Here is a 60,948-nt window from a genome sequence, read left to right on the forward strand (position 1 = left end):
TATTTTTCCACAGGATCTGAAGACCATTCATATACCAAACTACATTCACAACAGCAAAAACAACCAAGTGAGAGACCACAGTACCTGGTTTTAGCATATGGTAATAAGTGCATTAAAGATGACAGGAAAGAAAGAACTATCCAAACAACATTTCCCTCAATTCTAAATGATAGATTATGGAGAGAGACATGGAATAAGGAACAAGAATGAACAGCAGGCCTTAGAACCTAGTATGAGTTAAGCCACAGTGAGATCCCATAGCTCCTGCCCTGTGGCCTAATGGGACAGGGGGGTAAGCATTTATACACGTTAGGCTAGCATCCAAGGGTCTATTCCTACCACCCATCTCCCAAGCTCAGCTGTTGTCACATGGTGCAGAGGAGGATCCCAAACATGGAGCTAAGTATAATGAACACAGGACTTTGTCTGGGAACCAGTGTTGGGTCCACCAGAGTGAACCACAACACCAGACAGAATCAAGTGACCCTTGTCCCAGGGCCAAAGCCCACAGTTGCGGGGCATTTACTCACCAACCCCACAGTTTCCGAGAGTTTTCTTGAGTGTGAGCAGCAGGAAATATTAGACAGAAGGATTTAGATTGTGGAGATAAACAGATAGAAAATAAAAGATAGCCTCGAGGGGACCTGGAACTTATTCCAATGGGCCCTGACTGTCTCTGCCCTAGGGTATTTATAGAGATGCCAAGGGGTGGAGCAAAAGACCTCCCCCCAGCCCAGCCAAAGTGCAGACCATTTCAGACACCTGCACTCAGGCCTGTGGTCCTAATCATCCTCTTTATGGGGACCTGCTGGGTAAAGCCATGAGGAACCTGAAAATGGTCCCCCCCCCCATCATAATTTCTGAACCTGCAACAGCAACAGTGGGCAGTATCCCAGGGAGACATACTCATGTGGGATTGCATTGCAGCTGCTGTGGTGGGGGCCTGTGGTATAACCTCAGGTACTGTGTAGCCCTCCCCCCCAGCTATGAGACACACGTACAGGCCAGCTTAGCATCAGCCTTGATAACCAGAGAATCTGGAACACTGGACTGCATGGCTTATTATACATGAATTCTATAAATTTTTCTGTGGTTAACAGACCTGCAATTGGGAATTTTAGGTCGTAGGCTTCAATTTTGCCATAAACTACCCTTTGATTTATTTTATATCCATTTATACTTCTACCAATTGAATAAGAAAATAAAATTTTTTAAAAAATTTCTTGCCAATATTTAAAATGATTGTTACTTATTTTTATTTTACTTTTACCTATTAGCTGGAAAATAATAATTAATTGGATTGTATTTCCACAAAATCAAGTATGAGTAATGCTCACTCCACACACTTATCAGCCATTAGATCATCTTTGTGGATCTTCTATCCAAATTGACCCAACTTCTATTGAAACAAATGAAGAATTTCTTTTTAGGAATCAGGAAGTACCACTAAGTAATGACACTGAGAATCAGCAACCCTGTAGTAGATATGTGAGTACATTCTGGCCAGGTGTCACAACCATTCTAGAATGGAATCTTTGAAGTATTCAGTTGCCATGACAGATGTCAACATTTCCAAGGAATCTCATGGTGGATAACTATCCAAAGGACCTTCCCTTTGTGTAACAGGGTTTCTCTTCACTACTTTTGTGTGATCAGAGATCACAGAGAAATTGGAGACAAGTAAGTGGCTTTTTCATTATTTCCATATGCAACCAAAGGACTTTTCTTCTTCTTCTTCTTCTTCTTCTTCTTCTTCTTCTTCTTCTTCTCCTCCTCCTCCTCCTCCTCCTCCTCCTCCTCCTCCTCCTCCTCCTCCTCCTTCTTCTTAGTGTGTAGTTATTGTTGTTGCTTTATTAAAAGAAAAAAAACTTTGGCTAAATTTGGAAATTACTTCACCACAGAATCATAACAGAAAAGCCCCACAATCTGGGTTGTGGAAGCTAGAAACCCAGGAAATCAATGGCACAGAGGGATATTTGATATTCCAAGATCCAGGAAACTAGAACGTTCCAGCCAATTCTAAAAGTGTGAGACCAAGAATGTTAAGGGTCAAAGAAACCCAGAGTCTAATGCCTGGGGGGTGTTCACCAACCTAAGACAGAACACCTGTGTGGCCTGGTCAGGTGTTTCCATGACGGGTAAGGTGACATGCTGACGTCTCACACAACCTAAGTCAGAAGCTCATTTTTTAGTAAAATGGGGGACCTGTAGGTCCCTGGCCCTGGTTCTGGGTAACTGTTGCCTTGCTTGCCAACCTTGACCTTGATATCCTCCCTATGCTAATTCCCTGTGAGATTCCACCCTCCTGAATGCTTAAGGGAAGCTCCTTGTCTGTGTATCAAGCATATTGGGCGTTAACAGCTTAGATGCAAGATTGTAAAATGTCAGGAGTCGGGGTGGGGATTTAGCTTAATGGTAGAACAGCGCTTGCCTAGCAAGTGCAAGGCCTGGGGTTCGATCCTCAGCTTAAAAAAAAAAAAATCAGAAGTGAACTTCTGCCCTCCGGGGTTCTCCCATTGTGCTGTAAGCCTGTATTTAAGACCTCCTCCTTCCTTCAGTAAATGGCATTCAGCATTCAAAAGGAGAAGAAGAAGAAGAAGAAGAAGAAGAAGAAGAAGAAGAAGAAGAAGAAGAAGAAGAAGAAGGAAGGAAGAGGAGGAGGAAGAAGAAGAGGAGGAGGGGATCAAGATCATGATGGGGAAACCCACAGAGACAGCTGACCATGCTAGTTGGAGCTCACTGACTCTGGACTGACAGCTCGGGAACCTGCATGGGACTGAACTAGGCCTGCTGAATGTGGGTGACAGTTGTGTGACTTGATCTGTTAGTGGGGTCCCTGGCAGCAGGACCAGGACTTATCCCAGGTGCATGAACTGGCTTTTTGGAGCCCATTTCCTGTGGTGGGATACCTTGCTCAGCTTTGATACAATGGGGAGGGCTAGGCTCTCCTTCAACTTGGTATGCCAGACTTTGTTGACTACCATGGGAGGCCTTACCCACTCTGAGGAGCGGATGGGGGTAGAGTGGGAGGGAGGAGGAACTGGGGTTGATATGTAAAATGAAAAAATGTTAGTAAATAAATATATTTTTTAAAAATCTCAGTGTCCTGGGCTAACCAGCCAGGCGGAAAACAAATGGGAAACTCTGTGGTTGCTGTGTTCTACACAGTCCTCAACAGACAGGGTAAAGCCCATCCACACTAGGAACAACTGTATGCTTTATACAGTTTACCAACTGAAATGGCAGTCCCTCTTTCCCAGAGACATCCCCACTGGCACACCTAGCTGAGACACTAATTACTCAGTGAAGCTGGCACACAAAATCCGCCATCACAGTATCTACTTTCTTTCCCATCTTAGATCACTTATCTTTTACTTTGTGGACATTGGGGACACTTGTGTTAACTTCTAACTCTCTCTCTCTCTCTCTCTCTCTCTCTCTCTCTCTCTCTCTTTCTCATAAACACACACACACACACACACACACACACACACACACTGTGAAAATATAATAAAAGATTTAAAAGTAACAACTATAAAACATAGCTTATACTGTGGTGACATTCCACTGCACTAATCGATGGTTGTGGATTGGATATGTATAAAAAGACATAAATCTGGTTAAATTATAACTAAATCCCAGCAATAAAGTTTATAGTGGCAGCATTTACAAATGAAATCAAAAGATTGAAAATAAAAAGATAGGGGAAAACCCTACTGGAAATGCAACAGTAAGAACAAGTCAGTTGAGCTTCAAGGTGGTGTATATGAATTTGTTATTGTTATTGTTTTACAAAGAATCACACACTGAGAAAGAATTCAATTATGAAAAGCCTGTTTGTAAGAAGAATCCAAGACAAACCTCAGTGTTCTTTGCCTCATAAAGGTAAAGATAAGAACTGAGTCTCTGGGGGCTGGAGAGATGGCTCAGAGGTTAAGAGCACTGGCTACTCTTCCAGAGGTCCTGAGTTCAATTCTCAGCAACCACATGGTGGCTCACAACCATCTGTAATGAGATCTGGCGCCCTCTTCTGTATGCATAATAAATAAATAAATCTTAAAAAAAAAAAAGAACTGAGTCTCTGAACACACTAGCTTTCACTTTCATTAAGCACCATGGCAAAGGGGTTTCACAGCTATAATTAAGGGCAGCCGGGCGGTGGTGGTGCATGCCTTTAATCCCAGCAATCAGGAGGGCCTTTAATCCCAGCAATCAGGAGGCAGAGCCAGGCAGATCTCTGTGTGTTTGAGGCCAGCCTGGGCTACAGTGTGAGTTCCAGGAAAGGCGCAAAACTACACAGAGAAACCCTGTCTCAAACTGCCACCCCCCCAAAAAAAACAAGGGCCAATAATAAGTTATCTTTGAATTACTCTAAAGAAAGAATATCTGAGTGGGTTCCACTTAACCTCATGAGCCCTGTAATTCTCGCCCTAGTGTGTTGGAAACAAGAAAGCCTGAGTGGCCTGTGGGTAGGGTCTTTATGATGGGGAACTGGAGATGGGTTCTAGGAGCTGAGCCACAGCCACCAGAGAGCAAGGCACAGGCCTGATGGATTTAGGAAGGGAGTTATACCAATAACCTAAATGGCCTTGGAAGAGGATGTCTTGCTTAGTGAGACAACAGTCCTGGCTCACACCACTGTGACTGGGAAGAGCCTACACTTAGTTTGGGACCTAGAGAATGAAACGGCTAAGGGCTGGTGTTCGTCAGGAAACTGGGTGTGCAGAACTTGGAGACCTAAGTTGGGAAATTAATGAAAGTTCCACATCCTATAACAATGTAATGTCAAATGGGTAGAGTAAAACCAAATGAAAGGAAAGACCCTACTCTGTGTATTAATGCCATTGACTCTCTTCCAGAATCACTGGAAGACTAATTCACTTGGCAGCATGGCACAAGACACTTCAAACACAAGTAAGGCTTTGGGGACTGAACTACTGGAATAGAGGAACTATTGGATTAGAGGACCTGAACTATTGGGATATTTGTGTGGGGAATGTGTGCATGTGTGTCTCTGGATGTGTGTGTATATGTGTGTGTCTGGTGTGTGTTTTGTAAGTGTGTCTGTGTGTGTGTGGTGTGTGTGCATGTGTCTGTGGTATGTGCGTGTGCGTGTGCGTTTCATAGGTATGTATATGAGTGTGTGTGTCAGACACAGACAGGGAGATTAGATATTGAACCCTATCCATGAACACAGGAGATCTGCTCTTGTTGCCTGGTAAGATATTCACAGTACTTGTATGTCACTATATATTATGACAGATATTTAGTATAAATTCCCTAAGAATAGAAGTAATGCAAATTTTCTCTGATTATATGCAAAAAATAGTAGTGGAAAACTTTAATACATATATATTAAATTTTCTGATAATACTGGGTGATATCTACACAGAAAACCATTTTCTGTTCACAATATTAGGAAATTAACTACATATCTATTACATTTGGAAGAGTCAACAAGAGTAGATTGAACCCTTATCAGGAAATGTTGCCACAATGAAAACTATCGTGAACATTTTCTTTTTATAAAAAATAATCCTGGAATTTAAATCATAGGTTGGATCATAGGCTCCTGTACCCCTCTGTTTAGAATAAATGCCACTTAGTATGGCACACTGTTTTTCCATGTGACAACCTAGTGTTTGCTAACTTCTGTTAAGTGTTGCTCTGGACTATACATGATGAATTTATCTGTGGTGTGTGTGTGTGTGTGTGTGTGTGTGTGTGTGTATTCTTACCATCCAAGTCAGGACAACTTCAATTTTAGAAATAAGGTCTAACTAAGGTGACAAGATAATTATTTTCATTGTTCTTTACATATTCTCTTTCCTCTTTCTGCCTAGTGACTCGTCTCCAGACTTTGCAGACCACTATGAAGTGGTACCATGTGGTATGTGTCAATCTATAAGAATATTTATTAGTGCATCTGAAATCTTCTCCAAGGGGAAAAAAATCACACTCACTGTCTCTATTGCAAACATGTAAAAGTAATACTTAACTTGTATAGGTAGATGAAGACAATTTGGTGGGGAGCTATCTTTTACATTATTCTCCCCTATAGCTTTATGTTCTCAATCACTCTCCTGAACATTTGGAAATGACATTCAGCACCAATTGAAAAGGGTATACTCCAAGCCTACTGATTCTCCACCCACCACCACAGCCGGATGGCTCCCCAAGTCTCCTCACTCTGTTACCATTACTGTGGAAATTACCAAGCCCCTCCCTCTCAGCTTCACATCACATGACATAATTTGTCTGTGCAGGAGTCATCTTGCTTTGCATCTCTCCTTTTCTACTTATCTTCTATGACTTTTTTTTTTTCTAGGCCTTTGGACACTTTTCTTGTCCTTCATTACTAGAGGACAGAGAAGTAATTATTCATTTTGTGCTGTTTGAAGTGTGTAAAGTACCCACTGTCTTAGAGAGTATTCATCCACCAGTTTTTTAAAAATATGAACTGAAATACTGAACCTTTAACAAACTCGGTCACCATTTTAATATCAATATTTAAGTCAAATTTAATATCAATATTTAAGTACAAGGAATACCACAATAAAATGTGTAACCTTTCATAAATGGGCCAGTATAGTTATTAAAACTTTTATACATAGTTTTATTATAATCCTAGGTATAAAAATATTACTGATAATTAAAATTAAAACATTGGTAACCATTGATAGATGAGTTGAATTTTGCTAGCCATGACATGAGATCATTTGCCAACATCCCCAACTCAAAGGAGAAAAAAATCTCATTCATACACTCCTTCATTCATTTATTCAAAAGTAGCTTTAGAACATCTGTGACAAGTCCAATATCATGCTGTAGTTTTGAGTTGCAGCACAAAATGAAATTCAGAAACTAGTTTCAAATAGCCTATAGTCCAATGGAAAAGTGAATGAAGTTAGTGCTAAGAAATGTCAGTAACTTATAAGGAAGGTACAGCAGGTTAGATATGACAGACACATGCTTGAAGGGACCTTCAAATTTTACCTGTGGCTAGAGAATATTAAATGGATGTTGTAGGATAGGCGAAATATCCAGCTGAAAGTGAAGTATACCCCAGGAAGAGAATGGAGCACAGGTATGCAAGGAAGCAAAGAGCACCACGTGCCATGACTCTTCCCTAAGGGGATGAGTTCCTCATTAGCAGGATTTATGGCCACCTGCAGGGGCAGAAGTGATGACCAGTGGGAGGGAGATACAATATTGTGCCATGAATGAAAAAGGAAAGATGAAAGATGGAAGCAGGGAAGGGAGGAAGGGCACCTGGAAAGAAGGAAGAAGGAAAATAAATTCCTCAGTTTCAGAGCTAAAACCTCAGATCGGGAAGAAGGAGATTAAGATGGAGACAGAGAGATAGAGACCTAGAGAGACACAGACGGAGACAGAGAAACAGAGCAGCCTCCCCTAGTCAAGCAACAACTTCAGGTAATACTCAGTAGGCACTCATGGCATACTAGTTAGCATCTCTGAGTGCTGAAAGGGAATAATCATTCATTCCTCACAACAGCCCTCTAGGGGATGTATTTCTGTCATCCCCACTTTGAAAAGAAGCCAAAATTGGTGGGAGGTGACTTGCCTGTGGTGGCATAATTATTAAGTGACAGGGCCAGTATGAAAACTCCAAGTCTGGTAGTAGAGTTAGTAGCCTGGCACCAAGGCTGTTGGCACTAAAAAACAGAACACTTGCTTGCTCTGGGGGACAGGGCATTGAATGAATGAATTATGATGTTAAAGATTTTAAATAAAAAGAATTCAGAATTAACAATGATGATGACACTGCTTTTTATTTAAAATTTCACATACAATGTATTTGGTTGTTTCCCCTCCCCCCTAACTCTCACAGATTTTCCCCTCCTCCCTACTCATCAAACTTTATTCTCCCTCTCTCTCTCTCTCTCTCTCTCTCTCTCTCTCTCTCTCTCTCTCTCAAACCCACAAAAATTGAAACCAAAACAAACAACCAAAAATATGTCAAAATGAAACAAAAAGCACAGAAAAAAGTTTGTTTTATGTTGGCCAACTACTCAGGGGAATTGGTCTTGCCCTAGAGTGTGGTTCATATACCAGGTGACACTCCATTGAAGAAAACTGATCTCCGCCCCCCACTCACTACTGGGACCCCATCTAGCTTGAACCTGTCCAGGTCTTCTGCATGCTGCCACAGTCTCTGTGAGTTCATATGTACATCAGTCCTGTTTTGTCTAGAAGACATTGTTTCCCTGGAGTTATCCATGACACCATTAATAACCAAAAGTGATAGGTAAAATTTTGAAATTGAAACAGACAGCCATCTAGTAAGGAAGGATGTTGTACTTCAGAATTGCCTGGAAGACTTAAAAAAAAATCAGTGCCTAGACTTGATGACAAATATCTAGAAATGTAGCTTAATTGTCAGAATCTATATTTTTAGCCTCTTAATGCACTATGGGACATTATGAATATTACTAACTGATTTCCAAGGGCACAAGGCCAGTTGGATCCTAATTTATGAGAAAAGCCCTGGATGATCATAACTATTCAAAGACAGACTGTTAGGTTAGTCAAAGCTAAGGGGACAGGAGCCAGTGAATTTTTGGCTCAAAGTGAATAGTGAATAGCACAAAGATGTTTAATTTCAAGATAGGCAATTTACCACAGAGCTGCATGTTACAGTGAAGGTTGTCTGAAGTGTAGATGTTCTTTTCTCCCAGCAATATGTGGTATGCTAACAATACAGATTACCAGAAATCGTTCTCCAAAGGTTAAATAAAATACTATTTGGTGTTGTAAGAGAAAGAAAAGGTATTTTAAAGAAAGGAGAATTACTTCTCTGTGCCATCCAGTCCAAGTGAACTCGATAGAGGAGGTAGTAGGGAAAGGTTAATGGCTGTGTCTGAGACATAATGCTGTGCCTGAAGGGGCATGCCATTTTCTTAGTTCAGACCCCAATCAGGAAGTTCCTCTAATTTAATACCCAGGCAAGCAGTCTTGCATTATGGTCACACAGATCCCACAAGACTCAACCCAGGAGATTCAAGAATAGCATGAAGCAAATAGAGAAGAGATTTTTCTCCCAAAGTAGCAATTAGTCTGTCATACACATTTGCCTGTACATTAGAGGGAGTGGATCCATTAGAGATGTCATTGCAATATATCAGAAATAGGGATCAAGCATTTCCTTGGCCCTAAAACCAGGAGTAATGTGGCAATAGAGGCTCGGCTGGGCAGGAGAGGTACGTATAGGAAAGAGGGGCTCCTCAGCCATCCTTTGCTAAAAGTCTACATTGTGAGTGGCCATTTGTCTTTCTTAAGTTATCCATGTGTTTCAGAAGTCAATGCTTTATTAGGTGTATGCTTTTCCATTCTTTCTGCCCACTCCACATATTGTCTTTACAGTATTTTGAGTATTCCTTTTCTCTGAAGAAACTTTTCAGTTTAACTAAACTCTTTTCTTTCACTTTTGTTGCTGACGCTTTATGCCACAACAAAAAATCAAAGTCAAGGCCAATTTCAGGGATCTTTTTCTTCTCTTTTTCCCCAAGAGTTCTATAGTTGTCATATTAGATTTAAGTATTTAGTAGATTACCACTTAATTGTTGTATATGGCACAAGACCAACATCATATACCTCAATACATATTGAGACCATTCTTTTGCCATTTTATGTTCTTGGTACCCACACCTAAAGTAGACTGACTATCTTTTGCTAAAATTATTCCTGAAATCTCAGTTTCATGTAATTGATTTTTTTTGGGGGGGGGCGGTATTTTCAGGCCTACTCTCTCATTACTTTACAACATGTTGGTACCTCCACTCTTTTTTCTCTTGGTTGGTTTGGCTAATTGGGGTCACTTTTCCAGTTTGGAAGGGAAGCATTACATATTCTTTAATCTTGTTTGCTTTTGAAGGGAAGTATTACATATTCTTCAATTACCATGTTTAGTGGTTACATGGTTATGTTAGATGTTCATTAAATAGTATTTGATCCTTATTCTCTAATGCAAATTTAGGCGATATGCACTAAGACTGAACTTCAATTACCCAGCTAACATTTCCATAGGTTGACTCTATACCAACTAGATTGCATTCAACTTTTCAGTGGTATACAGACACACACACCTGGTAAAGAGCATCCCATACAAATTTAGTCTGAAATGTTATAAAAGAATAATGGTTGGCTGTAAAAAGCCACCAACACTGTGGCTGAGTCACTAAACTTCTAGTTTTAATCCTATGAATCTTCTATTTACAGTCTGATTTGCTTCCTTTATTCTCTGTAGAAGGGAGAGCTGAACATGGTGGTATGAATACCACTGTTCTGTAATTGTTGATTCTTTGGTGTTTTTTTTTTTCTGTGTTCTTTAGGAGTTTAAAGCTGAAATCCTATTGGATACATACTCAACCATGCTATGTGATCAATCCATTATCTTGGCCATGAACTCTAGGTATGTAAGCTTTAATGATCCATGATTTCACTAACTAAATATCTTGCAAGTGTGATAGATTTAAAACATAATCATAAGAACTTAATTATTTTCAATTCATTCACCCCATTTCAGCTAGCATTGTTTAAAGGGGTCTCTCTCTTAAGAGTTTCTAGATTGCATTGATAAGCAGATACGTTTTAAGGCTGATGGTGGGCAGGTTTCTTTTGCAATCAATTTGAAGATGCACACAATCCCAGAAATATTGACTGGCTAGGCAAATGTGGTAATAATACTGCCTAGTTATCTGAAGTACACTGGATTTGTGGATTTGACTAGGTATGTAATCAGCCTATAACTTTATTTCTAGAGAAATATAATCTGATTTCTGAATAACTGTATGCCATTACTTTCAGAGAACATTATTCTTTTATATTTAAAGCATCATTGTTAAGAGACTATAGGAATCCGTGTGTCATATAAAGCCCAAACTATACCTCACACTTAGTATTTTTGTGCTAAGAAAAACTAATTAAGTTAGGTTGCATTTGAAATCTTACTCACTTAGTAATTATATTCCCTTTTCTTGTCAGTTTTGTTGATCCTTTGTTGCAATTTGAGTCACAGTTGAGGATAATAGAGTTATCTTTCAAAAAGGCATTTTCCTTACCAACTCTTAACACAGTGAAATCAATGGGGAAGAACCCTGAGGACATTAGGGACCTGCAGGTAGGCTCCTTCTTCCTTTACTACTGACAAGGTCTTAGCATACACCACAGCAAGCTACATGGTGCACCTCTGTGGTTAAAATCTCCTACCTATGTAATTTGTCTATCATATAATATTTGCTCTCACAAGCCCATATCCCTGAAATCCTCATGACTATAAGGATTTAACAGATTGTACAAGGTTTGTAGGAACAAATGAGTGAAGATAGTTTGAGTTAATTGGTTTAGCAAGACAAAGGAGCTTGTTGGAAAGTTCTGAAAGGGAGGAGAGGGGCAGACACAGGAAAATGCAGAAACAAAGAATCTTAAGATCAGCAACATTTGTGGTTTCTGTCTTGTCCACATTGCTACATGGTACATGTGAGCCCTAAGATGGACCTGCAACTGATGGAAGATGCTGATGAGTAACAGAAGATGCTAGTGGGCAATGGAAGATGCTAGTGGGCAATGGAAGATGCAAGTGGGCAATGGAAGATGCAAGTGGGAAATGGAAGATACTAGTGAGCTAATGAGCAATAGAAGATGCCAGTGAGCAATAGAAGATGTTAATGAACAATAGAAAATGCTAGTGAGTGAGGTCTTAGAAGTAGAGTTGCCCCCTCCACCCCTTTCTCATATTAAGTTTATGAGGGAAACTAGAATGCTTAAATGCAAAGCTATACACATTTGGTAAAATTTAATTTAAGGCCGGCTAGCCAATTGCATGTTTCTGTTATATATTTCAGAGTTTATATGAAAATATTTTCAACATATATGAAGATACTCTTATTATTTTAGTATCTAAAGACTTCTACAAGATACAGATCTTAAAGGTAAAGCAAAGAAAGCAAATGGTTTTGTTATAATATGAACAGTTTATCATATTCTGTTTATTTCTAATTGGCCATATTTGTCTCTCCATCTAATACTGGGAGGCTAGAATTTTTTTCTAGACATTAGATGATGTGAAATTACAGAGTTAACCATTTCCTTTATTTGAATTATTAAAAGATTAAATTTTGGGAAATGGTGTTAATGGCTACTGAGAAGTCAAGCCTTCTGTGGAAATATGTGGGAGTTGGGGGATAGTAAAAAACCAGTATTGTCCTAAGCTCCCTTCGAGTCTACATAACAATGGCAACTCTGTGATGATTCCTATTTGTGTTCTGTCCCACCACTGCTGGAGCTAAGGACTCTGTCATAGTTTGATTTCTGTAGCTGTGATTAAACACCTTGACAAAAACCAGCTTAAGAGAGGAGGGGATTTATTTGACTTACAATTGAAAGATATAATCCATAATTGCAGAGAAGTCACAATGGTAGGACTTCAGACAGCACACCATACCCAATAACCAAGAGGAAAGAGAAATGATATGCCCTTGGTGCCTGCTTACTAAGTTGCTTATGCTCAGCTAGTTTTCTTTATTTATATAGTCCAGGACCACCTGCTTGAGTAATAATGCCACCACAGTGGGTTGGATCTTCCTGTGTCACTCAACAGTCAGGGCAGTTTTTCAGACACACCTAGAGGCCAACCTGATTTAGGAAATTTCTCAATTGAGTCTCCCCTCCCAGGTGATTGGAAGTTATCTCAAGTTGACATTTAAAACGAACCAGCACACATGTCCATGTACAGTTTACCTTCATGTATACCACTTCCTATACTTGACTACACTCACAAACGTTCATCTATCAGCTTCTCAGTTCCCCAGTGCAAAAGTGTTGAGCATTTTAAGAGTTGAGGGGATCACGAGAAGTCTTCCTTCAGCAGTTAATTATGGCCATTATCATGAGACTAGGTCCTTGATAAAAAGAGGGACTTGTCCCCTTCCTTCTCTTTCTCCTTCATGCTTTTCCCTTTCTGCTTCCCACCACGGGATGTGCAGTAAGAAGGGCCCTTGATAGGTAAATGCTCCTCAACTTTGAACTACTTCATAGCCTCAAAAATTATACAAATTTCTAAGAATACTTAAAGTTCTTTACAAATCACCTAGTCTCAGATATTCTGTAGTAACATGAAATGGACTTAGATAGAAAATCAGTACCAAGAAATAGGACTGTTCTTAATAACAATACATATCTACATGAAATCAGTTTGAGAAATGGATAACAAGGGTGGAAGAATTTAGAGACAGGAGCTAGAAAAACCTTCTGTTACTATGAATAGAAATTTGGAACCATTGTTGTGGGGATCAGAAGATGAGCTATAGCAGAAGCCTAAATTTTCTTATGGACTATTTAAATGATCCCAGTTAGGACACTGGTAGAAAGATGCAAACAAAGACCATGTGGGTGAAGTCTCAGAGAGGGGAAACAAGGTGCTAGAGACTAGAATAAAAGATATTCTTGTCACACAGCTATGGAGACTTGGAGTAAGTATGCCTGTGTTTTAGAACTTGGAGGAAGGCAGAACTATAAAATCCCATCCTGGAAGAAATTAAGTCGTCAGCAGCTCAACCTCATCTCATCCTTTCCCTTTTGGAACTAGGTTATCCAGATGAAGAAGTTTCTAAGTAGTAGTGTCCATTTCGCTACATGGCTTCTTTGGTCAGTTATAGTAAAAGCAGAGGAGGAAAATAAGATTTAAATATCAAAGTTTTAAATAAAAATGCTGTAGAATGCAAATATCTGAGTAACACTTGGACAAGTATAGCAGCTTGTGCTTGAGAGAGAATGCTAATGAATTGGTTAAGTGACTATTTACTCAAGAGATTGATCTGCACAGGAGAAAGCCAGGTTCTGTCCATCTGGACAATGGGAAAAGGATCCTGAAGGCTTTTCAGAAAGCTTTGAGGCAAGCTAGGTCCTCAAGGACAGAGTTTCTGGAGAGGTACTTACAGCATTAACTGATCTGTACCAGTTGGACACTCTGTCCCTCAAGTGCCAGCAAACCATACCTCCACTGTCCTGGATAGGATTCAAGCAGGTCTAGGTGAGGCTCCATCCATATCTCTGAAAGGTATGAGCCATAAATCTTAGCAATGTCCATATGGAGCTAGTTCTGCAGGCACACAGAACCCAAGACGCTGTCTTCAGAATATATAAAGCAAGAGGCAGAATAATTCTGAGGTAAGTTGACATTTCTGGATCAGATACTATTTCAGTACTCTCTTAAAGGTGAAATACAAATACTATGCTTTTCAAAGGGAAAGTGTGAACCTAAAGAGGTGGCATAACATCATAGTCTCATACAAAACATTTAATGATACTGGAAAATTCTGATTAGAGTGAATATTAGTAACTGTTGAATAAATTTAATAAAACACAAATGTGTCAGTATAATAGTGGAAGTTGTACAATAGTTGGAGGCTGGGTTGCAACTTTAGATAAAATGAGGTCAAGTGTGGATCAATCAGTAGATGATGTTGCCTGCCTTGGTAAGTTGGAAACTACAAAGAGGAGCCTTTCAAAAATGGAAATACTGTGGTTCTAAAATAGCTATTTTGTTTCCAACAGGAAATGGTCACCTGGATGAGTAAGAATCAGCAGTGCTTGCAAGAACGAGTAATGATGGTCATCACCAGAGTGCTCATCTTTGCATCCAGGAGAGTCAGGAAATACGTAAGTCACTGACTTCAGAAAGTCTACCTACTCAAGACTGAATTTTTAGTTTGCCAGGTCTTAGGTCTTGAGATCACTGATGCTGGCTCAGTGCCAAAGGGCTAGGAGACAGGGATGTCTAGAAAGTGTCAACAGCCTACATGACTGTGTTTTTTCTAATAATTGACTAACTGCCTTCTACTTAATACACATACTATGAACGTGTTAAAACCCCAGAATTTTGCTATCTGGACTTTACTCTGTTGACCCAGTGTTATTTGTAATATCACATATTTCATCCTTATCTTCTTTCCTGTTTTCTGAAGTATTTTTAAACCTTTTCATTTTAAATACATACAACTAATTGTTGGGGGTCTTGGCAAATACCATGGCCCATAAAGTAACAATTTACATGAGGCAAGAAGAAAATCCAGTTCAACACTACTTAGTTAGTTGGTGTTGGGTCAAGCTTCTAGAGTTTGACTCCAATCGGTTATTGTAAGCATGTCTAAGTACAGTATGATTGGAAAGGAAGTTTCCTGGTGTAATACAATCCCCTGTGCACAAGACGACATAATTATACCAAAACTCTTCTCAAACTACATGTCCTTTCTTCCAAAAAGATGGGTTGTAGAGTTAAGCTACCTGTATTATCTTAAGGGCCTTGGGAAGGATCTGGTGTGGTCTTGATCATATAGATAATATAGATATCATTTAGGCTATTAGCCACCTCTAGTACTGGTTGTAGGAGCTAAGGGGAGCCCCTGGTTATACAGATAATGCAAAGGTCACCTAGACTATTAGCTACCTCTGGTCCTGCTCATGGGAGCTTGGAATAACCTGCCTGTCCAGATAGTGTAGATTGCCAGGCTATTAGACATCTCCCTTTCTAACCTTCTGGATAAAAGAACAGGTTATACATATTTTTTTTCTTGAAAAAACAATCCTGGATGTTTAACATTCCTGGTTCTTGTAGTGCTATCTGTGAGTACAAGGACTTTTGTATCCCCAACAACTAATCCTTGAGTTCCTGTACTGTTCACACTAAAGTCTACACCTTCCCTTACTCCCCTCTTTATTGAACTCGATCACTGTCAGTGTGATATGTGTCTGCTGGGGAAATGGTCTTTCTGTATGCTGTGAATATATGCTGTCCCTGTTGGTTAATAAATAAGCTGCTTTGGCCAATGGCAAGGCAGCTTAGAAGCAGGTGGAAAATCCAAGGACAGAGACAGGAAAGAGAAAGGCAGAGTCTGGAGAGATGCCAGCCTGCCGCCCAAGGAGCAACATGCCAGCAGATTGGTATAGCCACAGAACACATGGCAAAATACAGATTAATAGAAATGGGTTAATTTAAGATATAAGAGCTAGCTAGCAAGAGGCCTGCCATAGCCCATACAGCTTGTAAATAATATAAACCTCTGAATGATTATTTTATAAGCAGCTGAGGGACCATAGGACTGGGTGGAACCGCGGGACCAGGCAGGACTGGAGAGAACTCTGACTCCATGCGTCCTGTCAAGACGTGTTCATTACCTCGTTTTTCTTAATTACAGTTGCACTGTGCTTACCTATGGTTCTTCATCAGGATTGTAAATGTGTCCCATTGATGTCTCAATACATGTAGCTTTATTTCACATTTCTAAATGCAATGTGGGTCTCATGGTTTTTGGTATCTTACTTTCCAGTTGATGATTATCAAGGAGCATTTGAATGTGTCTACCTTACATAATGCAAAGCACTGTGTGCATGTCGATGGATGTGTATCCAGACATGCTCAGTGGAGTAATATTAGGAGACAGGCATGAGTGGTTAAAGCTCATTAAAACATGGTTTGTATTCTTAGAGTATCCATTTCTCACAGCTTTGCAAATACTGGGATCTTATTAGACTTGATTGCTGAATTTTGTATGGAAATTGAAGAGATGTTCTAATTGTCAAGCTTTTCTGAAGCTTTCAGCTTTGAATACATCATTACCCACTTTCTCAGAAACCTCACATTGTGAACATTTCCCTCTTGTGGATGCTTATGTCAATATTTCCTTTTCTAATTTATCCTCTTAAGTAATTTTCAAATGGTCAAGGGTCTAGATACAGTAACTAGATGCCTCTGGCTGGTGAGTCTCTCACAGGGTTGCAGTTCAGCTCTCAGCCTAAAGGCTGACTGAAGTTAAAGGGAATCTAATGTCAAGCTCACCAAATTGGTCCTTTGTTGATCTTTATTTATAAAACATTTATAAATACTCTACTAATGTTCATTTAATTATTGATTAAGTTCTTAGGTTTAAGAATAGTTCATCCCTCATATATTTTCTGTGTTACTAACACATGTTATCCACCCAGCAGTTGATGTCCACTGTTTATCTGCTGTTCATACACTTCTCTCTGAATTTTGATATACTCCGTTAAGCCACTCCCAGGAAGTAGGGCAGACATTTGAAAGTTGTCTTATGCGACCATTCCCTTCTCTTTTTCCCTTATTGTAGCATAGGCCATGCTCCTTTTCTCACAGGACACTTCAGGTGTGAAAAATGTAATCACAAACATTCAAGTGTGACTCCAAAGCCACACATGGTTAGTTACAACAGATTGGGCAAGTCCAAATAGAATAACCTAGTACTGCAGTGGTCAATAAAGGCCACCAGATGGCAACACATCAGCATTTTTCAGAGCATTGCTAGATGATACCCAGCTGCTTGTTTTGGTCATGAGAACATAAACTTCATTAAGTCAGCTTTCTTTTAAAAATAATGTCTTAGCGGTTGTTTGGCTTGAACTGTTTGGGGGGCACCCAGGCAAGGGGATCAGGATCTGTCCCTGGTCTATGGGCAGGCTTCTGGAATCCGGTGCCTGTGGTGTGACGCCTTGCACAGCCTTGGTGCAGTGGGAAGGGGCTTGGAGCTGCCTAGGCTCAGTGTGCTGGGCTCTGCTGATTCCTATGGGAGACCTTGATTTGGGGGATGTGGAGATACGGGGTGGCTTAGGAAAAGAGGGCTGGCGGTGGAGGAGGGAGGAGGGGTGATCTGTGGGTAGTGTATGGAGTGAGTAGAAAATTTCTTAATAAAGGAAAATGAAAAAATAAATAAATTAAAATAATGTCTTAGAAAAATAGGTCAATGAAATCTATATATAAAACATATCTATATCTCTATATATTATATGTACAAAACAATTGTATATATATAGTTACATACATATAACAACATAATCCAAACTACTGTTAATAAATTAAAAGCTGGGCTTCCCACAGGCCTAATATGTCTCTTTCAGTATCTGGCACAGAGAATATTTCTCTGTTCTTTGATTACACGTGACTACATACTCTGTGCTACAGTATTGTCCGGACACTGGATGGAGGTGGGTTTTTTTGTTGTTGTTTGTTTTTCTTTATAAACGATCCTTGCCTAGGTAGACTGTTGAAGACTCCTGACAGCCACTTGTGTCTTGTTAAAAAATACTTTTAGGAATGATGATTTCCCTCACATGATGATGTAGCCATCAGAGTAGAGAAGCGCCCCTGCATTCCATGAACACACCTGTTCATTCCATTAAAGGAGGTAGCTTTTTATAGGTAGAGGCATGTAAGAGAACGATGTTATAGAGGGCCGCTGATGGAAAGAATGTTTCCATCTTTGTTCCTTCAGCACCTTTAAAGGGAAATGCATGGCTACTGCCCTCCTACAAGGACAAAAACAAGAGAGAACAGGCGATCAGACGCCAGTGTGTACAAAATGACCAAGGAGAAGAACAGGTCCCATCAAGTTCAAGGGAAGCAAAGTTGGCAAGGATAAGTCAGGGAAAGCTCAAAGGAAGCATGCGGGCCAGGTCTTGTGTTTTTGTTATTTATTACTGTGTAACACATTACCCTATTTTGGGTGCTGTCTGTAAACTACATAAACAATTTAATAGTAGTGGCTTTAGACCACACACCTATTTATCCAACAGTTTCTGTGGTCCAGTTTCTAGGTATAATAACTAGATGCCTCTGGCTGGTGAATCTCTCACAGGGTTGTAGTACAGCTCTCAGCCTAAAGGCTGACTGAAATTAAGGAGAATCTAATGTCCAGCTCACTGAACTGGTCCTCTGCTGGTCTTCGTCCCTCCTGATACAGGCCTTGCTATAGCACTGCCATCATGGACTCTTATCCCTCTGTAGACATAAGCCAAAATAAATTTCCTTTAAAAAGTGGGCTCAGAACTTTGAGCTACAGCTGGCATGTTGTGTACATTTACCTCCTTCCTTTCCAGTGTCCTCACAAAATGACAGTGCTCTGATTCCTTAATGTATGTATACGCAGCAATGAAAGGAATCAGTGGAGGGCTTTCACTGGTCAACTTCTGGAAGGCATATTAAACAAAAAATGATAACCAGTACACCTAACAGAAGAGCCCATGGTGTAGCATCCATGAGCGCTGGGATGGCATAGCTGTAAAAGGGACCAGGGGAGTCTAGAGCCAAGAAACAGAAAGACAATGATTTGTGTGTGCTAATTGAATGGATTAAATGTAAACGTATGCTAAAGACTAGGCAGGCCCTTCCTTAATATAAATAAAACTCACTGGTGGACACATATGAGGACTTCCTTTTCCCTGAAAACCTTTGCTAAGCATTCTGAGGGGGAAGAGACCTTAACTATTCCAAAGCAAAGTACCTAGGTGATGAGCCTTGCTTCCAATTAAAACCCCCACCATGAAGCATTATACAATCATTTTTTCAATTTTAGAATTTTTTGACAATTTCACACACATATACAATGTATTATATATCCCAGCACTAGGGAGGCAGAGGCAGGTGGATCTTTGTGAGTTCAAGGCCAGCCTGGTCTACAGAGCGAGAGCCAGGAAAGGTGCAAAGCTACACAGAGAAACCCTGTCTCGAAAAACAAAACAAAACAAGGAAGGAAGGAAGGAAGGAAGGAAGGAAGGAAGGAAGGAAGGAAGGAAAAAAGAAAATAGTATTTCAAAGCACTCCTTCTTGTCCTCTTGGTCTTGTTATTGCTTCTCTTTATTTTCCAATAGTTCTTGGGGCTTTGAACAGAGTAGGGAGTGTAGAGATGTGCCATTTAGGGCTGGGTTCTCAGTGGTCACTATTCTTAGTACTCTGACCAGTTGAGGGTCTCCACGGTGACTGTTGCCTGCTGCAAAAAGAAGCTTCTCTGAGCAAGACTGAGAGACGAGCCACTATGTAGACAAAAACAAAAATATTTAGAAGACAGTTTGACTACATGTCTTCTTAGCAACACATCAATGCTGAAGATTCCCCATAGGGTCTGTGACCTCTTTCACCATAGGCATCTGACAGGTCTATAGTACTAAAGCATGTATTTCCTCTTTTGGATAAAAGTGGTTGTTTACGCCCAGCACCAGACAGTCATGACATTATTTCACCCATGGGCATATCTTGCCTGATAGATCAGTTTTATAGTGTGCAGAGTCCACAGCTAGGTAAAATATTGGTAACTTTTCTCCTCCAGCATCTTGTCTAATGCCTTCGGGCATTATGAATGCTAGCCAGCAGGAAGAGAGATTCCAATTTGGTCCTAACTTGATTTGTCTGTATCCTGCCACCAAAGCATGTGGTATCACCAGCAAGAGTCTTACATCCCAGTTACTATTACATTCTTATATATGAGTAGGTAATCAAAAGTTACCTGATATTTAAGAAAACTCAGTAACTAAAAGAGGCAATTTAAAGTAAATCAGGAAAACAATTTTCTATCAAAATATGTCATTCAAAGTTCCGATGAGGACTTACCCACAAAGTTGGTAAGGAGAGGGATTTCAAAAGGAAATATAAGTAAAATGAGCGTGGCTCTACAGTCAACTATTTTACTAAGTCACAGACCGTATTTTAATTTTAAACTTTAATATCAAACACTAAATCCCTTAAATGGCTTGCTGCACATGATATAAATGCTATAAACTCAACAAAGAAAAACAGAGATGCAGTGTTCACATAAAAACTGGCCTGCAAGAGTTCATTGCAGGAAAATTCAAAATAGCTAAGTAGAAGCAACCCAAAAGGCACCAATTAATGAATGAACAAACAAGATGAGACATAGTCATACAGTGGTATATCACTCAGCCAAAGCATCATACCAGCGGGAAACAAATGTCATATGTTGTATGATCTCCTTTATGTAAATGGCACAATGGGGAAATCTGCATACAGAAAGCTGATGTGTGGGTACCAGAGTCCATAAGGAAGGGGCGTGAGTAGCTGCTTTGTGGGCAAAGGATGACTATCTACTTGAAAACTCTGTGGAACTAGACATCGATGATGGTTGCAAAGCATTGTTAGTGAATTGCATGCCTCCTAAATCCATCATTGTTTCTAAGACAAGGAACTGAAGAAAGATAGGATCTGTAAATGTCTGCAATAAAAAGAGAGAAGGTAGAAATTCGATCAGGATTCCTTAACTTTAGTACTTTAGCTACTTTTCTCTGGGTCTTTTCTCCCTTGGATAGATTTTCCACAAAAGTGGAGCACATCCTGTTAAAGTTCTCAAAAAGCCTGATGCTCGAAAAGGCAAAACTGTGATTGACACCCATCTGAAAGGACTGTGTGCTTTTTAACCTGCCTTCTTTTTCTCTTGGCCAATCCTAACTACTAATGCCCTGCCAACAATCTAGACAGCCATACCTACTATGCTAGATTCTGTCCAGCAAACAGAGAGAAATTACCATTAGCTTTCATTGCAAGCATAAGTGCTCAGAAGTTACATCCACATGTTCATGAGAAAGAAAAATCAAAGAGCATGAACAGCAAGAACTGTAATGCATATACCCTTATGGCCTTCCCAGCAAACAATCGGTCCCCAGCTTCAATGATCTAAGCTAGGAAGTATTTCTTTATCAGGTCCAACATAGAAATTTCCACCACTGCCACTCCTTAGGATCATAACACAGGAGTGTTCCTTAAGATCTTGCCAGTCAACAGAATCAAGAAGCTTGATAGGCTGAATCAAGGAGCAAAACACCCAGGGGATAAGAGCACAGCTCCCTAAAACTAGGTGGGTTCTGTTACCTGCTTCTAGATTCTGGGTTGTAGGACTCCTAAAATGGAATGTTCCAAGATTGTGTCATGCAGAAGTGTGGGTGAAAACAGTTCAAGGACACCCAAAGAAGAAACAGATTTATTTTTGTCTTCCCTTCTCTGTAGCATGAATCTTAAAAGTTCTTATTAATAAAATCAAACCCGAGGCCAGTTATTGGGGTGAATGCTGGAAGATCAGAGAAGCAGAACAAGCCACAGCTATCTCACCTTGCTAGTTCCTCAGGTGATCCTGTTTCCTCATGCTGGAAGCTTCTGAGTCCTCATCCTAATGGCTCTCAGCTGAACTGTGCTGCTCCAAAGCCTGAATGCTTAACCAACCAAATGCTTAACTAACTACATGCTTTTCTCCTTTAGTTCCCGGTCCTCAGGCCTTATATACCTTTCTCTTTCTGCCCCCACTCCCTGGGATTAAAGGTTGAATTTCTGGGATTAAAGGCATGGTCACCATGCTTAGCTGTTTCTAAAGTGGCCTTTAACACATGGAGATCCACCTGGCTCTGCCTCCCACGTACTGGGATTAAAGGCGTGCACCACCACCACCCAGCTTCTGCTCTGGCTTGCTCTGACACATTTTCTAGCCACCATTTTTGGCTTTGTTCTAGTGGCTGTCTGCTCTCTGACTCCAGACAAGTTTATTTCGGGGTACACACAGTATTTCAGGCAACACAATACCCACCACACTTCTCCCACCAAGGCCATCCCTCTCAGCACCCCAATTTGATTATGGCCTTGGGTAACTTCACAGAGACTCAGGGAGGACAGAGACAGAGAAATGGCACCAAAAGGGTAGAAAGAAGTAGAGCAGGCCTTGGGATCTTTCTAGAGGGCGCATTTGGAGTCTAACCTCTATCACCAACACCTACCACAGCAAACACCAAAATCATCCATCTAGGATAATAATCCCTCATCTTGGTAACAAGAAATATCTTACAGCCATGCCACTAGTGGACAAGGATAAAGCAGTTTATCTTTTTTAAAAAAAATGTATCCACACACTGATGAATAACTCCTAGCTTCATAAAAACACACACCTTCCATCTCATCTCCATTTATGTCCCTGTAATTGCACTGAACTCAGCCAGAAAAGTTACTCAAGACAAAAATCAAAATACTCAACTATCTAATGTGTCAAAGAAGGTGTAGGGAGAGATGCATAAACTGTGACAGTATCTTGGAAATGGGAAGCGCATAATTTGAGGGTTTTGTTTTGTGGGGTTTTTTTTTAATTAATTTCTCTGGTAAGAGTCAACAAACTCAAAGAAAAAACTTCACATTTCACTCATATAGTCATTTAAAGAATTTCACATGGGAAAAATTGGAGCTTTCCAATAGTTTGAAATTCTTCAAAACATCAGACCTGAGCTGAACACTAATAGGAGATGTCTACAGGTCTCTGACCATCACTGTCCCACTCCTCCATAGAGGCATTTACTACCCACTGATTCCTACCTGGATTAGGAAATACAAACTAATGTTGAATTACTATTATCTCAAGCAGTCCCCTAGGAAGTCCTCCACATTATCAGTTGTCCCTAAAGCACCTGTGACAAAGACAGTGTTTGTTTACTTTCATTTCACAATACAAGAAACTGAGCCTCACAGCAGAGCCCAGGGTCTGTGTACAGGGTTTTAAGACTCCGTCAGTGGTTCTCAACCTTCCTAATGTTGTGACCCTTTAATACAGCTCCTCATGTTGTGGTGACCCCAACAATAAAATTTTTTTCATTGCTACTCCATAACTGTAATTTTGCTACTGTTATGAATTGTAGTGTAAATATCCATGTTTTCTGATGGTCTTAGACAACTCCTGTGAAACGGTCATTCATCCCCAAAGAGATCATGACACATAGGTTGAAAATCACTAAGTGGTACCCTCCTACTGAAGAAGATCCAATGCAAATTCAATGTTGACTGTACAAAGCTAATGCACTTTCTCCCTTGTTTTCCAATTAGCCAAGTATCGATGCTCCCTGTTTAGGTCTCCTGGCAGCAGAACTTTCACTCTTGTGTGCCCATGAAGATCCCTTAATCACACAACAGGCAATCACGGGGATGAACTACGTCCTCAACATCGCAATGTATCAGAAATGTAAGTACAGCTCACCATCTTCTGTTCCTAAAAATGTTGCTCTAATTATTTGACTTTTGAAGAAGCCTCTATGCCTACAATTTATTTGTAAACCCTACCCAAAGATATGTGACCTTACTTTCTAAAATATGACTTTAAACCTTACTTAAGTATTGTCAATGAAGTTTTCTAATTAGTAAAAGCTGGTACTTCAAGATCTTTGCAGCTTCTAGATCTATTTATGTTTCTTGGAGTGGTGTTAAATATTGATGGAGGGGGCAAGGATGGCAGATAATATCAGGAAGAAAGAAGAAGGATAAATTATAGAAGTGAAGCTTTTAAAGGAGGTATGTGTCCCCCCCCCAAGATGGTTGTTACAGAGAAATATTCAAAAGCAAAAGATAGACTGAGTGCCTAAACACCTATAAGCCAGAATTTAAAACCTCATAACTCACAAATCATGCAGAATTATTTTGTCTTATTAGAAAGAAAACTATCCTTAGATTATGTTATTTGACATTTTAAATTTTAAAATACAAGCTAATAAGGAGAATGAGTTCCAAATACTTTAGCCGTTCACCAGAACAAACCTGAAGCCTACTTCTAAAAATAAAAGCATTCCAGTATTCAACAAGGTAAATTTAAGAATGTCCAGCACCAAGTAAAACTTACAATGCAACCAGGTACAGCAGTATCCATCTGTCATCTCATCCTTTAGGAAGTTTATGGAAGAGGACTTTGAGGTCAAAACCAGACTGGCCTGTACAGTCAGATTCTGTCCCAAAGGAGAAACAAACAAGAAAAAAATCAGTCATAAAAAGAAAGTAAAATACAACCCACTATGAGGATAAAAAACAGTCAAAACTTATCAAAAGGTGCAGTGGATAATATAACTAGTGGAGAGAGTCATTAAAAACAATTATTACAACTATATTTTACTTATTTAAAAACTTTTTAAAAATGTCAACATGGTAAGTAAAGATACAGATATTTTGAAAAGACCCATAATGTCCTACTACTCAGGAGATTGAGGCAGGAAGATTACAAATTTGATGCCACACTGGGTTGCATAATCCAAGTGGGAAGAAAAGAAAGAGAGAAAGGGGAAGGAAGGGTGGGTAGGAAAAAGAGAGGAAGAGAGGAGAGAGATATCCATGAACTTATACTGAATTTGTAGAGGACAAAAGACTATGTGAAATGAAAAACACTTGGGCAGGAATTAACAGCAATTAGACACTAAAGAATAAATGGTCTGCAAGACTATAGCAGTAGTAATTATCAATGGTTAGACAGAAATAAGAAAGACTGAAAAATGAATAAATGATATAAATTTCATAAAAGTTATAACTTACAGACCTAAAAAGTTGAGTAAAGTACAAAAAATATAAAGGAAGCACAATAAAGACACATTTTAATTAAATTATTTATCACTGGAGACAAAGAGAAAATGTTAAATTTGAAACCAGAGGAAAGATTTATATATGTATAATAATTTCTCATCAGAAACAATGGAAGTCCGAGGCAATTAAACAGAGAAAGAAAAATTATCATCTTATTGTTCTCTTACCACCAAAAACACCTTTCAAAAGAAAATTCATTGAAGATATTTTTCAGATATGCAAACATTTTTTCCCAACAAATCAACATTTTAAGAAATGTTGTAGGAAACCCATTAAGAAAACACAGCCAAATAACGTGAAATTTTCAATTTTTTCCCTAAATGAAGGAATAAACTACTAGAAATTGAAACCATGTAAATAAATATTTAACATAACACATATTTTTCTCTTATTTAAATCTCTTTGAATGATAATTATTTAAGACAAGGATGAAAGTAGTATAAAAGCAAAGTGAATGAGAATAAATAAATTAAAATTTGAAGGGAAGAAACATAACAATACTTTTTAAAGATTTTTCTACTGTGCACAAAATCATGGAAAAATCCTATGAAAGTAAACTGTATTATGATCAAATGTATCATATAAAACTTAACACTGCAATTATGATAATGTAGAGTTACATATAACTAAATAGAATGGAGATAAAGTCGATTCACAAGATATCTTTAATCCAAATGAAGTCCATAAAATGGAGAATAAAAAGAAACCAGGTGAAATAGACAGAACTCCAATTAACTCCAATAATAAATAAAAATGTTCAAAATACTCCAAAATTAAAGGCAGAGGTTGTTGGATCATACAAAATGCAAGATCCAACTATATACTGCCTGCAAGAAACCTGTTTAACTAGAAAGTCAATTCTCTAATAATAGTTAGAGAATAAGAAAAACACAATAGTAATCAAAAGAAAATAGATTATGGGCTATATTAATATAAAAAGTTGAATTTCAGAGCAAGAAATGTTTCTGAGGGGGAAAAGCCTGTTTTGTAATGATGAAGGGTAAAATAGCTAACAGCCAATAATCCCCAACACTCTGGTGTCTAAAAACAAACAAAAAAGTATCATCATAAAAATTAGAAGCAAACTTAACAAAAATATAAGTGTAAGAACAAAGAGAAAGATCCACAATTGGCCAGAGAATTCAAAAACCTTTCTCTCAGAAGTGTGTAATCACACAGAAAATCATTAAGTATCTAGACTTTAACTAGCATGAACTAACTAACCATCACTTACAGAATCCTGCACCAGCAACAGAAAAATGAGCCATGAAATAGATACTTTAAGATAAAAAAAAAATTAAATTATTTTCTGACAAAATGGTGCTAAATTAGAAATCAAAATAATAAGTACCTGGAAACCTCAGAGCATTTGGAAGCAAAATAACATGCTTCCAAATAGCCTGCCTATCAAATAAAAAAGATACATTAAATATATTTTGAACTGAATGAAAGTGAAAAATCTAATGTGTCCAAATGTGTGGCATGCAGATAAAGGAGTACTAAGAGGGAAAAGTCATAGGTTGATTTGCCTGTTTTAGAATGGAGAAAAGGTTTCAATCCTGAGTAGCCTTCATCTCACAAAATGAGAGAAAGAACAAATAAAGCTAAAGCAAGAAGGAAAGGGAAATCAACAGAGATAACAAAGGAAATGAGGGCACCAGAAAACAGGACAAAAGCAAGGAAGAAGGAATGACAGACTATTTGGGATGATCAAGGGGACAAGAAGATAGATAACTCAAATTGCCAGTGTTAAACATGGCCTCATTTAAGTACTTTATAAATTTTGGACCCATGCCACCTTAAGCTTTTATGAGAATAGGCCATGAGCAGAATGTTAAGTAACCAGAATATTGTAGGCATCCCAGGATAGAGTAGGAAACTGGAAATAACAAGGTCTTATGTTAAAACAGTAATCAACCGAAAACCTTATATACTTTTCCTTAACACAGCTAACCATGTAAAACGCAAATCTAGCATGGAAAATGGCAGAGAGACCAATAATCCCAAGGAGATAACTTCTGACTTTGAATTACTATGCAAGACCACACAAGGAGACAGAAACAAAATTGCCCAGGTATATGTAGTTTGTTTTAAATGCATCATTTAAATCATTACCCTTAGTGGTAATTTATTTCCTCAAAGTTGGTGTTTTTAATAACTCCATTTTTCTTTTCTTTATTCAGAAAGACAAATGACTAAATGATTCACAGAGCATATGGTTTCCTAAGTTTCATGCCACTTAGGAGTTATGTCTACTATCTTCAATTATAGCAATTTAAAATATACTACTTGTTATAAAATGTAAATTATATAGATGCTTCTTAGTGATAATAATATGTGAGTAACTTCCGAATTTGTTGTTGTTGTTGTTTGAGACAGGGTTTCTCCATGTAGTTTTAGTGCCTGTCCTGGATTTTACTCTGTAGACCAGGGTGGCCTTGAACTCACAGAGATCTGCCTGCCTCTACCTCCCAAATGCTGGGATTAAAGGTGTGCGCCACTCCCACCCAGACAACTTCCAAATTTTTTGACAAAATTAATGGAGTCAACAATTAAATCTTTTCTAAAATGTAATTAATTTCCCCCAACAAATATCAGAATGACATTTAACTTTGATTTTATTTTTTAAAAGTTCTATGAAGTTTTACAAAAAGGTCTGGGCATAGTTATATATGCCTATAATTCTAGCACTCAGGAAGCAGAAATATTGGAGTGGCAAATTCAAGGCCAGCCTGATTTGCATAGAGATACCATCTTAAGGGGAGAAAAACTATGTACATGATGTGCTGATAAGTCTTAGTATTAAGCAAATAATTTTTATCCTATCCTAATTCTAGGGAAACCATTAAGATCTATAACTCTATATTATTGTTTCATTTTTCATGGTTCATACTTTTTACCTAGAGCCTTGTAAGTTTCCCCAGCACTGGGCCCAGGTTGGGTTGTCAAGTGGGTTAACTTTCAGACATACATACTGATCCAACTGTAGTTGGAGACCTTATCTCCAGCCCCCACCTAGTCCTGTTAATCCAACAACCCACTTATAAAATAAACACACAGACATTTATACTATTTAAACTGCTTGGCCATTAGCTCAGGTCTACCATTGTCTAGCTCTTACTCTTATATTTAGCCCATTTCTATTAACAGCTCAGCACAAGTTCTGGGAAGGACCTTCAGGTTAGCCTACCTCTTAGGATAAGAAGATCTAGGGTGTTCTTTCTTCCAGACTTGAAATATGGAGCAGTGGCTCTCTTCCCATGGCTGATATGGTTAAAATTGTGGAAGGCTAAAGACATATGCCAAAGTAATGTACCTAAATGATTTCTGTGGTCAAAGGATACTATATGGATATTTGCAATACATATGTACCTGATGGTGCCTCTTTACAAAGACAAGGATTTTTTTGTTTGTTTGTTTTTGGTTTTTGGGTTTTTGGTTTTTTTTTTAACAGCCATAACCTCAAAACTCGCAAGGCTGGTTGAGTATAAATATGTCCATTTCCATAAGGAAACTGGGAATCTCTGTAAGCTTGCAAGCAAACCCTTCTTCATCTACACACTCTCTTGTCCAGTCCAATACTAGGGAATAGATCTCTGAGCACCATGATTGAGGTACTGAATCTGGGACTAGCAGCTTTCTTGGAGCCTTTCCCCAGTGACTCTTGAGACTTAATGTCAACATGTCTGGGTTTGAATCCTCTCTCATCTGAGTTCAGTGTCGGGTTTAGAGCTCCTTGGACTGGAATGACCTAGACCCATGTGTTTGAATCTGTTATTCAGTTTCTTGTTAAACCACAGAAAGTTCAGAGTTAACAGAGCATGGAAGGATAATGACTGGACAACAGAGATATAGACCTCCAGAGTAGATCAAACAGGGTTGAGAGAATCCAAGGTTCCAACAAGAATACCAACATGTGGGTGGGAAGAATCCAAAGCTGTACCAAGGCACTCAAGAGACCATCACCAAGTTCCAAGGATGCAAACAGGGATGCAAGCAGTAAGGTTGTTCACTAGGGGAGCTGGGTACAAAACAGTGTAGCTGAAAACATTTGGCTACAAAACGGCACGAAAGTATGAAGACTGTATTTAACATGAAGACAACTTGTAAGTCAGGTCAGTCCTCTTTTCTATAGGAACAGTTTGTGAGGATACGACTTCATCAACAATTCACAGAGGATGAGGAACATATCAGTCACTAAAACAAGTCCATACAATACAAACTAATAATCTCAGAATAATTCATGTTTGCGACATGGGGTTCTCCACAGACATATTTCTAGATAGTTTTATTCTTGGAAAATTCCATATCATGTATTTTGATCACATTCATTCCCTCCTCTCCCAACTCTTTCCAGATCCACCATCACCCAACCTTGTGTCCTGTTTGGTTTTTATTTGAAAAATAAAGTAAAAACATCAAGTGCAATCAAGTTCTATGCAAATTACTCTTGGGTGCTGGATCTGCCCTGAAGTGTGGTTGACCTACCAGAGGCCACATTCTTAATGAAAATTGACCCTTAATTTCCCAGCAGCTATCAAATGTCAATAGTGCCTCAGTTAGGAGTGGGACTCCCTGTTTACCACCCCCACTCCATGGTGGGATTTTGCAGAGATACTTTTTCTTTTCATTTTACTTTATTAAGAAATTTTCTATTCCCTCTACATACCACCCACAGATCATTCCTTCTCCCTCCTCCCACCCTTCAGCCCTCCCTCCCAAGCCACCCCACATCCCCACATCCCCCAAATCAAGATCTCCCATGGGATGTCAGCAGAGTCCGGCATCTCCCCACTGCACCAAGGCTGCACAAGATGTCACACCACAGGCACCAGGCTCCCAAAAGCCTGCCCATGGAGAGAGGAGGGATTCTGCAGGCAGAGATCATAATGGATAGACATGCAGAGATTTTTTTTTAAACTAGCATGTATAACATATGAAATGCATGGCAGATTATGAACTAACAATTTATAGTATATCTTGCAGCCACCAAATCAGGTAGCATCAGGAACATGCACTATTGCAATGTAACAATAATAAACAGATGAGGAGATCTCCAGATTCCAGATGATTTTCTGTGGTTAGTGTTCTCTTGGTAGAGTACCCTTCCTCCCCTGTGGGTGTATTTGTGTATTTATGTGTGAGTGTGCATGTATATGTGCATGTCCATGTGTGAGGGGAGGTGCACCGAATCTTCTGTGATCACATGGAGTCCAAAAGTTAACATCAGGCGTCTGCCTTAATTGGTTCTCTATTTTTTTAGGACATGGTCTCTCACTGAATATAGAGCTGATTAATTCAGTTAACCTAGCCAATCAGTGGCTCCAAGGAGCTACCTGTCTGTTCCACTCCTAAGCATGGAGCTCACAGATATGCACCACCAATCCCCAGATTTTACATGAGTGCTGGCCATCCAAACTCAGGTCCACATGCCTGCACACTAATCACTTTACCAACTGAGCCATCACCCCAGACCCCACAAACACTACTTTTTAATAGACCTACTATCATATCCACAGCTTTATAAGACAAAATCTTCTAATAACAGCTCTAGGTTTCACTGAGAACTGGTTTTTCTGTAATTTTAGATATAAATTAGAGTAACCATTGTTGAGTAAACAAATATTTCAAAGAAGAAATGATCACTTCCAGTGGTATTTTAAAATTCAGTTTTTACAATTATATCTGGCTTTCTTCAAGTAGGACAAACTATAGCAACCCACTTATCTCTCCAAGCCACAGTAGTTCTTTGGTTTTCTCCCACATCTTTCCAACATTATCATCCCTCAACAATCAGCCAAGTATGTGCAGGCTAGAGATGGAGGGCTAGGTGCAATCTACCCTGTCTCAGACCTCAGACATGCCTTAGTGAGCAAAAGGAATAGTAATTCATCTCTTTGTTTAAAAAAAAAAAAATGAGTGTTTTGTCTGTCTGAATGTATATGCACCCTATGCCTGTCTGGTGTCTGTGAAGGTCAGAAGAGTCATCCTATCCGCTGGAACTGGAGTTATAGGTAGTGGTGAGCCACTGTGTGGGTGCTGAGGAGAGAGCCCAGGTCCTTTGCAAGAGCATCAAGTGCTCATAACTCCTGAGTCATCTATCCAGCCTCAGTACTCCATCCCTTTAAAGGCAATAAGTAAAATCTTTTATTGGTAAGATTAGAGGCATTTTCCATTTGCATTGATGATGTGTTTTTCAGACAAAGGCAAAAAATGAAATTGAGGCACCTTTTTCCTTTCTATTCCCAGCATCATTTATAGCCTGTGGATAGTCCTCAAACTTCAAAAGGAATTGTCTACATAGCAATTGTTGAACCTTAGGCCTGGGCATATGAAATGTCTATGTTTGTTCACATCCATTTATCCTTTCTTCCTGTCTTCGTCTCTCTGTCTCTATCACTGAAAAGAAAATGTATACTTTCCCATCACCTTGACCCTCTGATCCTAGTTCCTCCAGCATCTTCTATGAACCACATTTTTCTTTTTTTTTTAGTTTTTCGAGACAGGGTTTCTCTGTGTAGCTTTGCACCTTCCCTGGATCTCGCTCTGTAGACCACACTGGCCTCGAACTCACAAAGATACGCCTGGCTCTGCCTCCTGAGTGCGCCACCACCGCCCAGCTTCACATTTATTTCTCACACTGTTATACTCTGGTTTCTCTTCAGATCGTATAAATCTTTCGCCTAATTTTCACACTGTTGAAGATGTGGTAATATTTGGCACTGAAATTGTTTTAAAAGCAGAAGATAAGTTTCGTATAATAACAACCTGGGATTTGATCATCATTACACTAACACTTCCAACAGACACATTTTCTATCATTTTTTTTTTTAACAGAAAAGCAGTTTCCATAGTTCATGAATGTCTTGTGTTTCTGCCTGATCCAGAACCCCCCACCCACCTACTGCCCTGCCTTGAAACAGCTAAGCTAAGGTGTCTTTCTTACACTGGTGGTCACAAATGTCCTTTGGGTTTCAGAGTGTGGGACAAACACTACTGCCCCACTTGCTGAGTGACTTCGTGTGGACCCTCCTGAAGAAGATTTTCTCATCTAACAAGGAATCAGCACTGGAGGCTGCATTCTTACTGAATCTGACTTTGGAGTATCACGCTCAGAAGATCACCACGGTAAAGTAGTTGACAACAAACTAAGAAGAACAGAGTGTGCTCTCAAAAGTCCACTTTTTGGCTTTGTTTTCTGTTTCTTTATACCCTTGTCTCTTGCTATTGTTCCTTGGGTCACTTTAACCAGATGAAGCTTTTGTGAAATGCTTCAAACAGGAAAACTTGTAGGGACTGTTACAATGAATTACACTTACCAATTGCAGACGAATTTCTAAACGGTCTTATTAAATAAGAAACACAGAGCCAAATACAGAGGAAATAGCCAAAGAGATCAGAGTTACAGCCACGACTAGCTTTAGCTTACCACCAGCAGTAGCTTCCAGAGAGAGAGCTTCTTCCCCTCTAACCCATGGTTTTATTGCCTTCCTATTCTGCCTTCTCATTGGCTGTAAGCCCAGCCACATGACTTCCTTGTCACTGCCTGTCTATACAGACCTCCAGGTCTCTGTGGTTGGTACTGGGATTAAAGGCCTGTGTCACCATGCTTGGCTGTGTCCATGACCACACAGAGACTCTGCCTGCCATGTGATAGGATTAAGGGCATGTAATACCACCAACTGTTTTATGGCCATTTGACCTCTGATCTCCAGGCAACTTTATTTATTAACATACAAATAAAATATCACATTTCAGCACAAATAAAATATCACCACAATTAATAATGTTAGAACATTTTGCCATGTTTACTTTGCTGGTTTTTAAAAGAGAAATATATTATTAGCAAATACCTTTGTAATTGAAATCTCCCATGTAGCATTTAAGGAACATTTCCAAGGACTCTCAGATTGGAGTGGCACTGGTTAAGGTATTTGTGCTGTCCAATACAACATGAAATATGGAACTATGTCTTATTCAAAGTTCAAAAAGATGAAGTTTTGTTAGTTATTCCCTTTATATTATGGCCTCCCTCTTGCAATTCTTTATGGCATTTTCATTTGCTATTAGATGTCTAAGTGAAATGAAAACTTACTTTTTCATTATTAGAATATTTTGTCCATATGTACTTGTGTAGTGACAGAATAGTGAATATAAGAATAACTTAAAGGCAGAATCAACAAAATAATGCAATTTGTATTGTGTACTTCATACATGAATATGAATATGTATGTTAGTTCTACCAGGAGTTACACAAAACTAACTCAACTATTTTTATTTCACTTCTTGTCATTCACATATCTTATTAGTATCTTCTGCCTTCAATGTGCCGACAAATAAGGAAAGATTAAAGAGAATAAATAGGTTGCTGTTGTATTACTCCAACAGAATACATTTAGAGTGGATAGTTTATAGTGAATAGAGGTTCATGTCTTACTGTGCTTGATTCTGGGAAACCCATAGCTTTTATCCAGCAAGGATCCCCTTGCTGTATCATCTCATGGGAGAAGTAGGAAAGGCAAGAGAACATTAGAAGAAGGGGCCAAACTCATTCCCTTATCAGAACCCAAACAACAAAAAACCCACTCCTAGGGATAACCATCCCAACCACTCATGAGCACTGACCCCAGGACCTAGTCGTCTTTTAAGGGCCTCATATCTGAGGCTGGTAAATGGCTCTGTGAGTCAAATGCTTGCTGAGCAATCTTGGAGACCTGAGTTTGATACATAGATCCAATATGAAAACAAAGCCCAGTGGAGTATGTCTATAACTCTAGCCCTGATGGTCTGAGACAGGTGGATCCCTGGGGCTCCTTTGCTTAGCCAAAATAGCAACCTTTAGGCTCAAATACACCCTATCTCAAAAACATAAGGTACGGAAATGGTAGAGGAAAGTATTCCTGATATCAACCTCTGGCTTCCCCTTGCACCTTACCTTACAGGTAAACAAACAGGAAGAGGCAGAGGGGGCAGTGAAGGGAGACTGCTGCACTTGGGACTTAGGTTTCTAACATTTGGGGGACATCCTCAGACCATGACACCCTATCTTTCTCTTCCTTTCTATGTCATAATTTTCCAGCTCAGTGGTTAGAGTTTCAGTTAGATGCTTCAGGTATCCAGCTTGTTTTCCCATTGAGCTTCCCCATACCATGGCAATTCTATGCACATGAAGTACTGTGAACATTACATGTAATTGGGGCTACAGGAACCATGCAAGCCTCACGTATTACAAGGATTTCCTGAATTCCATTGTCCCATTGGAATTGAATTATAAAACCCAATCTCAAAAATGGAAAACTTCAAGATGAAAAATCCAAGCTTGAGACAAGAGTGAGAGGATCTGCTAAGCATGGATCTTCCACATACAGATCACTAGGTCACAGACCCATGAATACAATCCTGAAGGTGATGGACATAGGGGACTCATAGTTTCCTCTCCTGACACAATCATGCACTGTGAAAGAAGGTAGATTAAGAGGAGTCATTCAAATTCAGAGAGCAGGCAAGAAAAAGGACCACCTCATAGAGAGTTCTCAGTGTTGCTGTGGGCAAGAGCATTCCACAGACCAAACACAACCTAAGGGAAATGGGAGGTCCATAGTCATCTCCTTAACTACACAGAGTTCTCCAACAGAATAGGAAAGAACACTCAGAAAGCCTAGAAGAAGCCATAGCACATCACTGGAGGCAGGCAGGGAGGCCAAAAAGGAACCTGGATGTATAAAACTAACTTCTACTACAGCAAATCACTAACCAAAGAGAAACTGAACAGAAAAATGGTTCAGCAATTTATCACCCCAACTCAGATACTTTTTTTAAAGCCATTTCCCCCTCTATCCATAACTATATGACTTTATTCCTGACCTTAAATATTTTGCATTATAATAATATGAATATACTTTCTGCTATTGCTTATTTGTATGCTAATTGCTACATTGGTCATTCCAATAAAGGTTGAATTCCTATAACCAAGAAATGGCTCAGCTTAAAAGTTGAACAAGGGACATGATGCTTCTGTTGACCTATGAAATTCTTCTTCCAGGTGTCTAAAATTGTGGATGACATTTATGAGCAGCTCTCTGGGAATTTTTCTCACCCGATGAACATTGTCTTGTTGCGGGTTATCAGCCTGCTGACAAGAGCCTTCCCTAAGAAGGTGATCTTTCAGCTCATGGAGTTCCCAGTCCCTGCAGATAAGTAAGGCCTCCTGCATCTTGCCTCTCTCTACACATTTGTCCACACACTCCACAGTTATATGGCCCAAGCTCAACTCTTCCTTTATTGTAATCATGCCTAATTTATTTTTCTAAAAAGAAAATTTTTTTTAATCAGCTATGCTGGCTGTAAGATTTAAGTATGATCATGTATTATGTGTAACTTTGTGTAATGCTTGGCACCTCAAGATTTTATCAGTATCACTGTGGGAGGGTTAAATTATTTTCTGTTACAAATCTTACCAAGGCAAACTTGCTTCAAAAAGATATTGACTTTTTTTGTTTGTTTTTGCCCATTGTTAATTTACTCATTTTTTCTCCTTGACCAAAACCTCCCAGACTTCGAGGTTTTCTTATTCATAAAGGACAGACCCACTGTAAGTAATTGGTTGTAACTCTTTGGGTTTGGGCCTGGGTTTTGGCACCAACAATGTAAGTAAATTTGTTGCAACAACTCTGGGGAAATGTGTCCTGCTGCGGGATGTTCTGTATATTAAATGTGTTGCTCTAATTGGTTAATAAGTAAAACACTGGTTGGCCATAGCCAGGCAGGAAGTACAGGCAGGACAAGAATAGAGGAGAATTCTGGGAAGTGAAAGGCTGAGGCAGAGAGACACTGCCAGCCACCACCGTGAAAAGCAAGATGTAAGGTACTGGTAAGCCACAAGCCACGTGACAACTTATAGATTAATAGAAATGGGTTAATTTAAGATATAAGAACAGTTAGCAAGAAGCTTGCCATGGCCATACAGTTTGTAAGCAATATAAGTCTCTGTGTGTTTACTTGGTTGGGTCTGAATGGCTGTGGGACTAGCGGGTGAGAGAGATTTGTCCTGACTGTGGGCCAGACAGGAAAACTCTGGCTACAGTGTCCTGACTACCTGGGGAGTCAGGCAACACGGTGAGCTACTTAGGACAGCTCTGATGGCTGGAACTGCAAGGAGACAGTTCAGCCTTGGAGGGCGAGGTGTCCTGAACACCTCAAGCTGCTCAGAACAACAGCTCTGCCCTGAAGGTGTCCTGGACACCTGGAGCTGTTTAGCACAGCTCTGGTGGCTGGAACTTCAATGAGACAGTTCAGCCCTGGAAGGGAAATTTTTCTGATTTCCCAGGAAAGTCAGGCCTGAAATTGCTTCAGCAGGAAAGGGTATCCTGACTGTTCTGGAAAGTTAGGGTATACCTGGTGTGATGGAGGATGGTATCCCCACAGAATATAGCAATCCTGCTCCTTTCCTGGAGAACCACTACAGCTGAGCTTTGCTCAACCCCCACTTAAGGGGGCTTCCTAACAGAGCTCTGCTTCTCCAGCCTAAGATGCTGCTTCTTTGGCTTTACTCTGCAAAAGGGGAAAGCCCCTGCAGAAATGTAGCAATCTCCTCAGGCTCCTGAGAAAAGTGTTACTTTTTCAGCTTTCTTTGGCTCTGTCCACTGAGGGACATCTCAGCAAAGATCTTCTGTTCAGATCCTCCTTACTCTGCTCTTTCAGCCCTCCCTTGTTTTGTCTACTGAGGGACATCTCAGCAAGGATCTTCTCTATGCTAGTGAATGAAGATCTTCATACCCAAAACTCTTTTGAGAAAGAGATTTGTTTGGGAAGGAGGAGTCCAGGAGAGTAGCTGCCTCTATCAGGGTGGAGAAAATAGCCTTTTTTTTCTAACTGACTAGGCAGGGCGGTTTATACAGGATATCTTGGGGGTAGAGGCAACCAGTGGTTGACTTGAGGCCTAGGGTTCTACTGCCCTGCTCTGTGGTTGGTTGGTTTCAAAAGTCAGTTGGCCAGGGGCAGAGGTGGCTCTGATCTGACTGAGCCAAACTGTGTATCTTTCACTGGCCTTATCTGAGCCATCTTTCCCTAGTTCTAGGATCTAGGGTCAGAGTGGGTTTCTTTAGCCAGCCTCTTTTCCCTACACGCACCAATAAAATAAAGACAAATTTTAAATTACCAAATTAAAGGCCAGAGAAATGGCTCAGTGGTTAAGCCCTGGTCTTACAGAGGCCCAGAGTTAAGTCCTGAGCTCTCACACTGGGTGACTTACAACCACCTGTAACTCTGGCTCCAGGGGATCCAGTGACCTCTTCTGTCACCCATAAGTACCCACATGCATACATATACATAACTAAGAACATAAAGTAATCTTTTTTTAAATTACTAAAACTGATTGAGAATTTTCTGCCCATTAACTGTTCATCTGAAACTCTTGACCTAGGACCACAAGAAATCTTAAAGAACAAAACCCACTACTCTGAGTTTATGGGGCAGCACACCTCTAACAGGTGCTTTAGACGAGCTTAGAAAAATGATATGGCTCCATTTCTACAGTTCATTCACTGGAGGGAAGAAGGTGTTGTTTCCCTTCTACTGGCTGTGACAAACTTAAAATAGCAAATGGAAAACATGGCTCTTAACACCTTTGTTTGCAGTGCGCTGCTACTGATGTGGCAAGCAGCAAGTGCCTACTCAAGTGTTGCACCTCAAGTACTGAAAACAATCTTGACAATACTGAAAGGAAAACCTGTGGAGATGGAGGAAACTCTGATAGAAAGAAGACGCTTCTCCCTTGACGCTACCAACATGATGCCTGTGGCGGTAAATGACACGATGAGTGTTTCTACTCCCTGTTGTCTTCTTGACCATGAAAACTCCTATCTGCACTGATTAAGCCACACCTCCTTGGCACAATCCCCTCTCGTACATCCATCCATCCAAAACACATTCAGTGTGTACCACATCGTGATCACAGAGCATGCATTCTGCCAAGATAGAGAAACCAGGACCGAATATTTACATTCAAGATAAACAAAAATATATAATGGTACATGTGAGGGAGAGGAGGTGACAGAGATGTAAGGTAAGTAGGACATGGCACACCTCCATACTGAAATGACTAAACTCAGAATCCTGGGATGCTTCAAGATAGTACTTATATGCATCTTGGAAAGACAGAGAGCAGAACAAATATCCTATTGTCTTAGCCATGGTTTTTATTGCTGTGAAGAGACACCATGATCATGGTAGCTCATATAAAAAAAAAAACATTTAATTGAGGTGGTGGCTTACAGTTCAGAGGTTCAGTCCATTATCACCATAGTGGGCAGCATGGCAGCATGTAGGCAGACACGATGCTGGCTACATCTTGATGAGAAAGCAACAGGAAGCAGACTATGACACTGAGAGTAGCTTTAGTAAAGGAGACCTCAAAGCCCGCCCCCACAGTGACACACTTCCTCCAACAAGGCCACACCTCCTAATCCATTCCCTACGATCTTATGGGGGCCAATTACATTCACACTACCACACCTGTCAGGATGTGGCTGATATGGCAAGAAGGCCAAAGACTCTGAGGGAACTGCCCAAGGGCAAAACTCTACTTGACTGTAGAGAGATGGCCAGCAGCTAAGTCATATAAACTTTAGCAGTCATGCCCATGTCTGATATCATCTGTGTCTATCACGTTTCTCCCATGGACCAGCATCATCACACTTAGACGGAACTGAGAGAAATGTAATGAAAGGGGGTGCCATTTTATTGATATGTTTATTGATATGAGGGGTTAGGATGTATGGATGGATGGTAGTGAGTATTGTAGGGGATACTACACAGAGGTCAAGTGATTCAAGGAGGTTTTTAAAAAGACTTTGCTTACTAATAAGACAATTCCTCATGGTTATATATAAGCCCTCCTTGAGGACCAGCTTCTTTTCCACAAATTTGGCAGCTAGAAGGGAACCATTAACAGTGCCTCAGAATCTCTTTATCAAGAATGCCTGGCCCAGTTCCTGCTTTACAACTAAACTAGTGAGTGTAGTTGAGTGAATGAATACATAGGCTGACAGAGGCTGGGAAGATTTGCAGCTGTTTTTGGTCTCTGTATTTGAAGGGTGACAATTGCCTTTTTTAACTCCATTTTCCTTCCCTAATAGGCATCTCAGGCCCTGTGCACATTTCTATCTGTGAAATCTTATAAGAAAGTGGTGGCCAAGCTCTTCCCCGAGTTCCTGATGGCCCTCATGCTTCAACTCTTCTACTGTAGCCAGCTTTTAAAAGACACGGCACAGAACAGATCTATGTATGGGAGTACTCTTTCAGGTTAAATGGGGAGGTGAGGGTCCAGCAACTCACTTGAGTTTATGTGGGACTTGCTATAAGCCTATGTGAGGGTCTGCTCACATTTATTCCAGTTTTCTCTCTAAGGGTAGAGTATCTTCAGAAAAGCAATCCTCCTGAGTACATGACCAATCACTAAGATCTCCCCTATATATGTGCACCACATAAAAAGAGTCACTAGCACAGAACACTGTTCATTCCCACTGCATCTGCTGTCAGGTCACTGACAAGAGGAAGAGGCATTAGATCCCAAACTAGATACATTCAAGCTCTGTCATTCCATATTCTCTAATAGTAACCTCTCAGAGTTACTACATGTGTAAACCAGAACACTGTGTGAAGATATTCATTATAAACTGAAAGTATGTTATAGTTTGACATGAATACGCTGTGGGTGAGAGCAGTATGACATCAGTCCTCCATTTCAAGACAAAGGTCACAATTTCCTTTTGGGCAAGAGAGGTAGTTTTCTTGCCATGAAAGAGAAGTCACAGTACAGCTGTCAGCTATTTTCTATGTCTGGTATGAACATCTAAGCCAAACAGAGCACAATTTATCACAGTAAAATATTTAATCCATTCATTGTCCTTTTAAAAAGATACACACCAAACCACCCCTAAAAAGATAGGAATCTATCCTGCTTATGTAGGACATCCCCCCCCACGAGATAGAATGGAAAGGCAAGTTGTATGTACTCAGTTATGTGTAGGTCACTGTCCTAGAATGTCTGGTTTTTTTGTTTGTTTGTTTGTTTGTTTTCTGGGCCTTAGCTATGTACGAGATGGCCTGAAGGTTCTGCTGAATAGCTCTGGACTAAAAGAAGTGGATGACGCTCTAGAGCAAAAGAATTTCTGGGACCAGTTTTCTCAAGTCATGGATCACCAGTACGGGATCCACCTCATCGCAAAGTAAGAGCAGGGCACTCTGGGTAGACTCTTGCTCTCCATTGCATCATCTCCATCTTCCTTCAGGTGTCTCATATGGGAACACATTTTTGAAAGCTTTCCTAATAGCCTACATTGCCACTTGATTTCTGATTTGTCTTTTGATGATTTGAAAGATTTATTCTGAGATAGCTTTCCTCTTCTTTTCCTCTTACTTAATGATACAGAGATACCCAGCTTTACTCCCCTTACCAATACATCCATACCCATCCACCCATAGGTTAGTCCCTTTTTCACATACAAATAGCTTAAGGTAAATACTATGTTTTCCTTTCTAATATTAGCTGATCCCTGCTTTGAGGACATTCAAAAGTGCCAGATCTATACTCAATAAGCCAAACATATTCTCAAAAACATAATGGAACTTTTTTTCCTTCATTAGAAATGTTTTGGGGGGATTGTTTAATTTGTGTTTATTTAACAGTTCTGGTTATAGGGGTCAGATTTTCTGAGCAACAATGGAAAAGATCAAGAATACAGAGTCTTAGTGACATGAGACTTGGCAATTGTGTCTGACTCAGAGAATACTTTTTATGTAATCCATGGGCGTTAGATGCTTCTAAACCTGGTACTATGTGGGCATATGTACTTTGGAAACATATATTTTAAATGAAAATTATGTTTAGATTTTTTTGAAATTGTCAAAGACAAAAGAAGCCATGTCATATGACTTTGATCATCTCCAAATACATAACATTCATTAATGAATGTAACAAGAAAATGTTACAATTTTGGTTTGCCTATATAGAAGTTTGGGGAAAGATGGTGTTCTAGGAAAAATCTCACAGATACATGAGCTCCTACAACATGATTGTGTAGGGAAACGAAGTTCTACCCTTACATACTCTGAAAAACTAGACCTTTTGCAACTTCAGAATCAGGTGCTTTCATAGGTAGGGAATGCAAGGAAAATATAGACAGAGTCCATTAAAATATGGCCCAATGCAGGTGAAGATAATTTTCAGACTCTCCAAGTTCTCCATAAGACTATAAAACAAGAGCCATCATCTTGCTGGCCATCCAGCCTGTACCCACTGACACCCAAGTAAGCAGCACCCTCCCACACTGTACCAAAAAGGAGGTTAACATATCTTATGATAAAAATATGGTATGTTTGCTCCCTACAAGTAGTCACTAGTTAAGCATCACCCTGTTGTTTTGTTGTTGTTGTTGTTTGTTTTTATAAATTTATTATTAAGCCTACAGCACCCGGTATTCCCAGGTGGTCTCCCATCCAAGTACTAACCAGGCCCGAGCCTGCTTAGCTTCCAAGACAAGAACAGGTGTGTTCAGGGTGGTATGGCCATAGACCACCCTGTTTTTTAGTACTACTCAAAATGTGGTCCACAGACTAACAGCAACGTCACCTGGGAAGTAAAACTATATTTGTGAGTTCTATGTGTTTTGAGTGCACATTTACGGTTTTAGCAAAAGGACCTGAAGCTTTAAATGAAAACCTGTCATATGACCCTTCAATATCCTCCCTCTACCACTTGGGTTCAGGATGGTTTATGAAGAAAACTCAGAGCCTGGCCACTCCCTAAGTGTTTCTGGAAAACTCACTGGCCCTTCTCTCGAGTAACCTAAAGTTGTCCCAAAAGGAAGAGCACCATCCAAAGCCACAAAGCTGACCCAATAGTCTGTGTGGTTACCTTGGATTGTTGTTTATATTTCTTCTCTTTTTAGTCAAGGACTGATGCAGAAATAAGGCTTCGCTTAATGTGGAAAAAATAAGAGAGAAAAGAAAAGGGGAAGTGACAAGGAAAGAATTACTGGAGAGATCCAGGCCTGTATCATTCCCCAGGGTCTATCTAGACTGTGAAGTGATGCTGTAGTTTACCTTAGACTAGGGAATCTTTTAGAACAACTTCCTTTCCAATCTGGGTAGTCAATAGTACACAGATAAGAACTGACTCCTTGTCAATGAAGGATATTTCCCTTCTTTGCTAATTTGGTGTCTTCTGCTCCTTTACAGAACTCTAAGTGAATGTAACTTTCCACAGTTTCCAGAGACCCTACATTATGTCTACAAGGTTGCAGTAGAAGGCCCTAGAAGGTCAGAAGACAGTATCGTCACAATAATATTCTTTGCTGAAGTGAGTTTTAATAGTAGATTGTGACCAACTGACTTTTCATTCCCATATCTTGAATAAACTTAAATCAAAACTCCAGCATCTCATCTCCCTCTCTAAGTACCTTTCTCATAAAAATTTAAGAAAGTAAATGATATATGAAGTCAAAGGGGAGGGGGCGAGGAGGAGTCCTGGCTCCACTCATTAATTTAGTCACTGCATTTTTTTTTTTTTTAATTAAAGCTTCTGAACAACTTCTTCAAGGAATCATTACCCAAGGAATTTTTGGTTCTCTTCAGAAACTGGATTAATGATCCCAATCCTTCAGTTAGCAAAATGAGCCTTCAGAAAATTGCAAGCATGGCACCCGTTTTCAGTGAAGTATGTGTATGTGTGAAGTATGACCTTGGTGTGTCATGACTGAATGTTTTGATACTGTTCAATGTCTTGTAATGAAGTGCTGGTGCTTTTTCAGTTTCTGTACAGCTAAAACTATCTAAGTCTGAAGCTCGATAGAATAGAGAGATTATAAACCAACTAAGTGGTTTTAATCCTTTTACTCAGAATTTTTCCACAAAATGTTGTCTTGCGCTCAGAATTTATTTGTCATCATTGCTCAGAGTAAACACTCGCCTTATAGTTTAAGTCGTTAAACATCTGTCCAATCCCTCTCTATGTTTATGTACTCATTGACTTCTTCCTTGGGGCGCCCACCAGATGCCTTCCATCCACTCATAATACGTTCCCCTCACTTATACATGATTTCATTCTTTGCCTGTAGCAGGAATCTTAAAAGTTCTTATTAATAAAATCAAACCTGACCCAGGTATTGGGGTGAATGTTGGAAGATCAGAGAGACAGAACAAGCCACAGCTACCTCACCTCACCAGTTCCTCAGCTGATCCTGTTTCCTCAGACTGGAAGCCTCTGAGTCCTCATCCAAATGGATCTCAGCTGAACTGCTGCTCAAAAGCCTAAAAGCTTAACCAGCCAAATGCTTCTAGTTTCTGGTCTTCACACCGTATATAGATTTCTGCTTTCTGCCATCACTCCCTAGGATTAAAGGCTCACTTCTTGTGATTAAAGGCGTGTGTCACCATGCCTGGCTGTTTCTAATGTGGCCTTGAACTCACAGAGATCTGCCTGGCTCTGCCTCCCGAGTGCTGGGATTAAACGCATGTGCTACCACTGCCTATCCTCATGTTCAATATTGTGGCTGTTCTGTCTCTGACCCCAGATAAGTTTATTAGGGTGCATAATATTTTGGGGAACACAATACCACCACATTTGCCCTTTTTGATGATCACTTCAAGTCAGACTTTATTGAGTATTCTAACCTCTAGCAGCCTCCTCCCTCTGAGGGCAACCCCATCTAGGAACACTTATTCTATAACAGTAAGGCTCAAAGTATGGTCCTTGAGCCACCAGAATCAAAGTCCCCTGGAAAATTGTTATAATGCAAATTGTTGTGCCCACCTAAAGCCTACAGAACCAGAAATTCTGGGTTGTGGTCCACAGGTCTGTCTATTTAGGACCTTTGGTAACAGTGAGAGTCACGATCTTAAATCATTTCCCACTAGCACATGTGAATAGCTTTCCAGTTCAAATAAATTTAATCAGGCCCCCATGCCTTGTAATTCCAAATTTCTTTTTTTATTAATTAATTTTTCTATTATCAGCTTGATACAGTATAAATTTTTATCCTAATAGTGAAATGTTTGATTGAGGCTTGCCCAGTAATTGAGTAAAATCAAAACCTATTATGAGCCACAGTCATCCTAGGGTCCTCTCTGCTATATAGCCTCCCTGGTTCTGTGGGTTGCAATTTGATGGTTCTTTGCTTTATATCTAGATTCCACTTATGAGTGAGTACATACCATGTCTGTCCTTATTTCAAAGTATCTTGCACAATCCTGAAACTGTAGATGCACCACAAATCATTGTTGATTCAATAATGGATCTAATAATAAATCTGTTTATCTATTTGATCATACCCTTCAAGCCTGTTGGTGGATACCCATTTTTGCATTTAGAATTTCCTAAGCTGTGGTCCATCAGCTTAAAGAAAATACAAGTCAATACGAGTGTTTGTTTTCACTCTTTAGTAAGCAGAACATTATTTGCTGCTTTGTCCAAAACTCTTTTTCATGTTGTTCATATCAAGGAGATTTTATGCCAAAGTAAGAAGGACAATAATAGGGAAACAATACAGACCTAACTTCCTAGAAAGACAAAGGTACATTTAGGCACTGATTCAGTCCTTAACTCTTAAGGAGTGTGTGTGTGTGTGTGTGTGTGTGTGTGTGTGTGTGTGTGTGTGTGTATGTATGTATGTGTGTATGTATGTATGTATGTATGTATGTATGTATGTATGTATGTATGTATATACACACACACAGTCCTTAAAGTTACTCTTTTACCTTTTGGGTGTCTCATTTCTCTTTTCCTTACAATTCCATTCTTTGACTCTGATTTACCTCTGAGGCTCTTCAGTTCCTCTGTTTAAACATTTCATTCTCATGTTTAGAGACCACACTACCAGCTATTGTTGGTAAATATTTAATACCAGATCTCTGAAAAACAAGATCAAAATTTCCTGATAGGAATATTCTTACTATGGTTAATTTCAAGATATCAAATGCTTGTTATTAAACATGGAATTGGGCAGAAATGCATACTATAACTTTATTTACTTTTCCAACCATCCATACACAGTTCATAAGTAGCCTTAAGAATGTAGAAAATAGGGGTTGGGGATTTAGCTCAGTGGTAGAGCGCTTGCCTAGCAAGTGCAAGGCCCTGGGTTTGGTTCTTGGCTCCGGCAAAAAAAAAAAAAAAAAAAAAGTAGAAAATAGAATACACCTAGCAAAAGATTTTAGAATTGATCACTTTTTAATACTACTTTTGATTTTACTTAATTATAAATTTGTGTGATTAATTTTTAACAATGACTTTTTAAAGCAATTTACAAAAACCTCTAACAGTTATAAAGACTTGTGAGTTGGCCAGCTAAACTCAGAAGTATATATACCAATTATCAGCCCAAGCTTCCTAGTACCAAAGTTCTATTGTTTTCCCCCTTTTATATGTAGTTAGAAAATGTCTGCAACCTGTTACTCCCAGTCTTGGATGCTTTTCTTTCCAAAGAGTGCACTGTGGTCATCCGGGCCATGCTCACCCTCCGAAACATTTTGAGCAAACTGGACAAGGCGATCTACTCCTCAGTCTGTACCAGGATTGCTTCCAGCTACGGTCCTCTTTTGGATCATGTGAGTGACATTATGTAATTTAGATGTCTAAAACTATTAGCTTTTGTGGTTCATTTAATCCCCAGATGGCAGGATGATCTTATATCCTAGAATAAGATAGCTATCTGTCCCTGGATAAATATCAGCTTAGTGGATACACTGATTAACACTGGACCTGGAATGGGTGGGTGTAAATCCCCCTTCTACCTTTTATATCATGGCGAGATAAAGATTTCTTTCAGAGTCTTGGTGCATCAGTTTCCCCGGCAGTAAAACAGATACAGAAGTAGGTTTATTTTATAGTTAAGAGTTTAGGGTTGGGGATTTAGCTCAGTGGTAGAGTGCTTGCCTAGCAAGCACAAGGCCCTGGGTTCGAACCTCTGCTCAAAAAAAAAAAGTTTATATGTTCACCCCTCCAAGGTTTAGAGAATGTCACATAGGAGGGGTGGAAAGAAGGCAGCAAGGGCCAGAAAATGGAGCACAGTGTTGAAAAATGATGTCTTCTGGACATGGCATGGCCACTCTGCCCATGAACTTACTGAGGCTGTGGAGATCCACAAAAGACCTGCACAAGACTGAGATTGTCAACATATCATCATGGAAGGAGGAAGGGCTCCTGAGGCCCTATCTTTCCCTAAGGGACTAATGCCAGTTAGTGGTGTCTAGAGGAAAGGATGTAACTTTCTCCAGTGGTGGAGCCACTGATCAATTGCCCATGCCTCAGTAAGGAACCTCCTACCCATGCTTATGCAAGCAATCTTACTTAAACTTAGGGGCCACTCCACAAATGAGATGTGAAAGTAGGAGAGTTATTGAGGAAGAAAAGGGCATTGTCAGAAAGAGGAGAGATGAGAAAATGACAGGAGGCAAAAATGATTGAAATCCATCATACACATATATGAAAATGTCAAAGAATAAAAAATAAATAAATAAGTCCTTCAGTTGGAAACCGAGAACTTACAAATTCTTTCACTTAAATTTTGCTTTGAAAATAATTTCCTGTCCCATATTGTTGCATCCCATTAAAATACACCATTTTTGCTACATGATTACAAAATTGACATGTGCAGTACCTCCAAATAAATATTTGTTATTAACATGCAAGATTTTGTTTCGTTATGTTGCTTTTTCATATATAATTCTCTTTTAAGATTTATTTGTTAGGTATGCACATACACTTGCACGCCAGAAGAGGGCATCAGATCTCACTACAGATGGTAGTGAGCCACCGCGTGGTTGCTGGGAATTGAACTCAGGACTTTTGGCACAGCAGCCAGTGCTCTTAACCACTGAACCATCTCTCCAGCCCTATTTTAATGTTTCTTTATTCTTGAGAAGGTCATTCACCTACACCAGTAATTCTCAAACTTCCTAATGCTGTGACCTTTTAATATAGTTCCTCATGTTGTGGTGATGCCCTCAACCATAAAATTATTTTGTTGCTACTTCATAACTGTGATTTTGCTCCTGTTATGAACCTTAATGTAAATATCTGATATGCAGGATATCTGATATGCTACTCCCAATGGGGTTGCAATCCACAGGTTGGAAACCACTGATGTATATAATGAAATATAACCAAATATACCTCCCCATCCAACTTTCCCTATGTATGTCCTCCCAAAGGTCCCCCTCCCAACTTGTCTGATTTTCATACCCCAACTAGTCCAGTGAGTGCTGCCATATTGAAAGAGTCACAGTACTGTAAACACAGAAGATGTGAGGGAGGAAAGAACGACTTAGGGAGCCCTTCCATGAATCAGACTCCTGCTAAGTGACTCCAACTACTATCTCGGGAAATTATTGATCACAAACACAATTCAAAAAGCTAAGAAAATAAGCATCAAAACTGATGCATGACAGAACCTCAACTCTGAGCCTAAACTGGTTGTGGAGTTGCTCTTCAATAGCTTAAATAGACTTTATTAATTAAAAAGGTAAATAGAAAAAAGGAAGACTGGCAAGACTTAAGGACAATTGCATTAAATAATAATATTTAAAATAATAGAAGCAAGATTTTTTGCAAAACAAAGAACCTTCACTGAAATTTAAAGGTGAAAGTCTTAAGGTCAGATCCAGGAATTAAACTCTAAAGAATCCCAGTAATTAGAAATCTTTTTCATACTATATCTATTTAGCAGCAGAATAGTATTAGGTGCTCCCTTAGGGTCTATGACACAGGTTCTTGGCCTGATAATGGCACCAGGTATGAGTTTCTTCTTGTGGATCTGGACTTAAATCCAATTAGAGTATTTGGTTAATTCCATGATAAACATGCCACTATTGTACCAGTGGCATGTCTTGCCAGGGTAGATATTATTGTAGCTCACAAGTTCACAGCTTTTCTCTCCTAGAACCATAAAAGCTACCCAGTAGGGATGGAGCTTCCAAGTCGGTACCAGCTTGAATTCTCCATGCTCTGTGATTCAAGCTCATGCCATCCTCAGCAACAGAATCTTAACCAATATGTTCTGGGTGGTAACCTAGAGCATTGGCAATAGCCTGTAATGTCTGTGGTTCCATAGGATCTCATTAGCCAAGATCCTGCCATTGAGCTTTTCATTTCTCAGCCTGTGTTACCTAGTAGAAACATTGTCTTCCCATTATAGGGAAACTCCATTTCAACTATTTTAGTATGCACATATAAAAATATATGTGCTTATATAATATGCATATATATTAGAAAGTTTTTATAGCAGTAGATTTTATATTACTTTTTTGAAAGACCTTTAGTGTTAAATAACATTCCCCATATTTCTTCCTCTACCCTGCTCTCCCATATCTCACACAAATTTAACCCTTCCTGTTCTCTAATCCACTTTAAGCATTATTACTACTGCTTTCTGTCCCCCACTTTAAAGGCCTTCCTCTATGGCCCTTGCTAATTTCCTGACTATGAGTATTCCAAATGAAACATTCATAGCTAAAAATTCAAAGCTAATGTCTACAAATTAGAGAAGACATTTATCTCTCTTGGGTCACTATTTTCCAGCTCTATTCATTTATCTGTGAATGTCATAATTTGTTTCTCTTAATAGTTGAATTATGTAAATGTGTAAATATACTCCATCATATAAATATACTACATTTTCTTTATCCATTCACCAGTCGATGGACATTTAGGCTGTTTCCATTTCCTGGCTATTGTAACTAGATTACCAATAAACATAGACAAGCAACTAACTCCATAGTAGGAATATAAAGTCCTCTGGGGATATGTCCAAGAGTGATATAGGTAGGTCATGTGGTAGATCTATTTTTAGGAATTTTTTTGGCAGGGGGGGGGGGACCTTCACACTGGTTACCATAGAGAAACAAACCAGCAGAAAATAAATGCTCCCCTTTTCTCACATCCACAATAACATTTGTCAACATTATTCGTAATCCTTGACATTCTGACAAAATTCCAGCATAATTGTTCATAGAATTTTTTTAAAATCATCTTAAATTACACATGAAAACACAAACAACCCAGAATAGCCAAAATTGTCCTGAACCATTTTTTTAAAGCTGTTGATATTATCACTATCCTTTATTTCAACTTACACTACACAGCTAAAATAGCATGGTCTTGGCATTAAAAAAAAAAAGTACTGGTTCTGCCCCTCACCTGAGGGGAGTGATCTCAGTGTCCTGGAATGACCACCTACCACCTAGACCCACATCCAGGCATTTGAGTTGGCCTATCCCAACATCTACCACATATATGACCTGCTAGAGCATGTAAAGGTACCAGTTCTGCAGAACCATAGCCTCAGGAAAATTCATAGAAGATAGTATGATCAGGATACAATCAAGCTCTGGATCCAAGCAATCCACATGTGTATCCTGTAATTTCTTTTCTATCAAAGCTAGTCCTCTTTCAGCCTCTGCTGGTAATTTTCTTGCACTATTCAAGTCCTTACCACCTTGTAAGGTTTAAAATAAATAACTTAGTTGTTGAATTGTCAATCCAACTGTGGGGTATAGCCAGTTAATATCTCCCAGCAATTTTTAAAAATTATTAGAAATTTGTAATTGATCTCTCCTGCTTTGTGCTGTCTATGGTTGAATGTTTTGTAAACCTATCTTATATCCTTGGTAATTAATAGAATCTCCTTTTTGTATTTTTTCAGGAGCAACTTGTAATCCCCCAAAAGGCAAAATTTTCTTTACCTCTTCAAAATTTTTTTCTAGAGTATCTGAATCTGAATCAGCTAGTAAGATATAATACATATAGACTGAGCAAACTGTTTGCAAATTATTTCCAACAGCTGTTGTACAAAATATTGACACAAGATGGGGCTGCTTAACATCCCTTGTGAAAGAATTTTCCACTGATATCTTTAGCAAGCTGGAAATTTTTATAAGTAGGCACTGTGAAGGTAGATTTTTCTCTACCCTATTCTTGTAAATGTGTAGTAAAAAGGCAGTCTTTTAAACCAATCACTATAATAGACCATCCTTTAGGTCATAAAGAAGGCAAGAGAATTATAGGATGTAAAGAGCCCATTGGTTGGATTACCTTATTAATAACTTTTAGATATGTTACCATTTTCATTTCCCAGATTTCTTTTTAATGACAAATATAGGAGAATTCCAAGGACTTCAATATATTGAGCATTTTGATGCTCCTGTATCAGCTGTTCTAAGACCTGTAATTTTTCTGATGTCAAAGGCCATAGTTCCACTCAGACAGATCTGTCAGTTAACCATATTAAAGGTAGGGCTGTTGGTACCTTTGAAAGATCATCAGCTGTTGTGCTCTGCTTATGTAATACCTTAATGGTCAGTGACTGTCCTTTATAATACTTTTTAATATTTTTCTCAGAAGCATATGTTAGCTTATGGTTTGTTTCTAAGATTGAAGGAATGTTAACCTGGGTTTTCCATTGTTGTAACAAATCACATCCCCATAAATTCATTGCTATGTTAGCCACATATGGTTTAATTTTCCTATTTGTCCTTCTGGCCCTATGCACTTTGTTTTACATGAGATAAAGTTCCAATCCCTAAAAGCTGAATATTTATCTCCTGAAGAGGCCAATCTGGATGCCAAGATTATTGTTACATTCATGTCTGTATCTAGTAACCTTCAATGCACTTATTTGTATTTTTAGCTTTGATCTTTGATTATTTATAGAAGTTTGCCAAAATACTTGTTTTATTGTCTCTCCTGAAAATTTGGTTTTATCTACTGATGCTATTATGTCATCCTGAGCAGTATATTTTTAAAACAAGCATTAAGTCTTTTCATTGCTTTGTGGAGGAATTTCTCCAATGCTAACAGGGAATGATTGAACCAAATTTGACATGGGGGCCTGTGAGGGGCCTGCATTTCCTGATGGCAAAGGGTTACCTTGCCTGTCCCATGTTTATCTGCATTCATTAGTACAGTGCTGGTCTTTGCCACACCTTCTACATATTCCAGAAGTCTGGGGCCTTATGTTTGGGTAATCTCTAGAAAAAACATTGTTTCTAGGACTACCTTGCCTACAGTCCCTTTTCAGATGACCTATTTTATCACAATTAAAATTTCTTGCCTTTTGATTTTTCTTAAAATGTTTATAAATCACTTCTCCTGTCCTACTATCATTAAAACTATGAGATCCAATATCAGCTGTATTTCTAATCCACTTATCTATTGATGCAGATCTTGCTTTTAAAAGTCTAGTCAACATTTTGCATTCTGAATTAGTATTTCCAAAGCCAAAGATTTAATTAATATTTGTCCAACTTCTGGATCTGATATCATTCTATTTATAGCTGAAGTCAATCTTCAGTGTAAAAAAAAATTCAGTGAAGACTTCTTTTGGGCCTTGTATAATTTTAGTAAATGACTCAGTCCTCTTTCCTGATTCTTCAACCCTGTCCCAAGAATTCAAAGCTGCTATACCATATAAAGCCAAGATGTGGTCATAAAATGTAATCTGTCTTTACAAATCAGCATTTGTAAATGACCTTTACTGAGGAGCTAATCTTGAGAAATTTTGATACCTCTAGCCCTACTTCATTGTTCTATAACCCTTGCTTCCTCTCTCCACCATGTTTTCCATTGTAACTGAGGACCAGCTTCCAATATTGTTGTAGCTCAATATTTCCAATCTTGTAGAATAATTCTGTTTTGAGTAGCCTATGAATTTAACATCTGCTTCACAAAAGGTGAACACATAACATATGAAACTACTGCTTCCTTAAATCTCTTCAAATCTAACATTTTTACAGTGTCCCAGGTAACTTCTTAATAGCTTTGGAGATGCCTATCATCTGATTGTTGTTCTTAAATGGTAACTGGATAAATTAAGGTTGGTTTTCTAAATAACCTTGGGCCACTCATCTTCAGTTTCATAATACAATGGTGAAGTAAGTTCTGCCCTAAACTCCTCTGTGTGTATGTGTGAATATTTTTCTTAGTTTCATTAGCAGGTCTTTCTAAGGAATGTATCTTATCAGTCAATTTTTTATATTTGGCACCAATGTCAAGCCACATTTTTAATTATAGAACATGAATTACAAATTTGATAATTATTACAATCAACAGTATGTCAATCCCAACTAAGTTGATTATCCCTTCATCTTTTTTTTTTTATTTTCAAACCTTCCATTGTGGACCCATACAGAAACCTAATTCACTGCATCTTAATATTGTGCCCCATTCTTAACATGGGCAAAAAAAAAGCTTTTTTTTTTTTTTAGATTAATTCCCCTTTTAAGAATTCCCAGGTATCTCACCAGATGTGCTGATAATGACAGTGAAGTCTAAGACTGGCTGGTGATGTGCCACATGGCTGGGCAGAGAATGCACAACCTGGCCAAGGCCAGCTGCAGCTGCTCCCCTGTACCTAGGGGCTGAGAGTGTGTGGCTGTGGCAGTAGCAGTAGCAGTAGCAGTAAAAGCCTGAGTGAGTATTAAGGCAACCCACCTACAATGACAATGGCCCAAAGAGGGAGTTGAGGGGAAGCCCACAACCCATGGGGAGAGGGAACCAGCTGCCTGAAAAGCTGACCTAAGGGGATCTGTGGAAGAATGGGGTGGGAAGTGAGGGCATGGGGCTGCCTGAATGACAGAGCTGGCTGATGGTGGGCAGCTAACTCCAGTGGCATTTGGGGCCCAGCCACCTATGGTGTTTAGGGCCAGGATGGGGCAGCAGCTAGAACCTGCCATAGAGAGGCTGCAATGGGAAAACTCCAGACTTGCATAGAGGACCTGAGGGGAGGGAGGAAAAGCCAGCCATACCAGAGATGCATATGCCCCATATTGTATGCCAAATTAAGCATTTATTTAATTATTCTTTATCAATAAAAACTTGAGAGTCAGATATCAGGGTAAGAACCTGAATGATCAGAGAAGCAGAGGATAAACAACTAGTGACATCCTCTCTTTCTCCTTTGATTCAAAAAGGGCCAAGAATCTTTCTAAACCCCTCACTACTTCCAGTGTCTCTGCATATGTCCTCAGTCCTCCAAAACCTCTATGGCTAATTTGATCAGCTAGTAGCTAGCTCTGCCCTCTGATTCAAAGTAAACTTTATCAACAGTCTCAGGAATTTCAGAGTGTGATCAAAATATCCTACAATACCTGAGGATCTGTTCCTATAAGTTTAAGTTTAAGGCAAAGTAAGTGAGATCAGGAAACATTCCTTTTTATAACTGGCCGAGTCCACTCAGTGTAATGTCCTCCTGATTTAGCCATACTGTCGCAGTGATAATCTTTTTTTTTATTATGTCTCAAATTATTTGTGTGTTCATTCACCTATTAATGGGCACTTATATCTTGGCTATTGGGTTAGTCAAATCTTATCACAAAAAGAAGCTCTAACAAGCCCAATCTATACTAAAAATGATAGTTATGTAAGTATGTATACATACCATACATATATACTACCATTTAAGAAAGTAGCATTGATAGGCTCAACTGAAATCTTAATCTTTACTTGTGTGCATGGTCCAGGTTAATAGTGACATTCAATGCATGGCCATTCGACACTTTGGTCAGTTACTTCTGGATATGATGCAATACAAACGAATGCTAAACCATGTGATCGTGGGAAGTCTCGTGCCCCTGATCCTGTTTCTGGAGTCTAACGAAACACGAATTGTGAATGTAAGAGCCTTTTTGCTTAAATTTCTGATATAATCTTATTTCTCTCAATTAAGCCCAGCAGAATGTTTTATGTAACAGCAAATCAAGCCTGACTGATCTTTTCTTTCTCTCAGGCTTGCAGATATACATTAACTATCTGCTTCTCACAACTAAAGTGGTCAATATCACATCTGCTCAAAGAGGAAAACTACTGTTTTGAGTCAGTGGTTCTCAGCATCTGCAACAACATTGTAAGTAGCCATCTGCTTTAACTCTCATAAGCACAACTTCAAGGTTACACAAGTGGTGAGCGATGACTGGGTGAAAAGAAGGACCTTGTAGAAAGAATGTGAAGAAAAGATAATATTTATATTTATAGTAAGAGCTTTAAATGAAAGAAAGAGAAATTTTTCACACTCTTAACATTGATCATTCCATTTTCTTCCTCTTATTTTGACCTGTGGGTAGATACAAACTTGAGTAAAACACTCCACATCACCCAAGAAAAACTGGAATTATTTTGCCATAACCTCATGAGCTGGTCTTTTGAAACCCAGTATGAATAAGGGTAAATAAGTGGGAATGAGAGGATGCTAATTACAGTTGGAAAAACAATGCTGGGTTCAGGGATAATATGATAGAATAGTTCTTGCCAGCAGCCAGAGGAGTAGAGTTCCACACAGACAAATCTCCAAGTTTTAAACTGGTCTTAATTTCATACTAGCAACTAAGTAATTAAGGTCTCTTACTTTGAATTTTCTCTAGAGGAAGCAAATATGCTTTGTCAACAATTAAGAGAGTAATTTTACTGTTTTATTCCCAGCTTTCTTCTTATGAAAGTTACATTACGGATTTAATATCTGGTACCTTAGGGTTCCTGTGGAGCTCCCGAACATTTCTGAAGAAAGGAGCCACTATATTAGTAGGTAAATAAACTTAATTTTTCTTAATTTGTCTTTGAATGTATAAAATAGGGCTCAAGCCAAATTATTCATTAAAATATTTACAAGTTTTTATGATTGACAATACCTGTCATGGTGATAAATATGATGAACATGGTTAATATGTGTGATTGAAATAAAGTTCTATTTTACAACACAAAGTAGGTATATCTGTCTGACCAATTATTACATATAATGTGTTCAACAAGATGGATAATAAAATTTTAGAATGTAATATTATTCTCCCCTACTGCGTAAAATCACTATCTAAATAACAAGAGTGATTTAAAACTTCATATGAACATCATGTTCAATACAACTTGAACACCTGTAACAACAAACTACAACAAATAAGAGAGATATCTGGTCCAGTAAAGTTTAGAAATAAAATGTGCCCAGAAAGACACTCAGAGGCGATGACAGTTTTCACCTTGGGCAAATCTGACCAATGGTAGTGGTGGTTTTCCTTGTGACACTCTAAGTGTTAGAGTCTGGAATTCCCAATTTGGTGATAGGTCTCCCCTTGTCCTATTGGGACCCTAAACTAGACTATCAAGAACAGAAAGGAATGAGAAAATTCATGGTCATATCACACTGTAGAGCATCTAGACAGTCAAAATACGTAACCGACTGTACCATGATTAGCATTAGGCTTCTGATCTGTGGTGTTCACAGAGCAGAGAGAGAGAGAGAGAGAGAGAGAGAGAGAGAGAGAGAGAGAGGAGAGAGAGAAACAGAATGAAGCCAAGACATGGAGACAGAATCAGAGACAGACAGAGTTCTGTGATAACTTTATTTCTAATCAATACAATCTCCTGACTAACCTCCTTGAGCTTCCCATCTCTGTCTATAACACCCAACTATGGAATCCCAAAAATATAACTTTCTCATAAAAGGGCAGCATCATTTTTTCTATAGAGGTACTTCAAGGTAAAAACAGAAAATAGATTAGAAAAAAAATATAGAAAATGTATTTTTACCAAACAGATGAGACTCACAATAAATAATTCTATGAACCTAAAACTTTAAAATAAAGATTGAATGTACCTAAAAATATACAGAATGTATTTGATAACAGAAGCAAAGACCATGAAAGTAAGATTTTACAGCATAGAGGACAAGTGTGAGGAAAGATACATAACCATCACAGAAAAGGAAAACAACTGTAACCAACAAATGAGAAAATCTGCACTGTTAGTAGTGATAAGCCAATCATCCACAAGAACAAAGGTCACACAAGAGAGATCAGTGTCCATCTTACTGTGATGCTTCAGAATATATATCACATTGTTCATATATATATTTTAATTTAAAATGTAGTTTAAATCTCACAAGTCTTATAGATCAATGGTGGAAATATACAAAAACAAAAGATACCATCTATAATGGGTAAAAAAGAAATAAGGAAAGAAAAGTATTGTCTTAGGGTTTTTATTGCAGTGAAGAGACACCACGATCACAGGAACTCTTATAAAGGAAAACATTTGATTGATTGCTGCCTTTCTCTCCAGAGGTTCAGTCCAGTATAATCATGGCATGCATGCAGGCAGACATGGTATTGGATACATCTTAATCAGAAGGCAATAGAAAGTGATCTGTCACACTGAGTAAAGCTGGAGCAAAAGAGACCGACCTAAAAGCCCACCCCCATCTTGGCACACTTCCTCCAACAAGGCCACACCCACTCCAGCGAGGCCACACCCACTCCAGCGAGGCCACACCCACTCCTAAGAGTGCCACTTTCTATGAGATTATATTCAAACTACCATAATGATTAAGGAAGAAATGGGAGGGAAGGAGAGAGGGAGAAAAGGAGGTGGGGGTAGAAGGAGAGAGCTGGAAAAGAAGTAAAGATGAGAGAGAACAAAATGGGGAAGAAAAGAAGGGAGGGTGGACTGAGAGAACAAGGAGGGACAAAAATACTTTGAAGTCCATGCACACATGAAGACTACTTATGAACATTACTGAAGAAAATGAAATGTTAACAATGAGTGGAGTATAAATTCCATTGTAAGAAAGAACAAATAAGATTTAAAGTCCCAATGCTTTTTTTTTAACCTATACATATATCAATTGATATACTGGTGTACGCTTACTAGCTACCTAACCTCTGTGGATATTATAAATTGAACACACGTATCTAAAGCATAAGAGCTAACATCTACACATAGGAGAAAAACCTATACTATGTTTGTTGTCCTGGGTCTGAGTTACCTCTCAAAGGATGAGTGTCTCTAGCTCCATCCATTTACCTGCAAATATCACAACTGTATTTTTCTTTGCAGCTGAATCATATTTCATTGTATAAATGTACCACATTTTCATTATTTATTGATCAGTTGATAGGCATCTAGGAAGTTGGAGCCCCAACTGTTTTACTGGTATGTGCTCGGTAGGTCTGATCCTGTTACAGGAAAATGGAAATGATTTTTCATCACAAAGATGCTATGAATTACTACCTTTCCTAAGAAGGACAATTTGGAATTTGGAATACTCATTAAAATGAAGAATGAGGGATTCTTTTATTGTTGCTGTTATTACTTATGGTTCTGGGTATCATGATAGGCAAGTACTTGTCCACTGAGCTCTATTTTTTATTTGACAGTTTCCTGCACATACATAATGAAGTTTATTCTCCTTGCTCTCTGTTGCCTCATCTCTCTCTCTCTCTCTCTCTCTCTCTCTCTCTCTCTCTCTCTCTCTCTCTCTCTCACTGAAAGCCTTTTCCCCAACAACTCCCCTCCTATTTTTCAGGCCTTTAACATGTGAGATAGTTGAAATAGGGTTGCCTAAATGAGCATGGGTAGGAAGTAATGCTGGAATATGGGCAACTTATATGTGGTTATACCACTAAAAGGTGGAGTCCTGTGAGGGGAATACTGAGTGCTTCTAAGAAAACTCCAAGAAACCAAGACAAGAGTTTTATGACCTCAGTTTCTCCAAAAGCATGGAATTATTGCTAATTAGTTTAATGCTTTTGTGCCCCTCCAATATGTAGTGGATCAGAGGACATTTACTTCAGATTATTCATTACAACAACAATATTTATATTTATTTATACGCCTCTATGGAGATACACATTTTGCCACTTGAGGCTTGCCTGCCATGTACAGCTGGCCTGCCACTTGTAGTTTGACCTTGTAATTGTACACTTCACTCCTGTGACTCTTCTTAGCTTGTGTGATACTTTGAACAAAGTTGACTATTACATGAGACTTTAGTCCATGGCTCCATTCTCTCAGGTCTCACCACCAACTAGAGCAGTAAACAGTAAGTGATATGTAAACAAAATGAGTTGATAGCCAGGCTGCGTTTCAAGGAATCTCTACTCTGCATGTAAAAATGGCACTACGGGAGCTATTTCTGTAGGAAGGAACATAGACACATCTCATAAAAAATATGTTGAATGAAGGTAGTAGAGCCCAAAAATACATTCTGAAATATGGAGAAGGAAATTGCAAAGAGCTTGTAGAAGTCTTCTGGGATATGAACCTACATGGTAGCTAAGGCATGTTCACTTTATAGACATTTTGCATACACATTTTAATTTTTCATTAAATAATAATTATTTGAAGTCACTAAAAGATAGTTTAAGGAGAATCTGTGATCTAGCTAGATAACAACAGAAATGTATTTAATAGTTTATTTTGGCCTGACTTTGCTTATACCTTATACATAGGGTACTTGGGGAAATCCGGAGCACATTTACTACTCAGAGAAGAAGTTGATGTCATGATTGAGGGTAAGATTGAGTTCTTTGTGTATAGGTGCAAATAAATTCACTATTTTGATTCTAGATGAATGAGAGTTCTATATAGTTAAGAGGATGGAAATTGGGTGGTGGTGGGTTTATGGATAGGAAAATCAGGAGAGGGACTAGGTTAAGGGCATTTGTTTTTTTCCCTCTCCCTATTCTCTATTACTGTCCCTGTTTCATTCCCCAAATTTATCCCATTTATTGTCTGAAATCTAATTATCATGCCAGAGCCTTAAGAAATTATTGGAAATTCAGGAGTCATTCACTTACATATCCTACAAATATTTGTTCCAACATGTCCTGTGTGACAGACAGCACCATGTACTTGTGGGTTACCCTAATAAATAAAGCTGGCTCATTCCTCATAGATTTTACATTTTAGTGAATATTAAAATATATTACATTCAGGCGGGGAATAAAGAAGGGTAATGTTGTTATTCCTCCAAAGGGCTCAGGTACTGGGCATTACTCTATCTTAGCATCTCTCTACTGTCTTATCAGAAAATAGCTTGGGGGCAGGGCTGGAGAGCTGGCTCAGCAGTTGGAAGCACTTGTTCCTGCAGAGGACCAAACTTCAACTACCAGCATGCATGTGGTGTCCCACAGCCATCCACAACACCATTTCTAGGGAATCTAACACCCTAGTCTAACTTCTGCCAGGACCAGGCACACATGTGCTGCACGTACATACACTCAGGCCAACAATTCATAGATATAAAATACAAGAAATAAATCTAAAAGTTTTTTTTTTTTTAAAGAAAATAGCTAGGAGAGCTGTCTGTTCCTCTTTTCCTTCCTTCCTTCCTCCCTTCCTCCCTCCCTTCCTTCCTTCCTCCCTCCCTCCCTCCCTCCCTTCCTCCCTCCCTCCCTCCCTCCCGTCCGTCCATCGTCTGTCTGACTTTATAAAGTCTACTATTGTCCAGAGAAATTTCAGGTTCACAACAACATGGCTGGAAGTTCAAGGACTTCCCATGAACTTCCACACTGTATTCATGTAGTTGCCTTCCTTGTCAGTGTCTCCCACCAGGGCGGTCCAGTTGCCACAAAGAGTTGTGCCCACTTGGTGCATCATTATCTCTCCTTCATCCAGTCAGTCACTTTCATTCATTCAACACTCCTGACTAGCTACTGAATGTCAAGCACTGTACTTCCCCCTTAACCCTTAAGATCTTTCTCTTCTCTCTTTCCTCTTGTCTTTCTCTCCTTTTCTTTTCTAAAACATCCTTTTTCATTCTTGTTCTTTTATCCAAAGAAATAAAAGAAAATAATATGGCTTACCCTGTAGTCCCAGCATTTGGAAGGTTGAATCTGAGGAATGGCCACAAATTCAAGGCTGTTTATCATAAGCTTTTTTTTTTCATGACAATGAATATGCATTGACTCATTACATTAAAATACATGTGCTATTTTATTTTATAATAACCTTAATTTTAATCAATTTTCTATTGATAAGCCCTTGGACTTATTCCAGTGTTTCACATGACTATCACCAACACATGAATCTCTTCTTATGATACTGAGCTGAATGCTTGGCACTCAAGTATGCCATAAATTTGGTAACCATTTTTGTTTTTCTTTAGTAGATCTCATTAGTCAAGTAAGGACAGGGGTAGGGAAGAGTTGCAGGTGGAGAAAATGGGGGAGAGCAACTTGGTGAAAAGTGGGAGCTTAGACTTAATGTTCTTGGAGTCGGAGAGACCTTGAACTAAGGACCCCTCTGCTGTTACAGTTGTTGAACGAGTGGCCCGGGATGAAGATCCTGTGATCAAGTTGTTGGCAGAAAAAACCCGTAAAATTTTTAAAGAAATAGCCTATAGAATAGCCTCTTCAACCATCAAACAAACCTTTCGAAGATGGGGTATGATGTTCCATACCAAAAAACTGAAGCTTATTTATGACTTGGCCAATATTAAATCCCTTGAGGAGAGCATTCCAGAAGACTTCACAGAAATAAAGGTTAAAGATAACCTGGAGAACCTTGCTGAGGAGAAACCTGAATATCTCTTTCAAGAGAAACGAGTTTCTTTTGCCTCTCAGTAACCTCAGTCTATGCTTAATCCTTTTCTGAGGAATGCTAAGTTATCACCAACCCTTATAATTATTAAAATATATAAATCTGAGCAGTCTACCACCTGTCTGACGATGAGAAAACCCCTTCCCTGCAGCACTGAGAAGCCTGGGGTGCATTTTTATGCTTTCTTGGCCACAAGTGGGTAGGCACTGCTTTCATTTTGTCTTAACACCCTGGCTGAAAATCTCTCCCATTGTGTTTATGAGATTGTTCTAAAATTATTTCCTCCTTCTTTCTCCCAGAACTAAATTTAATTGGAAGCACCCATCTTATCTTACACCTTGATGTATGCTCTAGAATGCACAGTGCCTGGCATCTGATGTTAAAAAAAAATCAGTGAACACTTGCCAGA

The 60,948-nt window shown here is 39.1% G+C and overlaps 1 protein-coding gene and 1 pseudogene across 1 annotated transcript; one reads left to right on the plus strand and one right to left on the minus strand.

Moving 5' to 3' along the window:
* Window positions 1-4,889: 4,889 nt before the first annotated feature.
* Window positions 4,890-60,565, plus strand: Mroh9 (maestro heat like repeat family member 9). Its single transcript, XM_036201959.1, has 21 exons — window positions 4,890-4,914; window positions 5,844-5,890; window positions 10,353-10,432; window positions 11,005-11,140; window positions 11,865-11,951; window positions 14,575-14,679; window positions 23,669-23,804; window positions 27,133-27,257; window positions 32,162-32,311; window positions 35,226-35,380; window positions 37,819-37,984; window positions 39,319-39,464; window positions 40,273-40,410; window positions 42,422-42,542; window positions 42,762-42,899; window positions 45,611-45,787; window positions 53,696-53,848; window positions 53,962-54,078; window positions 54,651-54,753; window positions 58,448-58,510; window positions 60,255-60,565. Exons 1-21 carry the CDS (start codon window positions 4,890-4,892, stop codon window positions 60,563-60,565), a joined length of 2,679 nt encoding a protein of 892 aa, XP_036057852.1.
* LOC118593555 lies at window positions 41,644-41,757 on the minus strand (annotated as a pseudogene).
* Window positions 60,566-60,948: the final 383 nt, after the last annotated feature.

Source organism: Onychomys torridus, chromosome 11 (genome assembly GCF_903995425.1).
Source record: "Onychomys torridus chromosome 11, mOncTor1.1, whole genome shotgun sequence".
NCBI classification, from domain to species: domain Eukaryota; kingdom Metazoa; phylum Chordata; class Mammalia; order Rodentia; family Cricetidae; genus Onychomys; species Onychomys torridus.

What these genes read in the sequence shown, in the direction of transcription:
- Mroh9 (XM_036201959.1), top strand. Translation starts at nt 4,890, where the DNA reads ATGGCACAAGACACTTCAAACACAA. An exon ending in ATCTTGGCCATGAACTCTAG is followed by an intron (nt 10,433 to 11,004) that starts GTATGTAAGCTT and finishes TTTTCTTGTCAG; the next exon opens with TTTTGTTGATCCTTTGTTGC. An exon ending in TTCCCAGTCCCTGCAGATAA is followed by an intron (nt 35,381 to 37,818) that starts GTAAGGCCTCCT and finishes CTTTGTTTGCAG; the next exon opens with TGCGCTGCTACTGATGTGGC.